This window comes from Prunus dulcis, chromosome 1, assembly GCF_902201215.1.
Source record: "Prunus dulcis chromosome 1, ALMONDv2, whole genome shotgun sequence".
In the NCBI taxonomy this organism is placed as follows: domain Eukaryota; kingdom Viridiplantae; phylum Streptophyta; class Magnoliopsida; order Rosales; family Rosaceae; genus Prunus; species Prunus dulcis.
In genome coordinates, this window is record NC_047650.1 from 19,949,859 (window position 1) to 20,017,090 (window position 67,232).

A 67,232-nucleotide genomic window follows, 5' to 3' on the forward strand; every position below is an offset into this window, starting at 1 on the left:
ACTCTGCTGCCATTTTATCTGATATAAATCTCAATCTCTACTTTCCATATCTCTTTAGCATATTCAACTAAGTAGCACATACATAAAGATATTTAAATTCAACAAATCATGCTAGGAAAAATCATACTCAATAAAACTTATTCAAGATCAAATAATGAAATTCATTTGCATAAAATCATTAATAAAAGAAAAGTCCACTCACTCCTGGTCCGAGCTAGCTAGACCTTCTGAAGGTCCCTCCTGCGGGTCTGCCTGATTAAACCACCATGAATATTTAATTAATAAAACTGCTCGGTATAAGTATTTAATTACAACCCTGACCCCCGACTCCTGGAACTGCGTGCACTAACTTTAAAGTCATTCTTATGACCACTTACGCATTTCATATGTTTAGAACTGTCTGAAAAGACCTGAGACTTCACTAAGCGATAAACTGCCATATTGGTCCATACGGAACCTCGTGGGGTCCACGACCTCCAATTACCAATCTGAGAGTTCATATAGGTTCCTCACACTTAAGTAACCATGTCCTGCAAGTCTGGTCAGAATCAGACGATCGGATTGACCACGATCATGTAATCGCAAAATTTCTAAACCCTAACCCTAGGGTTCGCGATTTCGGAGTAACCGGGACTCCAATTCACAATCCGTTGAATCCTGCACGATCCTGGAATTATGTAGAATAACATATCTGAAATTGAGTACGATCCAACGGCTCAACAATATCGAACCCGAAAATTGCACAATATGGAAAATCCGTTTGAGGCTCAAACGGTATCCAAATTGAGATCCACGAATTTCTACGCGCTCGTGACAACCTAAGGATCGCATCAAGACACAGTGCCACTTCACTACCCTCGCCCACCCGTCGGTAGCGATGGGTGTCCAAAGCGATTACGCATCGCCGGAAAATCTCAAAACCACGGCTCCAAACTCCTATCCTAGGTATAACACCATATTTGGAACCACTTTTGTTCTTGGACCTATCCCAAAAACTGACCAGAAATGGCTGAACATGGAGGCCGAAACTCGACCGAATTTCAATTTGAAAACTGGGCTATCTACGATCAAAATTGATGCAAACCTATCCAACCATCAGTTAGAGCATGGAAAATAGGTAGGAATCCATACCTTACTCGACAAATTTGAACGAGAATTGAAGGAGAACGAGCGAGTTGAAATTTCTGTCAACACCGGTCAGATTCCTGTGATTTTTGGCCAACGCCGACTGCTTCACGGACAGAGAATGGTCGGAGAAGGAAGAGGGGACGATGGCGGTTCGAACAAGACCGGTCTCGTGGCCAGTGGTGCTCCGTGGCGGCGACGGCAACAACAGCGGGAGAGGAGAGAGAGAGAGAGAGAGAGAGAGAGAGAGAGAGAGAGAAGAAAACTGAGGGAGAAGAGAGAGAGAAGGGATAAAAATCTGATTTTTTCCAAATTATCGTTTTACCCCTCATGGTATTTTAACCGTATTTTCTTCGTTACCGCTCCGATTCAATTCCATCCCGTGTCTACGGACTCATTTCGTCGCGCTCTACGCAATGGCGTAAATGGAATTGTCAAATTCCTTTTCAGTCAAAAAGTCAACTTTTTCTTAATAAAATATTCCAAGGGCAAAAATTGTCTTTCCTCACAATAAATTACTAATTAAATATGAATTTTTGTTTTGGATTCTTACAATGACGGTCTAGAATTAAATGATTATTCTGAAAAATCATTTCTTGTGAGACGAACTAGATTGTTTCAACTTGCTTCAGATGTAATTGATAAAGCTATGACAAACGAAGAAGCAATTGACATCGTAGCAAAAAAATTACAAAATGCGCTTGAGGAGATCAAACCTATAGCAAAAAAAATATAGTACTACTTGAGCACATAAGTTTAATGAACCACTTCCTATTACAGCAAAAGTTGTGGAAAAAGGCTAAAAAGAGGAAAGAGTAAGAGTAGGCGCTGTCATGGATGCGGAAAAATTGGACAATCACATGATAAAAGAAATTGTCCAATGCTAAAAAATGGGTGAGTGTATTATTATTCAAATTTTTTATATATGAATATTGCATCAATCGTCTTAATTATTGTTTTCCTTTGATGTAGATGCGATGATGCAAATTCAAATTTATCTGATACAGATGAGAGTTCTTTGTCCATAGGTAATATTGATGTATATATGTGTGTTAATTTATTGACAGGAAAATTGAAGTAACACATTCTGATAATCATTTTCCCTTCAGCAGGCTAAAGATTACCCGGAACTACTTCATACTACAGTCATGAATATGGGACATCTTGCACTTGAGTCTATACTATGCGCATAAACAGGGGGACATGTGAATCTTTTAGGTTTTTTTATATATAATTTTTCTTACAAAGATGAATTTGAACCAAAGAGATGCTGTAAGGACAAGTAATTTGAAGAACATTTATATTTCAAGAGTTCTTTTAACTTTTTCTTAATAATAAGGTATTATTTGCTTAAAGTATTTTTTCTTACTAGAGCATGTCAATTATAAAGAAAGCATAGGTATCAAACAAACAATGACAGTTGATTTCAAAGAGAGAAAAATGACGGAAAAAAAGAGCAGAAAGAAAAATTGAGAAAAAGCAAGAGAAGGAAAAAAGAAAAAAGAAAAGAGAATGAAACAATTGTGAGAGAAGTATGAGAGTGAGAATGAAAAAATGAAAAAAGGGAGAGAATGAAACAATTACGTCCATATTTGGTTTCAAAGTGGGAAAGAACGAACAAAAAAACAAAAAGAACAAATGGAAAGGCAAAAACGAGAGGAGGAATGTATCCACCCTTTTTATTTTTTTTATTCTTCTCTCTTTTGTTCTCTCGGTTGCCTCGCGCTCTCTCTTCTTCTCTCTGTCTCTCTCCCTCTCTTTCTTTTTTTAATTTTCTCTCTTTTTTCTTCTACTTCTCTATCTTTTCTTCCTCTTCTTCTTTTTCTCAGTCGCCATATATCTGTCTCTGTAAATTTGGTTCAATGTCAGATGCCAGATACTAGAGAGACAAACAAAGAAACACCCATTGCAAAAAGGTTCACAACCCCCAATTAAATTTGTCAATTAATTTCTAGGTTATGATTGCATATGTACCACCATTAAGGGGTGTGTTTTCCAGAAGATTGCTGACTTGTAGAGAAAAACAAAGAATCACCCATCGCAATCCACAAATTATCAAAATCTATTGTCTGTTTGATTTAGATAAATTTTTACAAGTCATTATTCTCATAGCTTTTTGACTCAAGCAAAAGTAACAGGCTTAATGAAATGTCTGTTGAAATCTAGAAATTAAAGAGGCATGCGATGCATTTTCTAGAAGCTTTTTGACTCAAGGTAAAAACAACAGGCAAAGAGAAACCATTGTTCTTTGGGCTTAAGCCCCCTTTATTAAGAAGGAGAAGAAGCAGAGAAGAGGGGGGAGAGAGAGAGAGAGAGAGAGAGAGAGAGAGAGAGAGAAATAAAAGAAGAAAGAGAAAGAAAATTAAAAAAAGAAAGATGTTGAGAAGATGGAGGTGTTGAACAATTAATTAAAGTAAACCTTTGGGCTGCCCTAAGCTGCCCACCTTTTCAGTTTTACAAAAAAGAGAGAGAAGGGAAAGTGTGAGGGAATCGAGAGAAAGAAGGAGAGAGAAAGGTATGATAAGTTTGGTATAATATTAAATTAATTCAATAATCATTAAAGTGGCTGCCACTTGCGCATTAAAAAAAAAACCAAAGAGTTGATCTGCGCGTGGTTTTAAGTTTTGTCAATTAATACATATCAAAGCTTCAGTACCACTGGATTGATCTGACATTTCACATTTAATGTCCGGATTTTAATTAAAATCCAGTCATCCTGATGTGAGCAAAACTGTATATATATATATATATATATTATCGGGATTAGTATTAAGGTATCGGATGGAGTGTTAGTGGTAGATTTATTGTTTATAAGTTTTAATGTAATCACCTTTACTTTCTAAGGATATTATATTATGCTTAATTATGTAAAGTTGGGAACGGCTTGTTAATTAGTTTGGAGTGGACGAGGAAATTAATTAAATATCTTATTAATTGTTAAATTCAATATATATACTCGGTAGTTTGAAGATAGTGAATCATGGAAACTAGTTCTTAACAGAATGTGGTATATTATCTTTTAGGGCTAACGACAAAAGACACCCTGCTGGTTTAGGGTCATTTTCAAATTGGACCCCATAGTATCAATTTTATCAATTTACGCCCTGACGTTTTGAACATCGTCCAATTTCATCCTTCCGTTAGGTTGACCAGACGGTCAATCGTTAACTGCGGACGTGGCACCCTTGGGACCCTTCCCACCAGCTATTTGACCATTCCTCTCATGCCATCTGAAGAGCAGTTTTGGGTTTCTACAAATTTTTTTTTTTTTTTAAATAACTGAACATCGCGCCCAAAATTGGGCACACTTTGCAAGAAGACGACTGAAGTAAAAGCCCCAAACCGTCGTTCGTCCTCAACCTCAGTTTAACCTAAATCCTAAATCTCCATAGCTGACAGCAAGTTCTACGATTTCGAAGAAGTGAGAAGAAATGAGTTGGGATTTCAGGGCTCCAGGCGCTCCGCATCCATCGTACGGTAAGTTGATTTAAATTGTTGCGATTTGGGATATCTATGTTGAATGGTTAGAGGTCGTAAGGGTTATTCTGGTTTGAATGTTGTGTCTTATAGGGTTTAGTGGAATAGTGGGAGAAGTATGAAAGATTTTGTCGAATATAGGTGGCCTTCTTGCGAATTTCGAATATAGGTGGTCATTCAAGCTAAGCATGTGCAATGTCTGCTTTTAATACTCTAAGCGTCTGCTTTTAATAATGCAAAAGTGTTAGGTGGAAGGGTGTGAAAATGGTTGTTTAATAAAAATCTGAACTTTTGTATAATGGTCCTAAACTGAAAATAATTGAAAAGTCAGTTATGATTTTTGTGTAATGTTTGAATACTGTGTTTTGTGTTGTGTTTTATGTTTGAACTGAAAATAACCCATGTTTAGGACATGTAATATGTAGGTGATCCCGAATTATTTTCTATTCGAATGTACCATGGTGGTCAAATCTATGGTAACTGTTATGCTTCTGGCAGTGTAGCTTGGTTTGATTATTGTGACAAGGATAGAACGTCAATGACTGAGATAGACAATATGGTGAGGGAGTTAGGCTATGATGGGTAATTAGTTACTGGTATAGTATCCCTATCTATAGCAATGGTGGCCTAACAAGGCTTAATGATGATCAAGATGTCATAGACATGCTTGTATTTGTACCAGAGGCAAGGCTAATAGACGTTTTCCTACATCATGGGGTTGATAGTAATGAGGGTTGGTTTTATAGTCAATCAGGATCAAATATGTTTGTTGATGTAGAAGCTGATATTGTGCCTAACAGAGAAGTTGTGATTGAGGAGCTTGATGACAATTATGGGGCAATTGTTCATGTTGGTGGGAAATGCAAACAATGGAGGCAACAAAAAAAGCTAGTGTGGTGATAGAAGAGCTCAATGAAGACCCAAATGGGGAACAAAGTGGTTGGGGTACGCAAAAGCCAAGGGAATCTTGTGCAGGACAGGGTGTTTCTGAAAAAGGCAAAGAAAAGGCAGTAGATAGGGAATCTTCTGCAGTGCAAAAAGATAAAGAAAGAGTTGTTGAGAGGGAATCTCCTGCCACTGTAGACAAAGGGAAAAGTAAAGTCAGTTCTGTTTTTGGGAAAAAGAGGGCAAGAGCTTTTGGTAAAAGGAGGTGCAAAAATGTAAAAAAGACACATGATAAAGAAGACCAAAGGTCCAATACAGTGACTGAGGGACTAGTTCAGAAAGAGGTTGTTGAAGGAAGTGTAGAAAAGAGCAACTTATCAAGATGTCATCCAATGAACACAAGAAAAGCAAGAACAAGGACCACAGTCTGTCATGATGAGGAGGAGTCAGCAGACAGTCTTGACTCTAATTTTGCAGACCCTAACTTCAGTTGTGATGATAATGATGATGATGTCGATTTTGATGAATGGGTGGACAAACAAACTGAGTGGGTTGGAGAAGAGCCAGAGTCAACAAATGTTGGGGTTGAATCATGGGATTGGGGTGCAGATGTTGAACTGGATTCAGAAGAGTATGATTCTGATAATGTGCAGCCTAAATATGACTCTGATGATGACACTCCAATGACGGATAGATGGCTAGAGTTCAATCCGGCAACTGACATGGCAGATCCAGAGTTTGAGGTTGAGATGAAGTTTAGCGATTGTAAAGTTTTTAGAGCGGCTGTGAGAGAACAATTTATAAAGAGGAATAGGGATGTATTTGTGAGAAGTGAGGCTTTAAAGCTAAAGGCAGTTTGTGCAGATCCAGATTGCCCATGGGAGATATATGCTTCCAAAATGCAGCATGAGAGGACCCTGCAAGTTAAGAAATATGAGGGTGAACACACTTGTGGTATTGTTTGGGAGAACCCCACTGTGAAGTCTAGTTGGCTAAGTGCCAAATATATGGAAACATTGAAGAGCAATCCAAGTTGGCCAGTTAACTCATTCATGGAGACTGTGGAGAAGGATTATAACACTGGAGTTTCTAGGCAACAAGTTTATAGGGCAAAAGAGAGGGCATTGAGGCAAATTTATGGAATATACACAGAGCAATACTCCAGAATTTGGGATTATTGTGAAGAGTTAAGGAAGACCAAACCAGGAACAACAACCAAAGTTCAATGTGATTTCAATGAACAATTGGGTCATCCAGTGTTTCAAAGGTTATATGTGTGCCTAGGTGCATGTAAAGCAGGGTTTATTGCTGGATGCAAACCCATTATTGGATTGGATGGCTGCTTCTTGAAGGGTGTATATGGAGGGCAATTTTTAGCAGCAGTTGGTATAGATGCTAATAATGAAACATGGGTGATTGCGTATGCAGTGGTTGAGTCTGAGTGCAAGGAGTCATGGGTTTGGTTTCTGGATTTGCTGGTAAAGGATGTAGAGATTGTTAACCAGTTTGGATACACTTTCATATTAGACAAGCAAAAAGGATTATTACCAGCTTTTGAGCAAGTTGTTCCTAATAGTGAACATAGGTTTTGTGCAAGACATCTGTTCACCAACTTCAGATTACAATTCAAAGGGAAAGCTTTGTCTAACAAATTCTGGGGTGCTGCAAAAGCAACAATTGTTCCACAGTTTGCAAGACAGATGGAAGAGTTGAAAAACCTTAATATGGATGTTTATGCTTGGCTGACTGAACTAGGAAAACCTCCCAGGCATTGGTCTCGATCACACTTCAGCAATCATGTGAAGTATGTTATGCTTTTAAACAATATGTGTGAGTCCTTCAACCAATTCATACTGGCATGCAGAGATAAGCCAATACTGACCATGCTTGAGATAGTTAGGTGTACGTTGATGAGGAGGATACAAGGCAGAATGGACAAAATGAAGAATTGGACAAAGGAAATTTGCCCCAAGATTTTTAAGAAGGTAGAGATTAATAAAGCAAAAGCAGGTGGTTGTGTGACTATGTAGTCAGGTGGAGGAAAATTTCAAGTTGGCAGTGGTGGGATTTCACAGTATATTGTGGACTTGGATTTGAGGACCTGTTCTTGCAGAGAATGGGATTTGGCTAGTTGGCCTTGTGTTCATGGAGTGGCAGCTATAAATTACAATGGGGCCCCCTCAACTTAATGGATTATGTGGATGCATGTTATCACACTCAGACATATTTCAAGGCATATAAAAACCTCATACTACCTATGAATGGGATGGAGTTGTGGGATAGAACTAATATGCCACCATGCATGCCTCCTTCATACTCCAAACAACCTGAAAGGCCAAGAAAAGCTAGAAGGAAAGAAGCAGGTGAATGTAGCAACAAGGCCAATGTTGTTACAAAAGTTCAAGACTCACTGAGGTGTGGCCAATGTGGAAGAAAGGGCCACAATAAAAGGACTTGTCATAGGAATCTCCCCCCAAAAACAAAAATAAAAAATAGGAAGGTTGAGGTAAACATCTAAGGATGAACATTTGTTAATGTTATAAATGTTAATGTTTTTTGAATATGATGCAACTAACAGGTTTGATTTGTTGTCTCATCCCAGCAAACTACTCAAACAAGTGAAGCTGGTCCCAATACAAAAACAAGGCGAGCTAAGCCTGCAAGATCTGTGCAGAAAGGAAAATTGAAGAGAAAGGCCACCAATGCAGCTGGAAGTTCAAATGCACCCCCAACTGATTCAGCTGCTCCATCCTCAACACCTGCAACTGGATCTGCCTCTCTTGCAATTGGATCTGCCCCTCCTGCATCAATTGAAGCTTCAACTGGCAATTCTTATTTATTGAGGAAACTACCTATGGTTGTGGGAGCATCAGACTTGAGCAAGGAATGATGATGGTCTATGTTGTATTAGCCAGTTTGGTTAATTTGAACATGAGACAGTTTTACCTTTATTAGATGGTTGGATTAGGTTATTATGTTATTAAGTTATTTTGGAAGACAAGTTGCCTTGTGTTAGGAAGATAGCTTGTGATCAAATATGTAAGACAGGTTTTGTTTTTTTGGAAAATAGGTACTGTGTTTTTGGAAAACATATACTCTTGTTTTGGAAAACAGGTTTTGTTTTTTTTTTTTGGAACACAGGTTCTGTTAGTTTGGAAGGTTGTAAATGCTGTTCTGTGGCCTATTTTGTTGTAATGCTGCAAGTGGATATATTATTAGGTGGCCTATTTTGTTGTAATGCTGCAAGTGAAAATCAATTTGCTCATATGTTGTACACACAAGTTATTGGAATGAACAGGCCATTGCATTACCAAAATTTCACATTGTATGCAGATTACATAGCCATTCTCATTACATAACCAAAATGCAAAATGTTCATTCCCATTACATAACCAAAACCACACTGCTTTCCATACCAAAGGCACAGTGCAGACCTAACCAAAAGCACATTACTTTCCATACCAAAAGCACAGTGCATCCCTAAAACACCCAATTTCGTGCCAATTCCAAAGTCTTCAGCTTCGGTCCATCTGCTCCACCATTCTGTCCAAAGAAGGAGATTGCAACAAGCATCCACGACACCACCAATGCTGCCCAAAGAACCTTCTCTCTGCGTCTAGCCTTTGCTAGTGAATTCTCCAACTTATCCCGCGATTTTAGCAACCCCGGAATCACAGCTTTAGACCTTTCACACATTTCAACATCATACCAAACCCAGAAATCACAACCTCCTCTACCCTGCAAAAAAACCCACTCTGTAAATTAACATTTGCACCTGCTACAATTCAAATTCTAATATTTTACACCAAATCCAATTTTTTACCTTTGCACACACAGCGAATCGCCTCCCAAGATTCGAAATTGTCCACGAAGTTCTTATTCTCGCATTCTTACCGCACCAACACACCATCGCATGATGCTCCATTTCTCCTTCGTTTTCTGGGTTAAGGATCCAATACAATTGGGCGGCTCACTTCTTCGAAATCGTATATCTGAGCTCTCATCTATGGAAATTTAGGATTTACGTTAGGGTTTAGGACAAATTTGGGGCTTTCTCTTAGAGGTTAAACTGAGGTTGAGTACGAACGACGGTTGGGGGCTTTTACTTCAGTCGTGTTCTTGCAAAGCGTGCCCAATTTTGGGTGCGTTGTTCAGTTTTTTTAATTTTTTAATTTTTAATTTTAAAAATTATAGAAACCCAAAACTGCCCTTCATATGGCATGAGAGGAATGGTCAAATCGCTGGTGGGGAGGGTCCCACGGGTGCCACGTCAGTAGTTAATGATTGACCGTCTAGTCAACTTAACGGAAGGATGAAATTGGACGATGTTCAAAATGTCATGGCGTAAATTGATAATATTGATACTATGGGGTCCAATTCGAGAATGACCCTAAACCAGCAGGGTGTCTTTTGTCGTTGGCCCTATATGTTAAATATAGTTGAGAACCGGTTTGTGGAAAGTTGATATAAAGGTTGGAAAATGGATTTGCAGAATAAAGGATTGTTATGAATAATATTGAAATATGATTTTCAAACCCACCACAAGAGTAACACCACCACCCCCACCCCCCCCCCAGTTGCCTTGAAACAATTTAGTAATTTATAATATTGTCCCATGAGTTTTGGGGATGCCTGAACCCTGCGATGCGAGGCTATGCATTCTCAGGCCAACTACATGTCCCCTGAGTTCTGCGAGGAATGCGGCTCAGGCTGACTAATGGTCCCCTGAGGCCTGCGAGGAATGTGGCTCGGGTCGACTTTGTTTTCTCGAGGCCTGTGAGGAATGCGGCTAGGATGGACTTTGTGTTACCGAGGCCTGCAAGGATGTGTCATATTATGTGACACAAGGAATTGAAGTATATTGTGGGAATTAAATAGAAAATCATGGAATTGACTGAATCTTATCAGAATTTACGACATATTAAAGGAATTGACGGAATATAAATAGGGGTACGCCTAGGTGGAGATCGTTTTGGTTTTAAGAGGTTTAAAATAAACTGATGATTTCATCTTGGTATTTTTTTAGTAGAAGTTTTAATATCTATTTTCTGATTATATGAGACTAGAATTTAAGGTTTCCAAGATATAAGGATTTTCTTAAAATCATATCTATTTTCTTAAGGAATGAATTTGTTTTACATGTGAAAGAGGGGAGAATATTTTACTTAAATCGTTGGTAAGGTTCTCGCTGTTAAGGCTATTTTAATAGTTTTCTCGTTTTCTTACTTGTTTGTAACAATTTAATTATATATGTATATATAAATATAAAAAAGTGGAAGAACTACGTGTGGCTTAATCCCTCAATAAGGGTACATAGATAGCCTGGGGTCCCACCCAGGTGCAGCCGCGAACTAAAGTTACTTCTGGAACTTTCATCTAGTCGTTTGGATCTAGTTTCACTTCTTTGGTTTTGAATGAGTTTGGTATCGACCTTATCAGTGGTTTTAAAGCTTGATTGAAAACAAGGCTTGAGTACATGAATATTTACTTTTCCATTGGACTAAGTGAGTGTTGTTAAATTGTGGGTGTGGCCAAGGCAGGTTTGAAACCATTTTGATGAATTGGGCCAAGTGCTTAAACTACTTATGATTGTGTTGGGTGTTGAACATTGCTTGATGGAAATTGAAAAGTTATCTTATGTTAATTATGGTGAGCAGGCGTAATTTAGTTCGAGTTCATTAATTACTTTGTTAAATCTCATTATTTGACTTAAGGGTTCACTAGTGGTTCTGTTTTGAATTGTTGAAGGCCAGAGGCCTAGTTTGTAGACTGCTAGATGGATAACATGTGCATGCTGCCAGTTGTGGATATTAACTATGTTTTTAACAGGTTGAATTTTTTTTAGAAACGAGCAATTTACAGGGGAGACTCTGCCGAATTTTCGGCAAAAGTCAAACTTGAAGTAAATTTTCTTTTTGGTTAGATGAGCAATTTGGTCATTTGTGCCCGGCATCCGCCAGGTGTCGGACACGCATAGGGTTCGGCTCAAATTTCGAAGCGAAAATTGGGTCGGGTCCTGTCAGTAATGGACTTCCTCATCCTACCAATCTCATCCACTTGATCAGCAAATAAACCATACGCCAGCATTCGTATAACAACTATAAGTTTTTCCTCCGGAAGAAGCCCCAAAACCCCAACAGCATCATACTTCTGAACAAAGCATGCATCGTAATTGCAAACATCATGCATGAATTTATTGAACAAATGGGGTTGCATTCTATATCGCCCTTGAAAATCAACATTAAAGTACACAAAATTTGGAATAAAGTAATCTTCCAAAAGATTCTTACCCCGAGAATGCCTATATATGTCCATGTTCGGGCCACGACCGACTTGTGAATCACCATGACGGCCTTGGCTTTCTAAATTGAGCAAACCCATTGCCATGGCAACTTGTTCATCTTCTTCTTGCTGCATCCTTTTTTCTTCAGCTCGTCTACGCCTTCTATCTTTAATTTCTCTCTCATGCCTCTCCAAGCATCTCCTCATGTTTGACATTGAGAGTGGAGGATGAAATCTAAAATCTGAGAAATGAAAAGATAGAGAAGATCTGGTGTGAGAGGTATGAGTTGAGCCTCTGGTTTTGTAGAGAGATTTAGAAGATAGAAATGACACGTTGCGCGATTTTAGATGGTGGAAATCTTATCTGAAATCTGAAATTTGAATCTTATCTGAAAATTTTATCCGAAAATATGAATTTTATAATAAATATTGACAGGTGGGAACCGAAAATCTTCTCCAAATTAATTGTTTAGGTTTTTTTAAAAAAACAAAAAGTGAATAGTGTTTGTCATGTCAATAGGTGAAAACACACATTACTTTTTACAAGGGCTGTTATTATTTACGTGAATACTATCTGCCCTTACCTCCCATTATCTTTTACCATGACAAGTAGGTGAAAGTGCTCTTATAAAGAACCAAAGTTCAAAATTTCAAGTCGGTTTTATTTGGGTTTAGTCCACCCAATTTACCTACTTCAAATTGTCCGAAATAATAATTAATTAGAAGCAAAACGTGGCTCAGACCGGGGAAAAAAAAGAAGCAAAACGTGGCGGGGGTGATTTCGTCAAAACAGGAATTGGGGTTCTGTAATTCTTCCTAGGGCTAGGACGGGTCTCAAGGCCAAAAAACGCAAAAGTTTTGCGTCAAAACGCTGCACTGCAACTGTCCCTTGTTTCTTTGCCGCTCAATCTTACACAGGTACTCCTCTTCTTCTTGTACTTCTGGGGTTTAAGCTTGTTCAATATGAAATTTTCTAATCGGTGAAGATGGGTTTCTGGTGTTCGACAAAAGGTTTGAACTGGGGTTGAGTTGATTATATTGTTTTTTCTTCTTCTTTTATTTGCAGAGGCACTGCGTGAGTTTGGGAACTGAGCTGGGAGGTAGACGGAGGCAGGAAAAATGGATGCAGATGCTAAGGACGAAGGTTACAAACTTCCACCAGATTTTCAAGAAAATACTAAAGAAGCACTTGTCGATTTCACTGTGACCGACTCCACAGAGCTTTGGCTCATTGATTTGCCTAAAGATCAAGTATGTTTCTTTTTGGGTGGGGGGCTCTTTTCTAATACTTTGTATCAATGCCAGTTTATAAGTTTTCAGTATAAAGAGAAAGACGAAAAATATGCAAGCTTTAATAATCTGTCCAAGTCATTACAGTGTTGTGCTTTTCTCGCTTGAGAGGGGAGTGATTATGGAAAGTGCTTTTTTTAATCTGGGAAGAAGTTTTACACTGAACTAGTTGATGACCCAATTTGTGTTAAAGGAAAATAGGAACAACTTAAACCTTAACTAGCTGTCCGGAACTGACTTCCATGGCCTCAGTTCCTTATGGTGGAAAAATAGTGATCATGTCATTAGAATTTGGCAGTAGTGCTATTTTTGTTTCTTATTTTGATCTTTGCCGGTCATTGAATTTTGATGATGATTTTTGGGTATTGCAGAATCCTGATTTTAATGGTGTAGAACTGTCGCTCAAGCTTCATAATGATGGAACGTTGGGCAGTTTTGAGGCTCCATCAGGTAATTATACATAAACTTTGTTAATAGAAGAGCCAAACTTAAGTGATTTCATATCCAAAGAAGCTAATTTCTATATGACCCTGCAATGCCTGATTTCTTATTTACTATGGATAGTTGATACGATCTTTCTGATGTTCTCAGGGAAAGAATATGAAGTGGTCAGTAGTGCAGCTGAGCAAAAGGCTACAGTTTTTGTATCTTCTACATCGGGCACAAAAATTGGTACACTGGAAACCTATCATATTAAGAATCTACTGTGCATATATTAATCTCAACTTTGGTTCTTATGCTTAGCTTTCAGTTCCTTAGCTTTCAGTTCCTTATTAATGTTTTAAAATTGGGACTGAGCCTTGGCATCACAGTTTGACGTTCTGTCAAAACTTCAACAACCAACTTGAATTTAGTTGTTTTAATTGCTATACATTCATGATTCGTGTCCCATCTGTTCCTAAAACCTTGACATTGGGCTCACATGCTAGCAGAATATGTTCGTGTTTAGATTCTCAATATATGTTATTTTCCAAACAAGTACGGGTGATTTAGCTAGTCTTATTATTTGGTCCTGTGAAGTTCTGTTACTAAGGTCTAATTTTAAGTCTTGCATTTGCTGTATGGTCATTTTAATCATGGTAGGTTGAAATGATAAAATACAATTTTATTTGACCTTTTTCTTTGTTTTTGTCTCTTGATAAAATTGTTGTTCTTATTACAATTGTTGCTGTTGTTTTGTTGTCTTCACTGGCAATGGTCTTTGAGGTGTCTTATTTCTTATGTTGAATTGATTTATATCTTGGCAGCTGGGAAGATTTCAAGGAGAGTTTCTTTTGTGCATTACCCAGAGCCTAGTGAGCTTAAAGAAAGACTAAATTCCAAAAGATTGAAAAAAATGTATCAGGAATTACCATCTGGAGTGTTGACCCAATCTTCCAACAATTTTGCAACTCCTACACGAAGTTCAGTGCTGAGAAACTCACAATCAGCAGGTGGACGTTCAGCCTCCACTCATAGTAGCAGACCTAAAAGTTCCATACATAGTGTTGGCGAGCAATCACAGCATCGAAAGAAAAGGCATACACCCGAACCTAGTAGGTCCATGAACCGGTCTTCCCAAAACTCAGGACGAGGTAGTGCAGTCAGTTCCTTAGGACAAGGTAATAGTGGAATCAGTTCCTTAGGAGAAGGTCTTAGTGGGGCTACTTCCTCAGGACAAGGTCACAGTGCATCTAAGTCCTCAGGACAAGGTCATCATAGTAAATCAAGGAAGAAAGTAAAAGATGAGAATTGACATCGCTATCCGAGGGTTCCAAACACCACCTGCACAATGGATCTTGATGGAGGATGAAGTAATCAGTCCTCCGTATTGCTTTTCGGTTAGGCCAGACACTTGAAGCAGTTTTACAAAGTGCCAAACCGTTTGTGCCATCCTGGCTACTTGTTGATTATATAAAGCTTCTAGTTAAATTTGTTGCTGGGATATTTTAGTTGAAAATTTATTCCAGGATAACACATACATCAACTATTCGCTCTACTGGTTTAATCTTATCTGTCTCGATTCTTCATTCCCAATTTCAAATTTCTCTCTTAATTGGTTCTGATGTGTCGGATCTCACCTGCTCACAAAAGTAATCTTCCTTCCATTTATTTCTTTTTGTATTACAGCTACTTATTTTTTCCAAGATTGCAATTATACCTGAATACCCAGAGGCTTGCAACATGAGCTCAAATTTGCCGAGGCCAAAAGAGAGTCTAGCCCAACCGAGAATGGTTCACTCAGGGCCGTTTAAGTAAATTAGTTACTGTCATTAATTGATGCATGTAGAATTCACATTACATCTACGACTAAAATTAAACTGCTTGTTCGTGTCCAATTGTACTTAGTGAAACTGATCTATATTATTACGTGCACACGACTGTTTCTAACATAACTGATCTGCACTATTATTCGTTGTCCTCGGGCCAAGGCCCAAAAGTACAATAGGGGGAGAATCTCCCTTCACCCGTGGATAGTCCACTTGTCCTGACAGGCTGACACAAACTGATCTATCAAAGCTCAGTTTGTTTTGGTATTTCTGACTTTTCGTCCCCTTCCTTTGCTACCCAACTTGGCATGGCACGTGGTAAATTCATATAAAATTCCCGGCACCAATCAAATTCAAACACGTGTACGACAAACCACCTTTGTCATAGACCCACCGTTTTCTAGATCCAACGAGCGCAGCCTTACACTTGTATCATTTTCCATACAAAATTAGGAGCACCAATAAGAGATTAAATATTAGTATTAATAATGGAAATTAATCTGAATTTCCCATACAAAAATAAATAAATAAATAATATTTAAAATCTTAGTGGTAGCGGACAAACCAGAGTTGAGAGAGAGTTGTATTGCATCCACTCACGGCTCAGCTCAATTTTAATCCCTTTTAAAATCTTAAGCCTTTAAAACTCAATTTCACTTCACTACTGGACTAGCTTTGGTGTTTTCTTTGACTGTTTTTTTTTCTCTCTCTCTCTCTTCTCCTATCCTTTCTGCGTTCCAATCTGCAATCAGGTACAAAACCCTAATTGCTGCTTCTTATCTCAAGTTTTCATCCTTAATGATTATTTTAATCTCTCTCTAATTAATAGCCATTGCTGTTTGTGTTTATTTTCTGTCATGCATTGTCTTTCTACTGCAGCTTTTCATCAATCTGATATATTTCTTTCCCAGATTCTAGTTTTCTTTTCATACCTTGTTTGGTTGCCGTGAAAATCGAAGTTTCTATTCAATTTTCCAGCAACCAGACGGAGGATTTATATCAATTGGTTTTGCTTGCTGCTCAAACTTAGATCTCATCCAAATCTACTATTAAAAGTCGTAAATTTTTTTGTTCTGTTTCCGTCGGAATTGGTGGTCATTGAAAAGCTGCTGATTTTCTACATTTTGTGTGTGAATTTTGCGATTAGGTCCCTGTACTTGCACCAAATTATGGTGACAATGGATGTGGATAACAAGCTTTTTAGTGTGGGTCTGATGATTGTGGCCACTCTAGTGGTGGCCAAGCTTATCTCATGGCTTTTGATGTCCCGATCTGGAAAGCGTCTCCCTCCGGTGGTCAACACGTGGCCTGTGATTGGGGGACTGCTCCGTTTCTTGAAAGGTCCCATTGTGATGCTTCGTGAAGAGTACCCTAAGCTTGGGAGTGTATTCACATTGAACCTACTTAACAAGAAGATCACTTTCTTGATTGGTCCCGAGGTTTCTGCTCACTTCTTCAAGGCCCCGGAATCTGATCTTAGCCAGCAGGAGGTCTACCAGTTCAATGTGCCCACTTTTGGCCCCGGAGTTGTATTCGATGTGGATTACTCAGTGCGGCAAGAGCAGTTCCGGTTCTTCACCGAGGCTCTCAGGGTGAATAAACTTAAGGCATATGTGGATCAGATGGTTACAGAAGCAGAGGTAAGTGTTTGGAATGAATATATATTTTTGTTTATCTAATCTGCTTCAGCCTTCAACATGTTTAGTAATTTGTTCACATATGTCTAGGAGAAGACCCCCTCCGTATTCTTAGGCAAGTAGCAATATCAGTTGTCACTCTAAGTCACAATTCTTTACCATCATTGCCTACACTAATATCCTGGGACTTGCAAGTTTTTCTAGGAATGTTGATTGGATGAAGGGCCTTCTCAACTGGCATGTGTTTCCCTTTCATGAACTTTAATTTGATTAGAAAGACACAAAACAGTAGCAGTTAACCTGAATATTTCGAATTGGAAGTACAGTATTGCATTAAGAGTAGTTTCCATGAGCTTGATTTATCTGGGAAGACTTATTAGATTCTCGTTTTATGTTTTTCCTAGGGTAGTAGTCTGAAGTTTGGGTGACTAGCATTGCATGCTTCTTAGGACATATACGCTTTCTTTTCTAAATTTAATCAGATTCTGACCTGAAGAATCACTTCGCCAGGTTGTGCAGACAATATGTCAAATATATGATTGTTTATTTATGAGAGAACAATGCAACCATTGGCTTGTCTATTCATTAAAGACTGCTCCTAAATATTGACCAAACAAAAAAGATTGCTCCTTAATCAGAACAATTGAGAAGCCTTTAAGACCTGGTTCTTTTTTTTTTCTTTTTTTTAATTATTATTTTTTAATGAGAATAAATTGCCACTAAGCATCAATTAGGTGCTGGCAAGTCTGGGGCAACATAAGCTTTCATAATTTTCCTCTTATACTATTGTTCAATTTAAGCACACACGCAGGCACAAACACACACAAAGACATGCTTGTGCTGTTGATTCTAAAGTCTCAAACAACTTGTTGGAACTTTTACTTGTGCTTGTACCTTGTTCTAGAAAACTTATACCTAGTGTACGGACATCTATGGTGTTAATCCTTGTCCTCAAACTGTAATTGGCAGGATTACTTTTCCAAGTGGGGAGACAGTGGCGAGGTGGATTTAAAGTATGAGCTGGAGCATCTGATCATCTTAACTGCCAGTAGATGCCTCTTGGGTCGCGAAGTTCGTGATAAACTCTTTGATGATGTTTCAGCATTGTTCCATGACCTTGACAATGGCATGCTTCCTATTAGTGTCATCTTCCCGTACCTCCCCATCCCAGCTCACCGTCGCCGTGACCAGGCACGCAAGAAGCTTTCAGAAATCTTTGCAAGCATCATAAACTCCCGTAAGCATGCTGAACAGTGTGAGAATGACATGTTGCAATGTTTCATTGATTCGAAGTACAAAAATGGCCGACCAACAACTGAATCTGAGGTCACTGGCTTGCTCATTGCTGCTCTCTTTGCTGGGCAACACACTAGTTCTATCACTTCCACTTGGACTGGGGCCTATCTCCTCCGTCACAAGGAATACTTATCTGCTGTGTCAGAGGAGCAGAAAAACCTAATGAAAAAGCATGGGAAGAAGGTTGATCATGATATATTGTCAGAGATGGATGTCCTGTATCGTAGCATCAAGGAAGCTCTGAGATTACACCCTCCACTAATCATGCTGCTGCGAAGCTCGCATAGTGATTTTAGCGTACAAACCCGTGAGGGGAAAGAGTATGACATCCCGAAGGGGCACATAGTTGCCACATCACCATATTTTGCCAACCGGCTTCCTCATATTTACAAGGAGCCAGACACGTACAATCCTGAGAGATTTGCTGCTGGGAGAGAAGAAGATAAGGCAGCAGGGGCATTCTCTTATATCTCATTTGGAGGTGGCAGGCATGGATGCCTTGGTGAGCCTTTTGCATACCTGCAGATAAAGGCTATATGGAGCCATTTGCTGAGAAATTTCGAATTGGAGCTGGTGTCACCTTTTCCCGAGATTGATTGGAATGCCATGGTTGTGGGTGTGAAGGGAAAGATGATGGTGCGGTACAAGCGACGGGAGCTCTCCTTCGATTAACGGCAATGACTTTTTTGGGTGGTCAGCAGGTTTTTTTTTTTTTTTTTTTTGTGAGAGGTGGTCAGCAGGTTTAAATTATTGTTCTCTAGGATGTTTTGTCCCCTCTTCTTATATGTGTTGATTTTCTTCCCCGTTTTGCAATTAAATGTTGATGATGCGTACTTTTACTGGATTATGTCTTGTTTAGTGTCATATTTATGATGAAGATTGTAGCTTCTGACATGACTTCAGATTTACTCCAGTTTCATGGACTTGCGGCAGTTGTTTTTAGTTTTCTCTTATCTTCGAAAAAAAAATTTGCTACATGTAGAGAAGAGCAGTTGATGCACCACAAAGCCAGCTTTTTTCCTTTTCTTTTTTGGGTTGAAAACACATCCATTACGAAGAGAAAACAAAGAGGAAAACAGCACAGGCGCTGCACCTCAAAGAAAAACAGGTCCAGTCTCCACAAAATGCCACAATGCCAGCTTAGGTGATTCAATTTAATGTTTCACTATACAGATGTACTGCATGAAATACTTGAAAAGTATAGATTACAAAAAGCTTATCACAGAGAGAGAGAGAGAGAGAGAGAGAGAGAGAGAGAAGACAGGCTTGAGACAATTAGCTACTTGCCGCACATTTTCATTTCAACTCTTGGCTTCATGGAAAGAAATCTTCTCCCTCGAGATTATGGTATATAATCAAAGAAACCGGCTTTTCTCAGCTAACCAATATCTTCTGGCATCCTGAATAATAAACTCATGATAAATAAGCCGCATTCTTTATAGCCAGCTAAGTAATTCCTGTGAAAAATGTTGAATTCCAAAGGAAATTCAGTTGGGTATGATCTTGATGAGCTCAATATCAAACAGAAGAGTCTTGTCTATCAGCCCCTGGTTCCTCAGCACAAAATCCAAGGCTCGTTGGCCCTGTGAAACATCGACATTCCACCTTTATAAGAACAAGCAGAATTTCATTACAAGAATCACCAAAAGGACAAAAGAATTACCGAAAATGTTGTGGGTCTCGGTCCACTTTTGTTGTAGTCATTCTCAGGATATCCCAACTCTGGGGGCACTATGATCCTGCATCACTGTGAACTAGATTGTGAAATTTGCATATAATATTTGTTGTATTAAACTGCTCATTCAACCTAACTTCTTAAAAATTCCTTAAGCAACTGCTATACGCTACAGAAAAACATGCAGCACCTTCTAATGCCACCAAGAGCCATGCCTGAAACAGCTTCCTCAAAAGCTGGTATTACCTGAAGATTCAAGGTCCAAACACCACCATTAGAGCCCATTAATCGAGTATTTGAGTAATTACATGCTAACAAGCCAGTGAACAACTCAAGATCTACGGTTCAATTTAAAACAGCAATTTGTCCTCCTCACTGTTCCAACTAAATCCTAATGTACAGAGTTGCACAATATTGTATTATTAACGACCTTCTGATGTAGTGTTGGACAAACTATGAGACAAAACACATGAGACCATGGAGAATCACAAAGCGAAATAATAAACAAACAGCTGCAACAACCAAGATTGTCTGGTTGAATTGGTTCACAAATCTCTCACCTCCTGAGATCCTACTCTAAATTTGAAAAAGGCCTTGTCATCACCCTGCATTTGAGAAACCATGGAACGGAGTCTGTCAATTAAGATCATGCAACGCTACGAAGTCCACAGTTAAGGAATGAGAAGTATTCCATACCTCAAATGAACCACCCTTTGTCTTATTTCGAGCTTCGAAGATACGTCCATAATATCCTATGGTGTAACCATCCCAATCAACCTGGAACACATCCAAATATCAAAAACCACAATAACGACCGAACTTTGAAGATAAAAACATTTGCAAGCCTGCATGAGTCTATGTTGACTTCATCCAAAATTTCCATCCAAAGTAAAGGAAGTTCGTTCTATAGATTTTCATATAACAGACAAATCCATTGATACAAATTGAACCTAATTTCAAATAGACACCTTATCTGAATGTAAGATTCCCACTTAGTACATGAAAAGTGAAAACCCAAGTAAAAACTTCAAAGGATGCCCTCAAAGAATGGGTGGCTTACCACTACTGTCTCTCCCACCTTGGGTTTGGGGCCATCTCCTAGTCGTAAGTCCTGCATCAGATACCACAAAATAAAAATAAAAAACACTCTGAAGAGCTTGTGAATTTAACTAAAACAAGGAGGTATGGTTAATGTTCCAGTAGGTGACCTTATACTGAAGACCTGATGCAGTTTCTGTGTAGTCTGGATAACTCATTTTCGACTTCCCATAGTCCTTTCCCCGAAGTGCTGGCACTGTAAGTAGTTGAAAACAATTCAGAATGAAATCAATGATATGAGAAAAAGCAACAACTTTCGACTGTCAGCAAAAAGCAACACAGTGACACAGTACACAGATTATATAAACATGCATAATATTTGACCCATCAGCAGCATTAGGAAAAAGAAATTACTCACTGTCAGCAAATTGAGATGCCAGGGCTACGCCATCTTTTGAAGCATTGCAAAAGGCTGCAGCTACGATTCCAATGGATGAAAAGACAAAACTTCTTCGTTCAATAGGATTACTTCCACCTATCAAAGGTTCCAACTTTATTCAATTGATAGCAAAATACAATCTTTGAATCTCGTGGGTCAAGCCCAATTTCAATAATCAATAAATATCTCAATGGTTAATTTACTAACCGCCTGCACCTGAATCAGAAAATTTCTCCGGTTCCGGAACAAGAAGAGATTGAGGTCCGCGCTGTCTCTGGCGCATCAGAGAGAAGGTAAGCGCAAAACGACGAACCGGGTGTGAAGATTTTGCCACAGGTGAAGAAGACAGCGGTCGGGGTGGAGACCCGACGGCTGAGATTGAGGCCATTTTAGCTATGGTACTACTTGACTTGGGAGAAAAGGGTGAACTGTGTGAAGTGGTGACTGGGGGCCAGGAAATGTGTTTCGCGGGAAGATAACGGCCTCAACTTGTCAAGCTCAAGCCCTCTATTTTTTTTTTTTTTTTTTTCTTTCGTTTTTCCCTTAAATAATTTCTATCTTGTTTCATTTTTGGATATGGTGCGACATGTTATGTCCACAACACAATCAAAATTTGATTAACATATTTCAACAACAATAATTTTAATTTATTTATTTATACAAATGACAATCTAAGAGATAGCCAAGAAGGTGGGGGCCTATTTAGAAATACTTTTGAAGAGGCTAAAAGCGCTTTATGAAAACCAAAATTGCTTCTGACAGCATTTGACATAAAAGTTTAGAAGTACTTATGAGTCACAATCCCAAGTGTTTTTCTATGAAACACTTCAATTTGTTATGAAAATTTCAATATCTTTATAATAAAAGCACTTATGAGCAGAAGTGCTTCCTAAAGAAGTAGTCCCAAACAAGCCCACACAGCATGGCCACTAGCCTAATCCAGATCTGTTCAAGCTGTTAATTTGTTGACATAGCATTATAAAACTATTTCCCTTCTAGCAAACCAGTAATTAACATTGACCATCATCTGCTTGTTGGCCCATAATTCAATTTTATTCTTAAATCCAAATTAAAAAGTACTCGTGGGTCGGGTCGATCCACATATCCCATGTTATTCATCTGGCCACTGAATAAATAGCAAACCAGTAAGACAGTGTGCATTAGATGTACATTTCTGTAGGTAACTGTCTAAATAGCTTTTGCATAGGATGGGGAGAAAAACAATGCCAAACACCAAAGCAGGAGCAAAATGTAATCTCTCTCACTCAACTTGAAGCTGGTATGAACTCATCAAACGTAATTAACGTCTTACAAAGCATTCAGCCTAAATTTACAGGAAGACAAGGCCCCACCCACCAGCTTTATTCAACTCATACAAGTAGTTCTCACAATCTTACATCTTAAAGACTAATCAATTTAAGAGAGTTGGCCTTCTCTTGCAGAGTATCAAGCAGGCTGTCAAAACTCTTCTTGAAGGAATCCACTCCTTCAATTTCGAGTTGGTTCCCAACGTAGCTCCAGTCGATTCCTAACTTCTCTAGTGCACTGTAAATGCCTTCAGCCTCGGAGACATTGGAGTCGATTGTCCTTGAAACAGTACCGTGATCGATAAATGCTTGGAGAGCTTGGTCTGGCATGGTTGAAACCTGAGGAAAGTTGGCATCAAACATTAAGCCATATTGATTTTAAAAAAACAATATTGAAAAAGTTGGTATTGAATTCTGAAAGTCTATTAAATCACGATAAATAACACCCATCAAACACCAGATATCATATTGGACTCTAAAATGGCTCACCGTGTCAGGGCCAATGAGAGGAGCAACATATAAAGTATCAGAGTAGGCAGGATTTTTGACGCTGGTTGAGGCCCACAGCAGCCTCTGCTTCTTGGCACCTTTTTTCACCAAAGCCTCCCATCTAGGGCCAGAGAATTTCTTCTGGTAGAGTTGGTATGCTAAAGCAGCTTGAGCTACAGCAGCCTAAAACAGTTAACTCGTGACATTAGCAAATCTCTACCTTCTCGGTTTTTGTTAAGAAAAAGAAGTTGAATATGTGATTTTGATTTACCTTTCCTCGAAGGTCAAGGGCTTCTGGAGTTCCAATCTTTTCAAGCAACTTGTCAATAAGGGTGTCCACCCTACTGACAAAGAAGGAAGCAACACTTGTGACTTTGGAGAGGTCATTTAATCCAGAAGCCTCAAGGCCATCCAAGTAAGCATCAATGACTGCCTCATATCTAGTGAGAGAGAATATAAGCTGTGCGCACATTAAGATAAAGTAAGAGTCAAAACATATATAATACGTAATTGTAAGATCATTATATAAAGGAGGCACACAAGTTCAAATACTAAAGAGTTCAAATGAATTAGAGATGATGCCAACACCCCCCGAAAACTTCCTCTCATGATAGGGGCCCAACAAGAACAAAGATCAGTCTACCCGCAAGAATTTATAACAGCTATAGCACTGCAGGCAGATTTTACTCGCACCATGTAAACAATCACTCAGGCAAGAGGGTCAGCCAACCCACCACACCGAATAAAAATTCTACTGAGACATACTTTTCCAACAACTATATTGGCCATCTATTCTGACCAAAGCAAAGATGAGAATGGAATTTTACCCCGCAAAGAAAAGGAAAAACAAAAAGATAAACAGAACTATACTTACAGTCACATTGACACTTATGCCATTTGCTATGACTTCCTTAATTGAAGGGATACATGGAGCAGTAGCAGGGATTTTTATGTAGACATTGGGGCGGGCAACTACTTTATGTAGCCATTTTGCAGCCTCGATAGTCCCTTGAGTGTCATCAGCAAGTTTGGGGGAAACTTCAACAGAAACATAACCATCACCAGCATCAGTTTGATCATAGATTGACTCAAAAAGTTTTGAAGCATCTTGAATGTCCTTCACCACAAGTTCCCAATATGCACTTTCAATGTCCTTTCCTGATTGAACAAGTTCCCTGAAAAGTCCATTAATTGAAGTTATTGACAGATAAACAAAGTGTATCAGGGGGTTGCTATTTAAAACTTTTGGACTAGAAAGCAAAGAACAACACGTCCACCTTCCTAGCCCCAGAGGGCCAGGAGCCTAAAACCACCAACTCAAATGATAATGAGTTGTGTATACAGTCATGCTAGAAACTATTTCTAATGAAGTACAATCCTCTACTAGAACAACTGATAAATCCATAAAAATATCAAACATCCCCCAGACACAACCCCTCCCGATCAAGACAATCATTGAACATACCTGAATTGATCATTATAAGCATTTGAAGTGGATATTGCTTTCTGGAAAATCTGCAATCATAAATTATAAAGAGCTAGTTAGATCGGATCGCAAATAATACAAGAAAACCACAGAAGACGCATTTAAAGAAACAATTTTTCCAACATTTTGATCATTTCACTTCCAAACCCATTTCACATTTGATCTTAGATCAAGAAAAACATCTTCCATACATGACAGAACAGTAAACATGGTTCAAAAAACACAGGAGAAATGTAATAAAAGAGCAAATCATTTGTAATTACCGCTGGGTTACTAGTTACACCTCTAACCCCACTTGCAATAAGTGGAAGCAGATCTGTAACAGGTCGGCAGAGGTTATCATACCATGGACTCTGCCCTTCCTTCTCGTAGAGATCATGGAGATATGTTCTCTTTGCTGGATTTCCATTTCCATCACCTTGAGAACATCTCACACTGCAAAAAGCAATGTTCCGTGAACCCAAATGAGCAACGTTTTCGATTCACAATCAATTACCAACCACCAAGAACACGAAATAAGAAAACTTTGAACACAAAATACGAAATTAATGAAACAAACAAAGCTCAAATCCAGCTTTCTAAAAAACCAACAAAGCATCGGAAAAGATTAAAGATATAGACGGACCAAATCAAGAAAGCATATATATTGACCAGATAATATAAAAAATCAATAACAAAAACAGTAGACCCAAAAGAAGGAAACATACACCAGAGAACCCTTGAGAGACGACTTGCTTCGTATGGACAACTTGGAAGAAGAAACTTTGGAGCTGAAGTTGGTGGTGGTGGTGAGGAAGCCGATCAAGCACTTGGGCTGGGAAGCTCTAGGGTTGAAAGTGGACGACAAAGATGAAGCAGGGCTGGGATTGGAGAGCTTGGAGATGGAAGCCATATTAGATCACAGGGCACTCGCAGAAAGGGAGAGTAGGAGGAGGAAGGAAACAAAGCCAATGTGGGGGTTGGTGGAAGACCGATTACTGAGGAAAGATTTCTCCTTTTATTTACGATGCGATACAAACGATGATTTTTTTTTTTTTTTTTTTTTTTGGGGTTAAAGTTTTTGTGATTTTTGGTAGACCCCAAACGGCAGCAGGTAGGGGACAACGACTCTCTCTCTCTCGATGGAACTGTTGGTACTTGGCGCTTGGTGGTAGCTAGCTGCGATATGCCAATGCCTAGTCAATGCTGTCGTCATAATCCTAATTAGATAGATAATTTGTTTTTTCTTTTGGTTATTTATCACCTTCTTCTGACCATGGCCTTACATGGGTGGTTGTTGTACAGGTTGGTGATCGCCATGGAATTGATGGCTTGAATTGAATAGAGAAAAAAAAAAAAAAAACATATTGTAGACAAAGTAAATAAATCTTGGCAGGATTTTGTACCATTTACTATAATAAAGTATAGCTTGGAAATGAATCTTCCCTTAAATAGAACAAAATCGATGATACATGGTTTACATGTGCATGTATGTTTTTATGTTGTTGAAGAATGTGGTACAATATTATAAGAGAAAACGAGTCATGAAGCTTTGCAACCATTGCCAGAGTTTTTTTTTTTTATCAATCGAAGATTAAATTTGAGTGAACTACACTTGAAAGTAGCAAATTTTTTCATTTATAGAAAAAGGTAAAAATATACGTTGTATTTTTTTTTCCCTTAAAGGCTACCTACCTTGTAGGTGGCTCTGCCACTACTTACAACGTGTTTAATTTTGAATTATAAAGATATTAAATATAATTATATAAATTTATTTACTGACTTTTTTAAAGGTAAATACCATGAGGTGTCCTCACACACGAAGAGTGAGATTAATCCACACTCGGGGTTCGACTTGCCCCTGGCTACAAAGTGCTCCTAAATGATTTTGAACCCCTGCCATTAAGGCACCAGACATTTCACCAACTTAAGGTGATAATTTGTCAACCGCACCACACCTTGTGGTTTACTAAGTGACTCTTTGAAAATTTGATACATATGCTTTTATATATGGAAAAATAAATAAATTGTAGCTTATGTTGTTAAATGCAAGTACTACACATGTGGGTTACACCAATATCGCTTTGTAAAAAAAAAAAAATTGTAATTGACTCCCCCTTCCCTAACTTTTGTTTGTATCAAAACAAATGTCAAATATGCAAACCGAATTTATATCTGGTCACAACTTGCAAGCGTTACTTTTAAGCTAGATGCAATTTCAGTGCTTGATTAAGATGTATAACCATGTATATATTGTGGCGTGCAAGCAGAAAGAAGAAGGAAATTTTGTATCGTATTCTGCAGCCTCTATGTATATCAGATTCAGCACTTAATCCATATATCATTAATTATTAGCTTGTGTGCTGAAAACTTGAAATGAACTCTCTCCAAAATGTAGAAGAGCAGATAAAAGGGTTGAAATGTAGAAGAGCACACTCAAAATCACAGCAACGTGGTGGTAGGTAGGTAGGTGGATTGAAAATTGGATATAAATTTCAGATAGTTAACTTATAGAGCCAAAATGGGTAAAAAATGAGGCATTGCTTTAACTTGGCTTACCCAATTAAACAAATATTTTACTTTGTTGCTTGACCCCCATCAATCCGGCTCTTATGATAGCTCAAGGGCTGAACTTATTTGTTATGTTGCTCAGGAAATAGGTCATTGTGACATCAAACAACACAGGGACCTATTTGTCAAAATCAAATTGTAGATTTTGACTACAGTGACAAAATAGAATATCCAAAAGGCATCAACCATTCTGCAGTAGAGAAGAAGCATGCATGTTTGCATTTTCAGTTCAACTATTTTGCATCCAGAAAGGATCTGCTGAATGTCAGCATCTATACAAAACTCAGCAAGGAAGAAGAAATTTTTTACATTTTCAGTAAAGTCCAGCGCAGCAGCATATCCTCCTCAATTTGGTACTGGGGACTAGACAGGATACAATGCAAGGCTCTTGCTCAAAAAGATATATACTACTTCCATTACCATGGTTTCAAGTCTCCCACTGGACCTTCTGTCCAATTTAAAATCTTTTGACCACCCTTCAAGTAAACACTTTGGGCATGGGGCAACTTGCGAGCCAGACCGTTTAGTATCTGATGGAAAGCATCCCCAGGTTGTGCAGGTTGCGGGAACATCATCGCCCATTTCATCGAAGGATTTGCAAGCAATCGTTGTTTCCTTAGGATTACTTCTGGTGGAATAGAAGTGAGAATTGTGTCCAGGTTAGGGACATCCTCCTCAGCTAGAAAAACTCCAATTTCTTCCCATGGGATAGCATCAGCGAAGGGTAAGACAATATCATCAGCTATAATAACAGGGATGCAACCAAACACCACTGCTTCAACTAGCCTCGGACTCCATGGGGCCCAACCCAGAGGGCATAAACAGAATATAGATCGTTGCATGTCTTCATAATATGTGGTTGGATGGTCAGTGGAGATATCAAACAGAGGATTGTTCTTGAAATTCTCCCAAACAGCTGCCCTCGCACCTCTGTCAGTCAATTCAAAGGGTCAAGAGGGAGTTACATTTGACTCAAGAAGATCATGCATGAAGGCCAGATAGAGAGATAAACTTTCATCATTCATGTCCATGTTATTCCCATCTCATAAAAGAGTATACAGAAAACCTGTTCATAAAATTCTAAGGTAAAACACTTTCCTGATAGACGTACCTCGCATAGTAACCACCTTCAGGGTCATTATTAATGTCATAAAATAGACCACGGAAGTATACGAAGATGGACCGTGGAGTCTCTTGGGGAATCAGGTGGGCCTGCATCTTTTGTGGTGGAGCATATGGAGGAATTGTGATTGAACCCTCCTTCAAGCATACATGGTTTCGTTGCCCAAAGGTCTGAACCAAGGTGGCACGCTGGAGCAGTGGAAGAATCCCCCGTTCAATAGCTTTCTCTTCCTATAAAATGCCAGCAGTATAAACCTTATATTAGCCATAACCAATACAAGTAACCTTTCCTTATTTTTGTGATTGAGCTAATTGTATAAATATTCTTCACAAAAAGTTTAATTTTCCCCTCAAATTTTGGGATGGATGAATTCATACTCTATTTTGCAGTGTGCATCTTTACAGGACTGCTAATTCATATAAATTTCTCTTGTTCAGATTCAGCCTACTTTTCTTTAACCCAAGGAAATCATGCTTAGTTACAAAGTAGAAGGGTCCTACCTGGTAATGAAAGCAGGCTCCAAAGTCATGAGGCACAACAAAGAAGTGATCAGCTCCTTCTGTTCGATTCCAATAAGGCCAGTTTGTAGATATGAGCTGTATTGCACTTCTCATCATCCGCGGAGATTTGAAGGGCAACGGCAAGCCAGTGGGGGTAAGGTCACAAGTAGTGTAGATAGGGGTATAAAACCAATCTGCTTCCTCAGGATTGAAGGTTCTAACCGGGCTGGATAAGAGGAACCTATGCATGAAGATCTCAGCAGCAAACATATGGTTGAGACATCTTGGGTCTTTCTGAAGGATTTTCTTGTTGTATTTGTTAGGCAGCTCATAAACATAAACTTTCAACCTTCCAGTTGGATCATCCTCCAAGACATCACCAGCGCTACCTGCATCATTCTTCCATTAGTCAATCGGAAAAAGAGTATGCATCAAATAGAATAAATTGCTACGAAATGCTTATGGATAAAAATTTACTGCTCGTCTTTCCAAGAACCAATTAGAATAAAAATTTACTGTTTTTTTCCACTTTCCCGAGATTAATCTTTGATGTAATGTTTGTGAAAAAGGATAAAAGAACATCTACCAGTGAAACTGATATGAGATAAATAATCATAGTTTGGTATCTCATATACAAGTTACAGTATGAATTTCATATAAAATTGAAACGCAAACTAATCATCTCGAAGCTGACCAAAACTAGTGCCCCCAATTTGGCCCTACAACGAAAGTCATCAAAAGAAATTCCAAAAATTCTGAACTGGGACTTAATGGAAACAAGAAAAGGGCATTTCTTCAAACACCTGAGCCTATATGGGGCAAATGTAGCAAAAAGGAAACTGCTTTAGAAACCAATTTGAAGCGAACAATGACAGAGGCATACCTGAAATCCTCTCTGTAGGCACATTCTGATCAGCACCAACTTCCCAAGCAAACCCAAAAACAAAAAGAAGAGCAAGAACCCACATGCAAATTCTCATTTTGACCCAACTGAAACCCACACTCCGATACCTAATTTGACTGAAAATCGAAATGGGTCTTCCGGTTTTCGTATCATTGAGGTTGTAGAGGCAGTATATATGAAGAGTATATGGTTGGGACGTCGCGCGGGTAGTAGTTGGGAAGCTTTCTTAGACTCTAGGTTTGTGGAAATGGAATAAGAAACGGAGGTTTTCAGGTGAGCATCGATAGAGAAATGCAGAGAGGAATTGCTTGAAGAAACAGTGAAGGCGTGCATTTTTCTTTTTTATTTAGATTTCTTAAGAAGGATTTTGCAGCAAACAACATGTACAAATCCATGTGGTTAGTGAAAGCTGTATTTGTTTTGCCGGTTTGATGACAAGTCCATTTCAGAAGGCTGTGTCAGATAAATAAAGCGCAAAGCTCTTGAATATATTAATTAATTCCCGCGCTTTCCCTTTCTCCGGTTGTTGCGTAATGACTGTAGTGTTAAAAGTCACCGACAAACTACAGTTGGATAAATGTGTAAATGGGTAAACATACACTTGGATAATTATGATCAATCGACACAACTAGTTGAATACTCGTATCCCAACATGATACACTAATTCGTTGCTTGTAACAAATATAAAGTATGATTTTAATTTATAATTCAAGTATGACTTGAATTCAACAATTCCTTAACAAATGCAATATGAATTAAGTCCAACTATATAATCATTAGCCAGAAGGCTTACAATAGGAGGGGAAAACTCCACAACATTATAATCCAAATTGGAGTATGTGCTTGATGATCTGCTCTCAATGAGACTAAATAGAGGATGGCTAGCATAATCTCACCTTTAATCAAGGAAGCAGTAATAGAGTTATATTCCACTTTAATTCTTTAGATACCTTCATTCCAACTTAGGAGAAGGAGAAAAATTTAGTTGCAATGGAGATAGCACTATTTTTCTATCCTTGATTAATAATGATATGCAGGGGCGGATCTAGGATTCTTAGGCCATGGGGTTGTAGTGTAAAAGTTTCGAAACTTTTTTTAGAAGAAAATAAAATTGAAAAATTAAATAATACAACTTTCAACTAATCAAAACACAAAACCTACTTTCCACTTGGACGGAATTTTTATAGCCCAGTCAAGTTGTTCTCTCTGTTACAATAAACAACAAGGACAAGTATACTGAAAGAATGAACTTCACAGGGAAGAGTTTTGAACAAATTAGCATACCATCATTGCACAACTTGAATACATCAGGTAACATATTACATCAAACCCTATTTAGAGCCAATTTGGCATTGTTGTCCTGGGAAAATAATCCTTGTCAAATTTGGTGTGAGAGAAATTAGCTGTGAGATAAAAGCAGTTTGGCGTTTGGTAAACTTTTTGTAAAAAGTGTTGTTGGTACTTGTTAGGGTCTTTTTTCGTCAAAAGGCTCGTCCGGGCTTGTTCATTCTTAAACCGCTATAGAGTGGTGAATCAAGCCTTCGTTGCCCCTTTTTCTGAGTTAGCGAGAACTAGGCCCCAAAGCATCATGAGGAAGAAGCAAGTCCCATGGGAGTACTTTGTTCTTCTTCCAACGGCTACGTGTTTTGTGTTGATGTTTCCGACAGCTTGATGAAGAGTTGCAGATGGTGCATTGATGTTGCACACGCTTGGCATGAGAGTTTGTTTTGGTGAATTAAGACATTACTAGGCTTGACATGATGGGCTTGTGGCGTGGGAGCTAAGAGAAAATGAATATAAATAAAATATTAAGGCTTAAGATTTTGAGTGTTTTCGGCAGCTAGACGAAGAGCTTTCGATGTTTGCGTTTTCTAGGGTAATGACTATGGTTTCAACTTAGCTTGAGAGGATGGGTGTTTCAGATTTGGGATGGAGCCTTCTGAGAGTGAGAGAGAGAGTGAGAGAGAGAGAGAGAGAGAGAGAGAGAGAGATGGATAGAGATAAAAGATGGGTGGCTTGAGTAGATTTCCAGCAGCTTGACAATTGCTTGGTCGTGCTTTGGATGGTTAAAGATGACTTGCTGACGTTGATCTGAGATTATATGAGTTTGGAGTGTGGGAGCTAAGGACCCACAAGTTTAGCAAATGAGAATGCTTATGCTTGGCTTGGTGTTTGATATGCTTGAGTTTGGGTGTTGAAAACTTATTGTTTGAAATGGTTATGGTGGTTTGATTGTTTGGCTGTGATGGTTGTTGGGATGCTTATAGCAATCAAATGAATGAGGTTTTAAAGAGCATGACTGAAGAAAGAAAAGCTTGATTCTTTGAAGGCTATGGTGTTTGTGACTATGATTCTAGAGAGATTTATGAGTTCTAGAGGTGGAAGGATGGAATGAAAAGCTTAAGGCTTGAAGGCTATGGTGTTTATAACTTGGAAAGGTATGAGGAGGAAGGAAAAGCTTAGAGTTATGCTTGGTGATGCTTTATAGGGAAAATGGAGGGTTTCAAGGATGATAAAATAGAAGAAATGGTTGTGATAGCTGAGGAATAGTTGGAATGGCTGCTGGAATGTTGCAGCAACTGAAGAAAGAGTGAGTTCTCATGGTTGCTAGGAGGCTTGCAGCAACCAGGATGAGTTGATTTTGCCTGGGCAATGCCTCCCAATTTATAGAAGGTGAAGGCTCTCTTTGGTTTCCAATAGGTAAAAGGAAGTGTTAGAGCTAATCTATTTCCAATGGGTAAAGGGAGCATTGGGACATTCTTATTTCCAATATGTAAAGCTAGGCATTGGAAAATAGCTATTTCCTATGGGCAAAAGGAAGTGTCGGAATTGGCTTGTTTCCAATGGGTAATAGGGAGCGCTTGAATAATATCTCATTTGCTCACCCACATTGGAGAACTCCAAGTAATGGGCTTGGACTTTGGTGCTCCCAAGTAGCTAACCCAAAGTCTCCATTATCTAAGAGCTTATGTGGGCCTTGTAGACCTCCGTGCAAGTCCCATAAATCACATGACTTGGGTTCATGTGAGCTTGGTAGGTGATTGACATATGAAAAATGTATTATTGGCTTGGCATGACATGCAAACTATTTGTATATTTATTTAATTAATTAATTCTCAAAATACAGCTTGAATTAACGCATGACCAACATTATATGTTATATTGAGCTTCTCGTGACTTTTTTGGACTTTAACAGTACTAATTCCCGCATAATCAAAAAATGATTCCAAAATAATTATTAAACCTAGGTCTCTTCGAAACTAATTCCCGCATAATCCAAAAATGAAAGCACCTCATTAGCTACTTTTCCTAATAGCTCTCTCACAGCAATTTTTAACAATAAGTGATTTTCTCATAGTTTACCAAACAGGCTAGGCTTCCCAAAATTTTTAAAAAAAAATCACTTATCACCCCAAATAAACAATGTCAAACGGGCAGTTACACGGTATGTATTTGAAACTCAAAATACAACATTATCAAATAAAGTTGAACAAGTCAAAAAAACATCTAGCAAGCCTTAGCCAAAGTCTGGAATGAATTTGAATTCGAAACCACAGATAATGGTTGTCTAACATATAGATTACCACGAAATAATTTGGGAATTAATTTGGGTGTGTGGAGTGTGAAATAATTTGGGAATTAAGGGTTTTGGGGTGTGGAGTCGGGTAAGAGGGGTGGGGTGGGCTGCGTGATGTTCTTCTTTTTTTTTTCTTTTTTTTTTGAAGCATGGCTCAAAACAACGTAGTTTTGAGGCCAGGTCATTAAAAGAAGTTGAGGAGCCTATAACACAACGTAGTTTTCAGGGTGATTTTATAAAATAAAATTTTTTTATAAAAAAAAAAAAAAAAAAGCATCACCTCTGCGCTGCTGCATGCAAAGCTTCATGGCTTCTCCTTTGGGACTTTTATCTAATAGCTTATGTGCACCTCATGAGGGCGCAACACCAACAAACAAGGGCCTCCAAGCCTATTGTCATGGCTACCATGAGGTCGTTTGACCCCATGATGGCTCCGCCCCTGATGATATGTCACGTGGAACTGTTATCATGCATATCATAGCATTATTGATCGAAGATAGCAAAATAGTTATATTCTCATTTCATGAAAGTCTTTCTCCGGACGAAAAGCACTTTAATTATTCAGATACCTTCATTCAAATGTAATACAATATTTGATACGTGTACAAGCCTAAATAGTAGCTACATTTGCGAGTTACCAGAAAAAGAAAAAATAATGATCACTGTGAAAAATACTATAAAAGTACATAGTAAATTTAGGTTTTAGGCATAAAAAAACTTTCACTTTTGAAAAAAACCAAAACTTTTTCAAAAAACAGAAAAACCTATCAACTTCCAAACCAAAGACATGCAAATGTAAATGATTCATTAGGAACAGTCTCGATCTCTTGGACTACAGGAGTTTAAGAGATTATAGTCACCTACTGTTAGATTTAATCCAATGGTTCAAAAAAGTTTCTTAAAAGAAGTGCAAGAGTTAGTGAACTATTGAATTCACATCCAACGGTGAGTGACTACAAATCTCTTAGATTTCTGTAGTTCAAGAGATCATGACTGTCATTAAAAAATCCAAAAATAAATATTGCTCCTTTTGACTTCTTTTAAAAAAAATTATCTCTCTTTTTGCCTTATCCAATACGTTCAGTCCAGACAGAAAAATCAACCAATCGAGAAACAGCTTTTGCTGAAACGAATGGACCCACCTGGTGAGCCCTCTTTTTCCTTATGACAATGACATGTGTTTGGTTAGTTGGCCCAACTCCAGTCAGTGAGACCAAGCCGCGCAAATAAAGCCCAATTATAATCGAACCGGTAACGGAAGCGAAAACGGACGTTTGTCAAAGAACACAAAGGAAGAGTCAAGTCAATAATGGAGTTCCAAAGGGAACATTAAAAAGTCTCTATCTACAGACTTTTCGTTAACGGAAGGTCACGAGTCCGTTAAATTCCGCGGGTCGGCAGACCAGCTCGTCTCTGTTTCTCAACTGCCTTCATTTAAAGTCCATCTCTCTCTGTCTTCCTCTCTCTCTCTCCCCTCTCCCCCCTTCTTTTCTTCTCTCTCTCTCTCTCTCTCTCTCGATATTTTTATGAATTTGGAAAGCTGGGTTTTGTCGTAGGAAGTGGGAAGAAAAGGAAAGGAGGTTGCTTGAACATAAAAAGAAAGAATTTTTGGTAAAAAAAAAAAGAAGAAGAAGAATTATGGAGTCATCCAATGGGAAAGAGAGTGTGATGAGCATGGAAATAAATGAGGGGATGGAAGTAAATGAGGGGATCGAAGAATCAAACTTTGAAAGCAATGAGATTGAGAGGAACAAGATGGGCATCATGAGAGCTCTTGTGGAAAGGGAAGATCCCTCCTCCAAGGTTGGAATTGGATAACTCTTCTCTCTCTCTCTCTCTCTCTCTCTCTCTCTCTCTCTACCCTTTCCTCTTTTCCTGTTTGTCACTTTACTTTTGTTGACAATTCTTTGATTAGAAATTATTCTAAATTTGGTCTCACTTTTTCCTAACAACTTGCTTTGCTTAGCCTTCATCTTCTATCTAATGACACTACTAGCTTAGATTGTTAAAGCTAAAATGGTTGTGATTTCAGATTATAATGATTAGGGTGATTGAGCATGTATGGTTAATTGGTTTGGTAGGAGATGAAGCTGGTTTCAATTGAACTGTTTTGTGCTCAAACTGCTGATGGATATTAATATTGATATGTCAAGGAAAATTAATAAACTTGTCCTTTCTATATATACAATCTCTTTTTATAACAAAAATTATTGTTTAATTTAAACTTTTGCATACCCAATTTCAAGATTGGCTACATTGTTCTTATACTTGCATAATGCTGGTATGCTATGCAGGACGTGGATGATTTCATGATCCGGAGATTTCTGCGGGCACGTGATCTGGATATTGAGAAGGCTTCTACCCTGTTCCTCAAGTATCTGAGTTGGAGGAAGTCATTTGTGCCAAATGGTTCCATCTCAGAGTCAGAGATTCCAAGAGACCTTGCTCATAACAAGCTGTTTATGCAAGGTCTGGACAAAACGGGACGCCCCATCGTCGTCGTTTTTGGTGGGAGGCATAAGCGCACCAAACTAGAGGAGTTCAAACGTAAGTGCGGCTTTTCTAATGAAGAAACCAGAAAACTTCTTGCATTCAGTTTAAATTTTGACCGTTTCCTTTTGCAGGTTTTGTAGTCTACAGCCTTGACAAAATAAGTGCCAGGTAACTCACATGTTAGTTATGGCAGTTGATATTTGGTACTTCAGTCAGTTGAATATGATAGTTTTAAGGGGTTATCGATATTTTAGAATGTGCCCTGAATAATTGTAGCCATGTCATATGCTCTATGTTATGTTTATCTTTCAGAATGCCAGCAGGCAAGGAAAAGTTTGTATCCATTGCAGATCTTGAAGGATGGGGATATGTCAATAGCGACATTCGTGGATACTTGGCAGCTCTGTCGATCTTGCAGGTTCGACTTTCCTCATTACATTCCATCAAACAAGTTTCCAATTGATTGTCTTTGATCGATTAGGTGAAACAAATGCAATTGGAATGTGTAGCTTCTCTGTTCAACTGTGGCACATTGGAATGACATTTATGTTTTAACGTCACTCAGTCAGACGAGGTAATAATGGATACTTGTTTTCTTGGACAGGATTGCTACCCAGAAAGGCTTGGCAAGTTATATCTTGTTCATGTGCCTTACGTTTTCATGACGGCATGGAAGATGGTTTACCCATTTATTGACAACAAAACCAAGAAGAAGGTAAAAGTACTTCTTTACCAGGAAAAACAGGGTCATCTGCACATCTTGCTACTTTTATACCGCTAACAACTACCAAGTGATTGTTTAGTTTAACTCAATCATCTGTTTACCGTGTAATCTTGCAGATAGTTTTTGTTGAGAACAAAAAACTGAGCTCCACCCTGCTCAGTGATATTGATGAGAGCCAACTCCCAGATACATATGGAGGCAAATTGCCGTTAGTTCCTATCCAAGACTGCTAGCTTTTGGGCTCAACTCGAGGCACTTGCCGATTGATATTGGTTAAAGGCGGCTGTCAGATACATATGGATGCAAGCTCTCATTACTTCCTATCCAAGATTGCTTTGCCTCTTGTGTTCTCCTACTTGTAGGCACAACCTGATAATTAGAGTCTACAAAACAACTATCTATATTCTTCCCCATTGGGCATATGCCAATTGCAGGGGTCGTATTTTGTTGTAACATTTGGAGTTCCAGCTACTTTTCTACCGCTTAGCATGTTATCTGTATTAAATTCTTATAGTTCAATTGCCCGCATTATCGGACCTTCGTCCACAAATCTGCAAGGCAAATGCAAAACGTTCTGGAACATTTCATCTGGCATTGCAAGATATTGAGATGGAAGTCATCTTGCTTTTGAGTAATTTGATGGCTCCAAATAATTGCAGGGCCAGCCGTATCCTGCCAAACTATTGCCAAATTGAAGAAAATTTGCACTCATTTTAGGTAGCACGTAGGTCGGTAGTTTTGGGGCTTATGTAGGAGCAACGTGTATCATGGAAATCCATAAATGCATGATGGATCTCTAAGATATAGTTTAATTGTGTCGCCCGAGTCAACAATGCTTTCAAAAAGCAAACCGTAACTCAAGCTTCAATTATTCAATTGAATCAATAATGGTTTCCGACGGCCTTCCTTGTCCTCCCGTGGAGGTCTCAGCCCAGTAATTTGATTAGGTTACTTTGGGTGTAGGCTTTATTCTAGGCTCTCTTTTTTATCCTAGTCTGCTTGCATCTTGTTTGCTTTCTGTATTGTTGCTTTTGCTGGCGGTCTTTGCGCCTTTTTTTGAAGTATTTTCAGACCCAAAAAAAAAACTGAAGTACCATGAAACTCTACACGGTAAACAAAAATGTAATCGTATTATTCAAGACATCGGAACTCCAACCAGTAGTACCGACTGCAGATACAAAATCCAAATATGTTAACCATGACTAGAATAAAAATTGAAGTTTGCAAACATCACATTCCCTGATGTCGAGGAAGCTATGAATTATGAGACCTCGCATAAAAATGATGCACCTGAGAAAATAAAAACTGCCCGGCAATGCTCATCCAACCAGCAGCTTGTTCTCACTCAAAAAACTGTAAGTGGGTACCTCTAGATTGTATGGTGCAGGTCCCTTTCGGATCCTGCCAGAAATGTCGTAGTGCGAACCATGGCATGGGCAAAACCAACCACCAAAATCACCAGCATTTGGCAAGGGGATGCATCCTAAGTGAGTGCAGACCCCAACAACAACAAGCCATTCTGGATTCTTAACCCTCTCTGCATCCTGTTGGGGGTCACGAAGGGACTGAACATCTACACTATTAGCCAACTTGATGTCATCTTCAGTCCTACGCCTAATAAAAACAGGCTTCCCTCTCCACTTCACAGTAACAGTAGTACCAGGCTCAATGCTGGACAGATCAACCTCAAGGGAAGCAAGGGCAAGGACATCTTTGCTGGCAGACATGCTCAGTACAAACTTGAGGACCAGAAGCCGGATCAAGGAGGCATACACAAATCTGCCACCTGTCAAGATGAAATAAGCAAATGCCCGCTTGCTGGGGTCACCAGGTGGATATCTTTCATGGTTGTACTCATCATATACAATTTTTGAAGAAGGATTCTTCACAGCTGCCACGGTAGCTGGGATTTCTGAGATAAGACCAATATCATGTCCGGGAGCAAGGGCTTCAGAGGAAAATCCTGAAATGAGGAACCAACCTTTCAACAAACAAGTTCCATAGACAATTGAATCTCATGCAAATAAGTTTCAAGACTAACATGTGAAGAAACATCACATTTTCCCCTCTACACATGAGACAGGCGCATCGGCAAGGCATTTTCCAATCAAATTATTAACTAAAGGCATCTATCAAGAAACAAAGATAGCTAGAGTATAACATAACCTAACTATCAACCCCAGCCAAAAGAGTGCAAAGCATATGAAATATCTGTATAGTACAGAAACTAAACGCAAGTTAATAACTCTGAACAGAAGCTACTGCCTACATTTTTTCAAAAATTCGTCCGACCTATCTGGATATCCAGCAACTAACAATTTAAACAAATGCCACACGCACCCAGATCTTGATATTGTGTCAGGGTATCAACTGAGCTTGTGTAGTTAACCATAATCCTTAACGAAATGAGATTTATTATAACCAATGAATTAACGACAGTTTTTCCAGAATCCAGACAGTGCATAAAAACAAAGAAAGGATTCATAAATAGACTAACTTTTCTGTCCTTTCATTATCGCGGACTTCTTTCAATCTCGATAAATGAAGCACAAATTTACTAAGAAGGATTCGAAGCACAAAATTGATTCAGCAATAGAATACCAAAGCAAGTATCAAAATCAAATTAAAAACACATCGATCTGGAGCAAGCACAAACGCTATGCTTTAACAAATCATAAAATCCCAGGTCGAGTGACATATCACATACTCAATTAAAACTGTGAAATGCCCATTTCGATTTGACCAAAGATCCTACTTTGGAAATATTGAATTGAAAATGACAATGAAAATAAGCAAAAATTAGAGAAATGAAGATTACATAAGCATTATGAACCAATTTCAATTTCTGAATCTAAAAAATTAGAATCCTGACCGGATGGAACAAGTAGCCCTACACAATTAAAGCAATCAATTGTAAAAGAACCAAACCCTAAATAAATCTGAAGCACAAGGTGGGGGATTAGGGCAGACCTCTGATCAGAGATGGAAAATGGGAATGGAAGAAAAATTGATTGGGGGATCTGGAAGGGCCATCGGGGGAAGAGTCGTCGTTGTTATTGAAAAGCGGATGAGATCCAGAGACAAAGGCTGGGGTTGTCTGCGACGACCTCCAAGCCACTGCAGAAGATGAAAGCCTTCTTCCCGCGACTCGCAGCATCTTCTTCTCTTTCTTCCTGCTATCGCTATGGCCTCAACCCCTCGACACACGAACAAAAAAGCCTACTTCTGTTTTTCTTTTATTCCCCTATTTCTTTTTCTGTTGGTTACAGCGAACAAAGCTATATTTGACCGTAGCAAAGTCCAACTCCAATAACAAATAAAGATTGGACCAAATTTCGTATCTCCAGGTGCAGGTGTTACGACGCCGTTTAATTGACGACAGCTCGCAGTCCATAATAGAAAATTTTTTTCTGTGAAAAAGAAAAAATTGGGATTAATGGTGTGGGAATATTAATAATTAGGATGAATAATATAGTTTGTCTTTTAAAAATTTAAAAAAAGGACAGAGATTCGAACGTGAACCTCTTTGTTCGAAACCTCTTCCTGGGTTTGAAATTTTCATTTTGGTCATTCTGATCCCCCAATTATTTTCTCTCATGTGCCAATGGATGAGTAATGCTAATGACAATAAAATTGTGCACCAAAATATAGTCCAAAATCACATGGCAAACAATGCTTCCGGAGTAAATAAACGACTACAAATTTACTTGCTCAAGCTTCAGGCTGAAGTCATACTTCTGTTATTGCACAACTTTGCATTGCAATAGTAAAAGTACAAGAAAAAGAAATAGATAGATCTACACACATTCAGAAAAAAGTTCTCTCCCCAATTAGTTGGTTGTGCTTCATCAACCTTGTAGGCTTTGTATAGTTTTAAAATTTCCGACTTAAAAACTATAGTATGTGGATCCTAGTAGTGTTAAAACCACCCTAGATCTACTCATCCGCAGATACAGAAGAATGATGGGGAAAAGTCGCCCACACATCGGCCCAACTCCTCAGTCCCTCGGTTACCTCCTTCACAACAGATGCTGCTTCCTTCACATCAACACGGATTTGATCCTTACTGTCTCTCTCTCTGATTGTCACAGACGATGTAGTATCAACCGTGATTGCAAAAGGTACACCCAGTTCATCAGTTCGTGCATAACGTTTCCCGATTGAGGTACCTGATCAAACAAACAATCAAACAGTCAGAAACTCAAATACTTAAGCTACAATGGGGAATTAAACCGGGATAAATCTCTCATTTACATACCTGTAATATCAATTTTATGAGATATGCCAGCAACAGTCAATGACTTGGAAATGTCTTTAGCAATATCCTCATACTTTTGATTTTGGACGAGTGGGAAAACCGTACATTTAATAGGTGCAACAATTGAGGGGAAAGCAAAAACATTTAACTGTTCATTCCCAGCTTTACTCGCCCGTGTGTAGTACGAATGCTCAAAAAGACAATATATAATTCGCCCAATACCAAAAGAAGGCTCAATTACAGAGGGCGTGAATACTCTTTGGTGTTCTTTCTTTTTCTCCTTTGAAATTTTCACCATGTTCTTCTTGATAGATACATTTTTCCCCAGAGTGCAGACATAAAAATCCACCTCCCCTTTCAACTCTAAATCAGCTTTCAATGCGAAAGCTTCTTTTTCTTTCATGGACTGAAATGCATTAGGTAATACATCAACACAAAAATATATTTATTAAAGGTGAGAAGATGATAAAGACAATTTCTATATTCACCTCCAAAGCTTCAACTACATTCTTTTGGCTCCCTTTGAAAGCAAGGCCGATCTCTTTCTTTACTGGAGATATAACCAATACCTGAAATTATATAACAAGTCAAAAATGGTAGACTGTTCTTACAGACGAAGTCAGGAAATCATGTTTACTGATAGATAACATCAACGATGTACATGATCTGCATAAAACTTTACCTCTACTTCTCTTGGTTCTGGAAATTTTTCATGAGCCACAAGTGCTTCGCCGCTTTTCTCCTGTCATAAAACAAGAAACAATATTTTTTTAAATATAGTTTTCTACACCAAAGCAGAATATACACTCATCATCACTTTATGTTGCAAGTCTTCTCTCATGATGGTACAACTGTTTCATTCTTAAAAATGAAGTCCTGAAATTGACAAATAAAATACTACCGGACCAAAACACTACCAAATGAAACCAAAAATCAATCAATATACATTTAAAATGCTACCATATCAGCATAATGATCAATGAAAAATCAGTCTACAGTTAAGCTTTTTAAATTAAAAATATCTAACAAGTCCTTACCGAATGAGCACGCAAGTCATATGCTGATCTATCAGCTATACCAACACACTCAATCCAGCCATAGGAACTCTCAATCTCAGCATCCCAACAATCAGCGGCATAGTGAGCCATTTCATTTGCAAGATGCTGGCGAAACCTCAGTCGTTTATTGTCTATACCTAAACGAGTGAGGAAAAGATACACTCTGCCAATGAAGTAGCCCAAAGTTTGATTGTTGACTATTCCCTAAATCATGTGAAATTGCACCATCAAACTAAGATATAGAAAAGATATATAAATATAAAACAAGATCAAATAAAAGTTGGCGGAACCCAACCTTAGCTACTGCTTCATCCAATCGAATTGCCTTTGCAGATTCGCCCGACATTTGTAATTCCCTTGGGAACATCAAAAACTCCAACTCTGCAACTTCTGAAAACTTTGGGTGAGATTTATCTTCAGGATCCACAAAGTGCTCAATCTCTGCTAGTGTGAATTCCCGAACTCTCAAAAGGCCTTGGCGAGGAGATATCTGCACATTATAGTAACAAGTTAGGAATTGATTATGGCCACAAAAGCTGGAACTTCCATGATGGCTTAACTTCAATGGGAAACAACAAGAAGACTGGGCACAAAAACCACTGGGCAATAACAGAGCATGACACAAGTTGCATGACAATTATATATATATATATATATATATTATTTTGTAGGTATTGATGTAGTATTATTGTTTAAAGATAAAGTTGATAAACAACACACAATTTTCGAGCCTTTCAGTCCCAATAAAGAGTGAAAGACTATATTGGTAAGAAGAATAAATAGTGAAAGACCATGTCTGTGAATGCCCTGAAAAAATCAGGCATGATCTTATTTCGGAATCACAGGGAAGGATTTATAACCTCGTTTCTAAAAGCCTGCCCAATTTGAGCTGCAGCAAATGGTAGCTTGTTGCCATTGTAATAATACAGGTCTTTAAAATTCACAAAGATGCCTTGTGCAGTTTCTGGACGCAAGTACCTGCAGAAAATGAGGTAACACAAAAAATAAGAATGAGCAAGGCAAAATTCCATGGATATTGATACTAACATTACAGAAAAAGTTTTGATAATATGTTTATGTGTCTGAAATGCTCACCCAGGGATCAAGCCAGATGGACCAATTGAAGTTTGAAACATTAAGTTGAATGGATAAGGATCGGATAAAGGATTCTTTGTGTCAGGGGATACAATCCCATACTCCTTTATCTTTGCACCTAGTTCTTCAGCTGAGAAGTCGTCTAACATCGCAAGTACATGTTTAAGCTCTTTGGCCTTCTCTGCAGTAATGTTTAGGTCCTTCTGGAGTTTATCATTACAAAAATCCTTGAGCAAGTGATCGGCCCGGTAGCAAGTCCCAGTTTTCTCGTCCTTAACCATAAGATCAGTGAATTTCTCCACATGTCCTGATGCCTTCAGAACCACCTCAGGTGTCACACAAGGACAGTCAACTTCCAGCATGTTCTCCTCAAGCACAAAATGCTGCAAGACGATAGAAAAAGGCTCAAATCATTGATTATGCATTCCTTTCCCTAAGCTGTGATGTTCTTCACACAGACCTCCACCCATGCACTCATTTCTTCTTTTTTTAACTCACAACCATTCTTGAATGTCAAAAGCTTGTTATCAATTCCTTATAAGTAAATTGTGAAAATAAATTACACATAAATTTAAATCCCTTCCAGTTAGTAAAAATATATATATATATATATTCCCATGCAGACTTCCATAAGCACATTATTGAATTAAAACAACTTAAACACGAACTAGTCTAGAGTTTTCATCCAATCGAAACAATAAAAAAGTAGACAAATTAAATCAAACGAACCTGACGCCAAAATGCGAGGACGTTGGACTTGACGGCGCAACCGGGCGGACCATAGTCATAGAGTCCCGCAACGCCACCATAGATGTTGAAAGATTTGATGTAAAACAGACGCCGTTCCAGCGTATTAGATACCGCTTGGCGGAACGCCTCCCTGTTGACCGAGCCATCGGCGCTGCTCAATGAGGCTTGAAGGTCTTTTTCGATCGAAGCCTTCTGGAGCTTCAACGCGTTCAAGGCTTCAATGGCGGCATCAATCTCCGACTTGGCCGCCTTGCCAGCTTTGAGAGATCGGACCTGGTTGCCTTGGTTCTCGACCTCCGATTGCTTATCGGCAAGGGCTTTGCGGAGCGAGTCCTCTGGAGCAGCCATTGTTGGTGTGAAGTGGCGCCTGAAGCAGGGAGCTAGAGGTGATGCTAGGGTTTTGTGTGAGTGGCGCAGAGTGAGCCGATGGAAGAAACAGTGGCCAAAAGAAGTCGATGAGGCAATGAAGGCGGAGAGTGTACGCATGCGAATTTGTCCACTATTGGTGGTGGGTAACTTAAACCACTCGTTCTGTTTAGGGTTTCAAAAAAGGCAAAGTCAATCAGTTTCTGAATCAAAACAACAAAGGGAAAGTTTGCTAAACGGTGTCGTTCTTCTTGAATATCCTCGCATGTTGTTTCTGGACCCGTAAAAACACTTGGCCCCACGAAGGTATGTCTAGGATTTCGGCCCATAGTGACGTATATTGGGCTGAGTTTTTGGCCTCGTTTGTTGGGTACGTAGTAGGATTGCTTAACCAATGTCATGTTTGGTGCTCAAAAATGCATGTAGATAATATAAAAGATAATCTCGTGATAATCCAATCATGTGCATTTCGTATAATAATTTATCTTATAAAATAGGTGGGATACATAATTTCACTACTCCAACCCTTTAATCATATATTTAAAACTCAAGAGCCGGGACATGAACGCTAGTGCTAAATTCCAATCCGATTGACATGACCGCTAGTGCTAAATTCCAATCCAATCTTAATCGCTAAATATTTTCGGAATTATTCCAATGTGACATTAAAGGGTAAAAGTGGAATTTAAATTTTTCAAGAGAGAACCAAGAGAGGAGTGTAGTGTAGAGAGCAAATTGAGGGGTCCTAATAGAGTCCCCCGTCTTTAATACGTTAGCCATGCTGGCGTAACTACAATTTAAAATTAGGTGGGTTAGCTTTAAATGTGCTGAAAATGGGGGCTGAATCTTACATTTTCTGGGTGGATTTTTTTCCCTTTCAAGAGAAATTAGTAGATTGCTTTCCTTTTCTTTATTTATTTTGTCAATATACTTTCCATCCATGACGTGTAAACTACTTTCCATCTATTCACGAGCGTACTATCGCGCCGGTCACGTTTTCACTTATTTAGTATTCAGCAATTATTTTCTTCTTCTTTTCCATTATTATTCAACAACTATCATTTATGAGATGATTTTTTTTCTAAAAACTCTGCATTTTATTTTTACTTTTCCAATCAATTCATTATGAACATCAAAACACTAAAAATAATAAATCAAATAATGCAAATTTATTACATTGTAAACAAAATATTAATAATCTTTTGCATTAGAAGGGGAATATAACTTGTGCTCCGCTTCATCACTCTCATTCCACTCATGCAAGTTAAGCTATGGCTTGTCTACTAAATTGTAATTGAGTGAGTTTGAGTTAGAATTCGCATTTCCAATGAAGTTGCTAAATTATATGAAATTTGAGGGAGAATGGTCGATACGGATTCAATGTACGATGTTCATTAACCCTCTATTTGAATGAAGAAATTGAAAATTGTATAGAATTCTTAGATGATTGAATTTGGATCTCCATCATTTAAATTTTTGACAAATAATAATTTCAGTATTTGGATTTATGTATGTCGAATTTTGTAAATAACAGAAATTACAGTGAAAAACGAATTCTTACTCAATAGAAATTGTGAAATGATGCATCTTTTGGCGGAAAATTAAACTCGAGAATCTCGATCCCAAATTTCCACAATTTTTTATGCGCGTCATTTAATAAGTTCCATGCTTAAGTGGCCAAACAATTGAAATATCAATTTCTCCTCTTTAATTCCCGAATTTTAGCTAAATTCCGAGTTATTTTCCTCCATCCAAACTTAGGGTAATATAAATCAGCTTGATTACTAAAATTTTATATTTATAAATATACTATTTTACTTGGTGAATTAAAGTGAATGAGAAAACTTGAAATTTTATAAATTGTGTGAATGGTATAATGATTTTTTATTTATTAACATTTTAAAAAAAGCACTCTTGAATGGATTGTTTCTTCATGAACCACTTTAGTATCAAAAGTGCAATTCCTCCAAAATCAATAGTTCAATTTTATGATATTGGGTGGGGCATCATTTATGCTTTCATTTTCACATGATTAATAAATAATTTGCATAATTCGTAATAGCTATTAAACTCCTTATCGTGATTATGATTATGAATAAATAAACATGTCATAAGACTCGTTGACAGATGCTAAATGTTATGTAACTTTGAACAAACGCTTATGGAAAATTGAATCAACATCACCTTTGATTCCTATGAAATAGTGACACGTTGAATAAGCATTTTTCGCCAAGTTATTGTTAACAATGTTCGCGTTGCATAGATAATCAATGCTCCGACTATTTTTAGATATTACATCAACAACGAATGCTTCGATTGTCATGATTGATTAATAAAATATTTTTCATTATTTTTGAATTATGGAAACTCGACAAGTTAGTAATTCATCGTTTTTTATGACTTTATTGTGATCTCAGTCAGCAGTTCAACTCAAACGGTAGTTAAAATAAAATTAGCCGTTATATCGCATCTAACTGCACACATGCACTTACAATTCCAATCATACTTTTTTAAGGTAATATGTCAGGGTAGTTGGGTCATTAGAACATGTAACCAACAATGAAGAATTTTTTCCGAAAGTGAATAGATGGAGCCTTATGGTGCGAAAGTGCCATGTACAACTTCAAAAGGATATGATATCTCAATGCATATCAGGTTCGGTGAATGGTTCACTCATCTCGTTCCAGCACATAGCTTTCTACATGTATCGTTACTCTACTCAAAACTTTTTAGTTTCAATAAGATCTCCAACTTTGTTAAAACAAATTAGGTTATATGTACAGACCTTTGACCGCCCTGACATACAAATATCGGTGAAAATATCGATATTTAACATCATTTCTGGTTTTTATCCTTGTAGCCAAACAATAAATAAAGAAAATTAGTTGCAATTTCTTCCTTATCTTTTTCTCTTCTCCTTAATTTGGTAAATATCCCTCCCTTCCCCTATCATTTTTTGGTGGTGAAATAAAGTTTTGGAGCGTGACACTTCAATGTGTGCCGGAAATCTTCCCATGTATAGAACACACAATGAACAAGAGGGAAAATCGAAGAATTCAAAAAAATCGTACCAAATACATTCTATATCGACCCCTCCGGCTGTCCTATAAATACCCATTCTAAATTCCTCACCAGTCAGCACTGTCACTGTCAGTAAGAAAAGAGATAGTTTTCAGGTCCAGTATTTTGACCTTTACAAGTCAAACACTCGCCACTCTTTTTCCATCACGATGGCCAACGTCAGCGTTAGAGTGCTCCCCTGCGACGGCGACGGCTTTTGCATGGCCTGCAAAACGAAGCCGTCAGCCGAGGAGACGCTCACGTGCAAAACCTGCTACACCCCCTGGCATGTGGCTTGCCTCGCCGTCCCCCCCGAAACCCTTGCCGAGACTCTCATGTGGGACTGTCCCGACTGTGCTCCGCCGTCCGACGACGGACAGATCGCCGGTAATACGGTCGCCGACGGAGGAGAGGCCGGAAGCTCCGGCGAGCTGATCGCGGCGATCAGAGCCATCGAGTCGGATGAGTCTCTGACCGAGCGGGAGAAGGCAAAGAGGCGGCAGGAGCTGATGTCTGGAGGAGCGCGACCACCGTCCGATGGCGTCGGCGCTAATCCAGAGAAGGACGACAAAACCGTCGGTGAAAACGATGGCCTCGATAATCTCGAGGTCGATATCAAGTGCTCGATTTGCATGCAGCTTCCGGAAAGACCGGTTACGGTTCGTCATCCAAACTGACACCAACTGTCGTGTTCTGAATTTCCGTTTCAAAACATTTTTCTTCTTCTCAACTGCCCAATGCCCATTTATTATTCATATATTATTTAACTTAGAAAATGGAGAATTAAAGTCTCACTTGATCGGGAACTGCACTCGATTAAGAGATTAGATTAATTTAAAGTAATTTAGACTATCGTTACGGAATTGCGTTTATTAATTTTATCTCACTTCGTCCCGAAGTGAGCCGTTCTGTCAGGGGATTAGATTAATTTAAATTTCTCTTAAGAGATTAGATTAATTTAAAGTTGTTTAGATTATAGCTTGTATTAAAAAAAAGAGAATTGCGTTAATGAATTTTATTTGCTTCTGTGTTTAATTGTTTCAGACACCTTGTGGTCACAACTTCTGCCTCAAGTGCTTCCAGAAATGGGTGAAGCAGGGAAAGCGAACCTGCGCGAATTGCCGCCGCGCAGTCCCGCCGAAGATGGCGAGCAACCCTCGCATCAACTCTGTGCTTGTGGAGGCCATCCGCATAGCGAAGCAGTCAAACGGCTTCATCGGAGAGGAACAACGAGCTAAGGTGGTTCACTATGTCCAAATCCAAAACCAGAACCGGCCTGACAAGGCGTTCACCACAGAGAGAGCCAAGAAGGCTGGCAAGGCCAACGCCGCGAGCGGCAGAATCTTCGTGACCATCCCGCCTGACCATTTTGGACCCATTCCGGCCGAAAACAACCCTGAGAAGAAGACGGGGGTGTTGGTTGGGGAGACTTATGACGGCAGGATAGAATGTAGGCAATGGGGGGTTCATTTTCCGATGATTTCTGGGATTGCCGGGCAGTCCAAACATGGGGCCCAGTCGGTTGTTCTCTCTGGGGGCTATGAAGATGATGAGGACCATGGCGAGTGGTTTCTTTATACAGGGAGGTAATTATATATAATTATTAGAATAATTATAATTAATTAATTAAAATGATGTTTTAATTAACCTGTTTTGTCTCAATTAATCTTTGGTTTTGTGCTGAACTGTACAGTGGTGGCAGGGATCTTAGTGGCAATAAGCGTACAAATAAGGCTCACACTTTTGATCAGAAGTTTGAGCTGAGGAATCAGGCACTAAGAGTAAGTTGCCTACAGGGTTACCCTGTTCGAGTTGTCAGGTGAGTTTTGTGTCTTTATCAAATAGAAAATCTCTGATGCGAGAACGAATTTTTGTTTTCTTTATCGTTTAGGTTGAATCTTAAGTGTTTTAGCCAACACTAACCATTCTTTTGGGCAGATCCAAGAAGGAGAAACGCTCCTCTTATGCCCCACCAGCAGGGCTACGATACGATGGAGTTTACAGAATTGAGAAATGTTGGACAAAACATGGCAAACAAGTAAACAACTCTTCATAATTTAATATGTCAGATTTTGATTCATACTTGATATGTTCATTAACAAGAGTTTTGCTCTTTCAGGGTTTTAAGGTATGCAGGTATCTTTTTGTTAGATGTGACAATGAACCTGCTCCTTGGACAAGGTATATATGAATGTCCCCTTTTTTTTTTTTTTTTTTTGTTTTGTTTTGTTTTTTTGTTTTTTTGTTTTTGTTTCTCTCTATGTCTCTCTCTGTCTCTCTTCACTCTTAATTTTTGGAAAATCAATCTGCAGTGATGTTCATGGAGACCGTCCAAGGCCTCTGCCAGTTATTCCGGAGTTGGTGAATGCCATTGATGTAACAGAAAGAAGGGTAGAACCTTCTTGGGACTTTGATGTAAGATTGTTTCATTGCTAATTTATATGGTTTTAGCTGTGCCGGTTTATATTGATTTAAGAACGTCAATAAACATGTTATTTGTGCATCTCAGGAAGAAAAAGGTTGCTGGATGTGGAAAAGGTCTGCACCACGTAGCAAAATACCGGTGGATAGTGGGAACCTAGGAGATAAGAAACAAACTAGGAAAGTTATCAAGCGAAAACAGAAAACGACTGTTAGCAAACGGCTTCTGAAAGGTATAGCTTTATGGTAAAATGTGTGTAATTCCAGCCATTTTATTACTACTGCTCATGTGATCACCATAACTCCTTGTTTCCTTAATTTTAATGCAATATGTTTCATAAGCAAATTGTGGTCAATGCAGGGTTGGAATGCTACCTCTGTCATAATGTTATGACTCTCCCAATTACTACGCCATGTGCTCACAACTTTTGCAAAGATTGCTTAGAGGGTGCCTTTGCTGGCATAAGCGCAACGACACAGCGGACATGCCAAGGCAGACGTACATTACGGGCAAAGAAAAATGTGATGAAGTGTCCTTCATGTACGAATGACATAGCAGATTTTCTTAACAATCCGCAGGTATGTAGTCTGCTGCATATATGTTTGGGTAGTCCATATTGAAGTTCACTCCATGCTAAAGTGGATGAATCTAATCTTAACCTTAATGCTTGACAAAATTGTACAATACTGTTAAGGCAGGTTTGTGTATGCTACTTCTGTCTGTTTGGTGCAGTTGCAGTTTTATTTTGTTATCCTCCTGTGTTTTCAACGCTGATCAGTAATGACTTCTTATTATATAGTTCTACCCTAACACCTGTTTCAGTGCCCAATAAATATTTTAATCAGTTGCAATTTCTCCATTAATATATGTTAACATCTTGACAGGTTAATACAGAACTCAAGAATATCATAGAATCACTCCAGGTGAAAGCTGTTAAGTCAGAGGAAGGTGCTAAAGAGTCAAGTAAACATACTGATGGCTCACATGAAAAGCTTGATTTGGTTGCTGAAGACCCCGAAACTCGCAATGCAAGTGAAGCGACTCTGGACGAAGCCAAAGAAAGTGCTGACATTTGTATGAGAGACGCAGAGAGACATGAGGGCAAGGAGCTCTTTAAGCAGCAAGATTCTGTTAACAGTGAGGTAGAACTTGGTCCGGTTGAACCTGCAAAGGCCAACAAGAAGGAACTGCAAGCAACTGCAGTTGAGAGAAACTTAAAGCAGACTCGCAAGCGAAAAAAGGCGAACAACAGAGGTAATGCGTTGGATGTCGGGGCAATGACTAGTAGCAAGAGGGGTAAAGTGGAAGCAGCAGCGTGATTTTGCTTCATGAATCGGCAACCAATTCAATTTGTATTGTCTTTAGGAAAGGGGGTCTGCAGCAAAAAAGCTGTTTTTTTTTTTTTTTTTAAATTTTAAATTTTGATTTTTTTCTGTCTAACAATTGCTGGTTTTTGTTTTTTTTTTTTGGGAAGGCCAGCCATGGTAAGCATTTATGCTTGTTAATAGTTGTCACTGTTTATTAATATGACAGTGTCAACTATATTAAAAATATTAAATAAAAGGTGTGCCGTTATTCCAATTGCTGCTAATATGTTCTTCAATTCAATAGGAGGCCATATTAATTTTTCAATTTTAGTGATGATAATGTCTTGCATTGCAGATTTATGTTCTTTAATCTGTCAGCAATGGCTATTGCCAAATCTTGACTGGCATATAAAATTATATAAAATAAATAAATAAATAAATATTTTGGTAAAGATAATCTAATTAGTTATTGTTCTTTTGAATTGAAATGACATGGTTGCAAGGAAAGAAGGAAACACATAAGGACCATAAGAATATGAAGACTCTATCAATATGTAAGTAGCTTTAGAAAAGTGTCTAACACTCAGAGGTTTTGTACAGTATAATCTACCTCAAAATTCTTTTCCAGTAGAACTACAGACCAAAGAGCCACTGTGACTCAATACACCTAATCGAAATTCTGACTAAACTTCTCTTGCTCAAGCTTCTCAATCAAGGCTTGCTTCTCATCTTCAGGCAGAGAATTGAACGTGAAGACAGACTTGTCACCAATGTCAGCCTTGAATTGAAAGTGAAGGACAGTTCATTACCAAATGTATTGGCCACTAATATTAATCCCAAATGGTAACTGAAAATATATATAAAAAAGGGATTTTTATACAATTAAGTCAATTGGAAAACTACCTTAATTGGTTGAGTGAACTTTCTTCCAGAAAATATCACAAACAAAGCCATCCATAATCCCAGCAAAGAAAGTTTTGTTCCATCATCCATCAAGCCACTCTGTGTTTCAATCAATTCAAATGAGCATGAACTTCATTAATGCCTAGATAAAACAGGATATAAAAGCTAGGGTTCAACTTTGAAACATGAAATGGATCAGTTTTTAACAAGATATATGCAAGAATAACAATATACAAGGTGCCCAAGAAGGGTGATAGGTATAATGAATGTGAGAATTCCAGCTTCCAATTTCCCATAGCAGAGACCTGAAAATAAGCACTCTATTTAAATATACTGTGCTAAGGCTTGAATTAAATACAAGTGAGTACAGTAAACGGGGTCTAGCTCAGTGAAAAATGATCCAGTAACGGAGTCTGAGCTATGCTTGTACTTAAAAAAGAAAAAAGAAAAGTGAGCAACAAGGCAAAATAGAACACATTTGAGCTCTCTCATTACCTTCCTTGAAAACTAGTCCTGTGAGTGATACAAAGAGAGGGCCAACAAACCAGACAGCTATTGGGTTATCAACAACATACTGAACTAAGCCCTCTCCAGCTGGAAGAGCCAAGCTTGCATATGCAGCCACAGACCCAACAACACCAAGCCCCCAAAATGCTTGCAGAGTGCGCTTAATTTCAGTCACATAGATGTGAATCAGAAACAAAGACAAACCCAACCCACCAGCTCCAATTGCATAGACAAAATCAAGATTGTGCTTCACAATTCCAGTCAAGAAAAAGCTATCAGGCAAGAAGGCAGCTGAGGCAGCAACTACAAATGATGCAGCAGCTGTCACGAGTCCTGACCTGTACAAAATCACCTGCCACACCAATGCAAACCCCAAAAACAAAGATGGGTTAACATAAAAAATACTGGGTTAGACTTGGATGGAATTAATTAGCATAATAATTAGAATATGAATTAGAAAGAGGTACCTCTCGAACGTCGGTGGAGTCAACGGTCCAAGGACCGTAGATTCCTGGATAAACAGTTTCGGCCAAGGAGGTCTGAGGCTGAGAGCTTTCGCCGAGAGCTTTGCACCTCAAAGATTGAAGCCGGACTGATGAAGCCTTATCTGAAGAACAAGACAGAGAGAGCTTGGAACCAGTATTTGTATTGGTAAGCTTCGCAGGAGGAGGAGGGGGAGGAGGAGTGACGATGCCTGCACACAGGCATAGCATTTTTGAAGCCATATGTGTGTGTGTTTTTTTTTTGGTTTTTGGGTAATTAATGCAAGTTGAGAAACAAAAGGAATTTGCTAATTTTCAGTTATTTTACTTGACGCATAGAAATAAAAACAATCCTTTTAGGCTTGTTCAGATGTGTGGATGTCACAAGTGCAGTGGGCATTCAGTATTCAATACGAGAGGAGAAGCTTGTCCTGAAATTCTATTATTCTCCGGTTGATCTTTTAGATAATAAATTTAAAATGCGAAGATGTTTCAACAACGTTGAGATGGCCGAGTTGGTCTAAGGCGCCAGATTAAGGTTCTGGTCCGAAAGGGCGTGGGTTCAAATCCCACTCTCAACAATAATGTAATATTTTTGTCTTCTTTTTTCTTTTTATTTTTATTTTCCGAGGCCAACAGGCCCAACACTAGACGGCTGAGAGAGAAGCAATGGATGGCCCAAAGAACGCGCAATATATGCAGACAATGAACGAACTGGCCATTTGGGCTGTGTGTTTCTGCTTCTCTTTTTGATACGGCTGTGTTTCTACTTTATTTTTTTGTGGAGCCAAAAGTCTTAATAAGGCGACCTTATTATTAAAGTAAAATAATATTTAATTATTAAGGAGTTTTTATGAGTTTTTTTTTTCTCCTTACATTTTGGAGAAGTTTCTCTATTTTAGAAGTTGAATATGGAGAATAGTTAGAGTTGTGTTTTTTCAATTATTCCTTAAACTTTATCTAAGAATGTATTTTAAGAAGCTCATTCTGGTGGATCTGTTCAACACAACACAACCACCTTCTTTAAAATACCAACAAGAACAAAAAGCTTGAATTGCGAAAACTTGTCAACATCGTTGAGATGGCCGAGTTGGTCTAAGGCGCCAGATTAAGGTTCTGGTCCGAAAGGGCGTGGGTTCAAATCCCACTCTCAACAATTTATGTTTTCTTTTTCTTATTTATTAGGGTACATTTCACTTTATTATCCGCAAGTTTCTCAAAATTCTAACTTTGATACCCAAAGTTTTTTTTTCCTCTCATTCTCATTCTCAATGTTTATTTTTAATATAAATTTCATACTTCTGTTCGTGTTGTCATCCGTGTCCTTGTTGTGGCCCATCTAACACATTAATTATTAAAATATTAAAAATAATTAAAAGTAAATAATAAAAAAATCTCTATCCATCTTTCTCTCGCTTAGAATTATCCATACCCAAAAAAATAAAAAAATCTATCATAGAAGGAAAAAACACTCAGCATTGGACTATCAAAGCAGGAACCCAGAAATCAAAACGAATTGCCCAACATCTATTCTTTCTTCTTCGATTGATCAAACTCGTAAAATCAAAAGGCCCTGTTTGAAGGGTTGGACTAAATTAGTTAGAATTGGGCTTGGAGTGTTGGACTGATTTGGCTTGGATTGGAATGAGTTTTAATAAGTTGTTTGGTATATTAAGTCGGGCTAGACTGCAATGGACTAAAGTCTTGTCCTTTGTTTGGTACAAATATGGGCCGGACTGCATTGGACTTTTAAAAAACTTAATTTTAAAAGAAATTTTAATGTTTATTAAATGATTTAATATCAGAAATAATTAAATTTAATATATAAAAAAATGTACACAAAATTAAAAATAAGAAATCACATGAAGATACCATAAAAATAGTCCAAAAATTCACAAAATTAATAATAACACGAAAATTCTTTTTAAGTATTCAAATGATCAACAAATACTTATATTATGTTGCTCTATATGCCATCCGCTCATTAAACATATCAGTAGCCAAGGAAAATTCAATTTGGAAACACTTTACCGTAAGCAAAAAAAACCCTAGCCCCCTTTCTCCCAAAAAACACTCTTAGAGCCTTTTCCACTTTGAGGGGGGAAGAAGCCATTGTTCTTCCCCTCTCTCCCCTCTTCTCTTCCTCTCTTCCTCCTTTCACCTCTTCCCCCATTTTTAGAGACAAAGGGTTTTCCATATTTGTCTTAGTTTTGTTATGATTTTCATCCAACCATTATTGGCGGCTGCGGTTCAGCATTGGATCTTCACCTGCATTTCGGCTTCGGATCTCCACCACCATCTTTTTTGCAATTTCTTTATGTTTGAAATAAGTTGCAGAGACTCTTTGGGTTTTCTGTGTAGTTTTCACCTCTCCTTTTGTGAGAGTTTTTCATCTCTCCTTTGTGAGATCTTTTCATCTCTCCTTGGTGAGAGTTTTATTTGTATTGTTATGGTTTGGTTTTTTCAAGCTTTATATCTTTTTTATTATTCTAAGTTAGCAATCTTAGTTGGGATGCCTATGCTAGAGTTTCTTCGATCTTGCCTGATCGTTGGTGGAGACATACTTGATTTTTTTAATTTTGATATTAGACCGCTCCGTTATTGTAATGGCCCTTTTGTGGCTAGGTTGTATTGGCCCTTTGTGGCTAGTGGCTTTTTTAGCTGAATTATGAATGCAATCATAGAAATTTCTCAACAACCAAAAAAAAAAAAATCAGTAGCCAAATTATCCCTCCATGCAGACTATTGGTCGGATGTGGCAATAATATCAATAGTGCCATAATCTAAATTGTTCTCAATGAGGGAATCATAATAAATTTCTTACTCTATTGGATCTAGAGACATCTCTCTCCTAATTAAGTTGTGTAAAATACAACAACCCATTATTATTCGTCCTTATGTTTGTATTGGATAGAACAATGGACTCCTTAAGATTGCCCAATGCATCTTAAGAAGTCCAAAACAACATTCCACCACGTTTCTTGTTGATGCATGCTTCATGTTAAAGTATTCTCGATGGTTCAAGGGTGCACATCCTTCTCTCCATTCCGATAAGTGATATCTCGTTCCTCTGTAGGGTGCAAGAAATCCCTCACAATTTGTGTAAACAGCATCCACAAGGTCATTATAACCTAAACAATAAATAGGAGCTAATTAAAATAAAATTCAAATTTAGGATGATTTATGCCTACACTATATGGTATCTACATTAATCTTACCCATCGGAACCTTTAACCCATGTGGCCTAGATATCACATCTCGAAGTACTCTAGAGTTTGATGATGAACCCTCCCAATGCTGAAAGACAAATATGAACCTTATATCTTAGGAACAAACTCCTAATACATTAGTGGCAAGGATCTAGCACTCTTAATAAAATCTCATGTAGCCTCAGGACAACATTTAGAACTGAATTGAAGTACCTAGTCACTGTCTCACCAAATCGACCGAATGTATCATGAACCATATGATTTTTTACGTGATGGGCAAGAATATATAAAAACATACAAACTTGCTCTTCAATGGCCACCGAACCATACATCTTCAACCTTCCATGAGTACGAAGTAATTCACACAACATGGCAAATGTTTTTCTATCCATTCCAAGTTCATTCACACACGTTATATCACTATGTCCTATAAATCTATCTAGAACACTCAAACAAGTCTCATGCCTAATAAAGGTCCGGTTCTTAAGGTAGTACTTTTTATAGTACCATGTTGTCAAAGCATATATGATAGTTACTAACATCATGGATGAACACAAACGTTGTTTCTCTAACTCTATTGTAACTAGAGTTGTCACAATCTTCCTCTTTCTCTTTCGATCCATGTCTATCCTGCCATTAACAATATTGGCAAGAACAAAATCATAATATGTGACTTTCTTTTTTATACTCAAACATAAACTAATTATCAGATTATATGAAACAACATGCAAATGGAAATAAAAGGGCATTATTCATCTTAATCAAAATCTGCAGAAACCTAGAGCATTGAAAGTAAAAGTCTAATACTGAAGTTCTAATTGAGAAAGCAAAAATCTGCAGAAACCAGGGATATGAACATAAGATGGGTTGCTTAACTAAATTAGATGTAGCAAAACAATAAAAAAAAAAACCACTGCCTAAAAGAACAAGAGCACGTAGCATTTAAATTAATTACTGAGTATAGAACATTGTTGGAACTAGTCCCCTCATACCGGCAAATAATAAATAACAAAGGAAAGATAAAAACAATAAAAGCCAAGATGAAAATGCGTAACCATAAGAACTCATAGATTTACGTGGTTGGCAAAGTCAAGCCCACGGCCCGTGGAGAGTTCTCGCCCTCATTATGATAAAAATAATGGAGCCCAACAGAACACTACTTTCACATTCTACAAATCAAATACAATGCATTTCCTAAATAATAACTTTCTTTCAAAATCAAATGGCTAAAACCATTTTAGACAGCAACACTAATGGGTTAGTAATCTGTTAGCTCCCTATAACAATGTAATTGTGTAGAATACTGGCAGCATAAGTTATGCATTCCAAATGGTTGAAGAAGCTCATTAGGTTGTCCATAGTTAAAAATGAGCAATTCCAGCAAAGAAAAATTCGTATTCATTATTTAACAAATAAAGGGACATATAAACGACCTTTAAAAAGCCAATAGTGCTCTATGTTCATCTTTCTAGGTAGCTTCATTATCTTTGTGGAGGATTAAAAGTTAATTTTATGGTACCATCACTTATGAAGAGATCATAAACAATAATGTATCTGTAAATGCTACACTTTCCTTATAATGTCTGTATCAAGAACTCACCTTATTCAAATACAGTAAGCAAATCCAAAATCTCCTTTATATCATCATCACATAGTTCATTTGAAATTCCAAAGCAAGAAGCATAACCTCTTTTTGTAGGACGACAAACTAATCTTCCATTAAAATCAACTTTAATCTGGAATTTTGAAGCGAAAACATACAACATATCCAACTAATAGTATTGGTTTACCTGCTTGCTCAGGATCCAATACTTCTAGGTATGAAATAGCTGATAGTCGAAACCATGGTCCTGAGAAAGAAGACCAACGTACAAATCACTAAATCATTTTTGGAAAGAAAAAAGGGCAGGAAACCTTATATAGAATACATGCATATTTTATCATTATTTAAACTCTAGATAGCTTTTTGTTTATGGGTTTTATGATTTTCTTTAAGAACTTCAAAGTAAACAAATAAATTCAGACGAAGCATCAAATAGTCAAATTCAATGTAAATTTGAGTCTAATATCTATCTACAAAGTAAAAGAGAGATATCTAATACTGAAGTTCTAATTGAGAAAGCAACAATCTATCTATAAATAGAGAGAGAGAGAGAGAGAGAGAGAGAGAGAGAGAACATTTGGGAACCAAAAATATTAATATGAGATTCTGTTCCTGTGGTGGTGTGTGAATGGGAACCAAAAAGATTAATCTAAAAAGATGTTTCCAATTATTTCATAGCATTTTCACATAGATGTTTTCCTGCTTTTAAATTCCCTAAGCAAATAAATGATTTTGGCAAATTGAAAAAGGGGAAACATAAGAAATAATGGTAATTTAATAACAAGGTGTTATATTTCACATATTACAAACTCAACCGATCATTAACATTCAAACAAAAAACCCATCTTCATAACAAGGATAGTTTTGAACAAATTGAACAAAAAAAAGAGGTTAAGAAGTTGCAAATCCCCATCCACTTCATTCAATGACAAAGATAGCAAAAAAGAAGTAACCCAATTTCACGAATCCACAAACCGAGAAGAAAATTATTGGAGAAAAATGGGTATTGCTCACAGCTTATGTTGACAAAGAAGAAGAGATGAAGAGATGAGGAGAAGAGCTAAGGAGGAGGAAGAGGCATAGATGATTAAAGAAGGGGAGGCGGAGGCATGGGCGTAGATGATCGAAGGAGAGTGGAAGCGGAGGCATAGATGATCGAAGGAGAAAGGAGGCGGAGGGGATGTCGTTCTAAACCCGTGGTTCCCCTCGGGTTTTCAATACTAGGGTTCGCTGGACTGTTATCCCATAGAAAATACGAGTTCGAACTAGTCTCGTTGTGCATTTAGGCTCACTGAAAGATGGACATGATTGTAATCTACATTAATTGAAAAGTTTAGTCCAGTCCAGCCCACCAAACAGGGTCAAAAAGGATTAAACCAAATAAACCTAACGTCCTCTTTCCCCACAAACCCAATCAATTATCCTTCAAATGCAGCCCTAAATTAGAACTTAAAAAAAATCCCATCCTCAGCCACCCCACCCCAATCCCTTTGTTCATGTCTCTCTCTCTGGCCCAAATCTATTATCAACACCCAATATTCGAGACCTCCCTCTATTGTTGCTTCCACCTCCAACCTCAGCCCAACATAAACCAATATTTTAGATTACAATTAGGGTTTGGAGCAGCCAATGAAAGAGGGAGAGGGAGCAATTACCAACCTCTATCTCAGTTTGCTGCAGTCGCTGGCTGAAGCCCAGTTGTTGCAGGAGCTGGAGACGAAAAAAGAAAATTAATTGAAAATGGGAAACTGAGTTTGATTAACAAGAAGAAAAATATGTGATTTCCTGATATTGATTGACTTAATTGATGGGTGGCAAGGTGAGTAATGGAAAAAAGAGAGAGAAGAGAAGACTGAGCTTGAGAAAAAAAAAAGGTAAATTGTAATTCGAAGTGATAGGGAAGGCAAGAAAGAGAAAATGGAGAGAGAATTTTTTATTATTTACTTTTAGATGGACAATTTACCTCGTCAGCTTTTTGGTGGGAGTTTATAAAGTCTAGGACCCACTTGAGACACTTTTGGTGATGAGTGGTGGGCCAGAATGGACGCATCATCATTTAACGAAGATCTTGACGGCAACACGGACAGATGTATGAAATTGATAGTAAAAATAAACATTGGGAATGAGAGTGAGAGGAAAAAAACTTTGGTTATCAAAGTCAGAATTTTGGGAACTTGTGGGTAGTAAAGTGAAATTTACCCTATTTATTATCTATTTTTTGACACCAACAGGTCCAATGCTAGATGGCTGCGAAGTGGGAAATTTATTAAATTGGCGGGCCCAAAGAACGCCCAATATATACACTGAATAAACTGGCTAATATATATGATCGTAATTTTCTTTTGCAATGCTAACCATCATCTGCATTATGAAAAACAAAACAAAATGTTACAAAACACAACTACATCTCATGGTGGCCCTATTTTCATGCATTATCTGTTGTTGTTAATTGGTAAAATAAATTTCTCCATCACAACCAGTGTTTTCAAACGCATGCAATGGTGTTGTTTGTGCAAATTTCTCATTAGAGAATATACGCGGATGATTCTTTTCTCTTGTTTGTTCCTTTGCTAGATTCCCTGCAAGACAAATGGCGGTCAACAGAGAACCACTAGTGTGGTGGTGGCCAAGGGCTCTCTAATGCCTAAGTCAGTAATATGGTCTCGATAGATGCATATAATACTGAAAGGATGTATATATTTCTCTACGGGAGAGATATGTGGCTTGGGAGCCAAGTAGGTAAGGGAGGTGACGACAACTTGAGCTGGGCAACCACAAGTATGAGAGCAGGGGAGGATTTCGGCTAGAGAGAGAGAGAGAGAGAGAGAGAGAGAGAGAGAGAGAGTAATTTTCGGGATTTTTCTGAGTGAGGAAGAGTTACCTTATTTGTGTCCTCCATTTAGCTTAAATAAATTTTCCTTTCTTGTAACATTCATTTTTCAATTAAGGAGGGAATAATGGAGAATTATTCATCTCTTGATTAATTGGGTAAAAGGATGTAATTTTCGAGTCCCTCTTCATAAGGTCATGGTGAACATCTTGCACATCAATGCATCATTGCTTTTGTAGAGTATCATGACACTCCCGAAATGCTTGAGGTTGCTTTCGGGGTCAGAGTCACCTTTGAATGGTGTGATGGTATGCATTGAAAACCTCATTGGCAGGGTTGCCTACTCAATTTCGTCGGTGAACAATGAAGAGTTCACTTGGTCTACTTCCTTGCGCACGACGTCCTCTAAATCTCCTTCGACCCTTAGGCCTTGGAGTCGATCATTCACGAGCTTCTCGATGTCTTCCACTCGCAATGCTTGTGGCTCTTACTGGGGACATATATAATGTCGCATCACTGGTCAACCTCCTCATCGGTTGATGGGGGTTATTCCTTTCGGTTGGCCTGCCGATGCAATCTATTGGTTGGTTGGGCTTGCAAAAGGTTCTCCACAACATTTGGCCTGGAATCTGCTCTTCCTGTTCGAGTAGGTAAGTGCCTTCCTTCGTGTTCCCTATGTGGAGGGCTGTGCAGTTGGTCTCTCCATGGGCTTACACAGTGATACGGTACTACCACGTGGCAGTGCCAGGTGGTAGTACGGACCAATAGAATTATGACATTTGGCACTACTATTATTGGAGAGAGAGAGAGCAGTTTCATTAGCACGAATGTTAACGCCATTACTCTATTCCTCTTTTTTTTTAAAAAAATTTCTTATGTTTCTTTCAAAGCAAAGTAACCCTAACACGTGAATTGTCATTGGAGTCTGCACCAACATTCAGAAAATACTTCAGAGAAAAATAACACCTTTTTCAGCCTGAAAACTATGGATATCTTTTTCTTACGATCTTTGCTGATTTTGTTTCCCCATTTTTGCAGATCTTTTCTTCTTCTTTTCCAATTTTTGCACTCTGTTTCTTTCTTTTTTTTTCCTCGTTAGTTCCTTGATTTTGTTTTGGATGAAGAATTATGCGAGATCTCATCCCAGGCTCCAACTCTTCTTCTCCAAGTTTGAAATAAGGCTATCTTCCATTTCGTAAGACTCTCTGTATTCATTTATTTCTGGTAGTCTTTTGGTTTAAGTTTCTTCAAATTTTTTTCGAATTAGAATCTTACTGCAATTTTTTGTTTTATATGTTTGGTATGGTTTGCTTCACTTTTGGGGTTTTGGTTTTGTTTCAATTTTTATTTGGAATGTCTTGATTTGTGAGATGGAAGGGGTTTGATTTAGATTTATTTTTCGTAGCATAAACTACAGATTGAAAAATGATCTGGCACTATTGGGGTTTTATTTTTCTTGCATTTCCTTATTGCAACTGATACATAATTTTATTTCTCAGTTTCCAAGGTGATGAGTAAGTTAATTTGGTTTGGGTATATTGTTAATTCTATATGTCCTAACAGATTTGTATGTTTCTTTCATATGATTTGAGTAATTGCTCTGTTTATTCAAACACAAACAATTTGGGTAGCAAGAGCAACCCTTTCTCTGTTCTTTTGCTATTTTGTTGTACCTTACAAACAATTTGAGCATATTACTGCTTAATTGAGCTTGTTTCTCTAATGTTTTTAGGGTGCAAACTGTTGGATATCCTTCGTTAGTGGAGTGAAAAGGTGTAGCTGGTGTTGATTGGTAGCAATAATTCTTCTCTATTTGCTGTTGTGATTGACAATATCAATTAGCTTTATGGATGGCTTGTGCTTTCAGCTGGCTTGTGTTTTCGATGTGCACTGTGTGCATGTGTGTGTGCTTGTGTCACACCAAAGAGAGAAAGAGAGAGAGCACGGCAGAGATAAGAGAAATGTGAGGGAGTGGACTGCTTGTGAGACGCAAGTAAGCAGTCCCACAAACTTGAGGAGGATGTTTCAGCTGGAAGTTAGCTGGGTTCACAAAGGTTCAAGGGAGGGTATATCTCTTGGGTGAGAGTGTTTTTCACATGTATGAGATTAGAAGACGAATTTAATTGGGACTTCTTGTCATCTCTTGTTGTCATCTGTTTGTACCTTGTACTGACGAAAATTATGTTAATGAAAATTTCATTCATTTCAAAAAGTTATTGGGTTTGTGTAAACACTTCACTAAATTTGTAATTGATTGCCCTTCTATTTCATCTCATTGCTGAAAGTGGCCCAGCATATCATTACCACATTCTTTTGGCATACCAAAGCTTGATGGGTATTTTTTTGGTACGCTTTTTAGTTTATATGGTTTAGACCCATGGTCTACTAAAATCTAAATGAGAAATTTTGTAAAGACTAGTAGAAATAAGAAGAAAAAAAAAATTTCTGCTTCCAGTGATTATAGAACAAAAATATGATCATTATAGTTCATTGCAAGTTATACAATAGAAAAAACACCAATAACAAATATTGATAATAAAGTATATTCGAGTTTAAATCAAAATGAGTCCAGATTTTCAAGCATAAACAGCTCTTGCACATGCACCCAAAATTATACATAAAGTTGAGTCAACGAATTAGATAACTTAAAATATGTTGATGCGAAAAAGTGGTTTGACACGTGTCCTCGCTCAACTTAGTGATATTATGTCTTCGGAAGGGAGTTAGCCTTCGGAAGATCAAGTTCCTGCAAAAGGACACGTTCGGTAAGACCTTGGGGTACTGGTGTGGTACCGGCCGAAGGCTCTCCGATGCTTAAGTAAGTACGGATTTAGTAAATATTAGATTACAGATCAAGCGGTAGCGTAACGTTGGTTTGTCTCCCTTCCTTTTGGGGATAGGGGTTTCCTTATACAGGCCTTGGGAGGCGTGCACTATGCTCATATTTCCTATGTGGGATTGTAGAAGCGGATTGTGAGCATGACACGTGTCCTGCAAGAGAAGAGTCAAGATGTACAGCTTCGGCAGGAATCTTGCCGAAGGGCCATTGTGATAAATATTGATCCCGTCCACGTGTTTGGTGGTCATAGGTCGTTTATTTTCGGTATAAACAGTAGTCCCCCAAGTTCTCTTCCGAAGGTCCTTCGGAAGGGAATTTAGTTCTCTATGGTAGTTCGTAGGTGACCTGCCGTTCGGTAAGCTTCGTTTAGAAGAGAGTCCCCTGAGACCCGAAGGGTCGTCGATGCTGAGAAGGGTGAGGGCAGAGACGCTTCGTTTTCCGCGCTTGGCGTGCAGAGACGCTTCGTCTTCTGCACCTGGCGTGCAGCCCACATCACCATCCACCGGGCGACACGTGGCTAGCGAAGTGACGCCTGATGGCCGCATTTATGAGCCATTTGGTTTCCCGAGGTGTACCGTTGCAGCCATCTCCCTATAAATAGAGGCTGCTCCAAGCGTAAAGCTCACTTTGCATTTGAGTTGACGCGAGAGCTCTGTGTAGGCGATTTTCGAAGAGAGTGAACGGCAATCCGGGCGATTTTCACGGAAGTTCTCGGCATTCAAGGCGATTTCCGAAGTATCCATTCGGCAGTCAGATTTCCCGCACTACTCAAGGTAAGGTATCGTTCGGTAATCTTAAAATACCTTCTCTTTATTTCTATACGTGCTTTCATGGCATTAGCTAGCCGATCGTTATTAAGGTTTTCCTTCGGTGGTCTAGTGAGCCATAGGTAGCGACGTAGGCATCGGTAGGGTAGTTTATGACACGGCCTTAGCCTTCCTTTCCTTTTTGTAGATGTCTGCTAGCGAGTCGTCCTTCGGCAGTGAGCCCAATGCGTTCGATGAGGAGTTGTCATCGGGCTGGGACACATCCAGCGGGGCTGCGAGCCTCGAAGCCGAGGGTGGAGAAGACACCGATGTTGAAATAATCGGTGAGGAGGTGAACTCCGTTCCCACCCACGGCATCGGCAAGGGACTTATGACGGGGCAACCGCTTCCCTTGGCCGCAGTCTATAAAGACGGTACCCGCTTCGGTACCTTTGGGAATCAGCCGGAGGCCTCTACCTCCGGTCGTGATGAGGGCGTTGTCGACCCTTCTCGGCTGAGGGTGACGATCATCCACCGGGAGCGGTCTAGGATACCGGTAGGTGTACCCAAGAAGGCTCTATTCGGGGTCGATTACTTAGAGCCCAACAAGATCACCGAACGGGAGCTGGAGAAGATTAGGGCCGAGTACCTCATCCCGGACTCGGTGAAGATGAAGATTCCGGGTCCTACCGAGTCCCTCAGCGACCCAGGAGACGATGAAGTCACTTTCTTCACCGAAGTGCTTCTGCAAGGGGTGCGGTTGCCGTTGCAGCTTGCCGTGCAGAAGATACTCGCCTAGATCGGGTATGCCCCAGGCCAGTACAATCCCAACTTTTGGGTGGCCTTGATGAGGGTGATAGCTGCGTTCGGGATCGCCGGGGAGGGGGAGCCCTCCTACGAGCAGTTCTCGTATTTGTACAGCATCACCAAGTCCAAGAGTGCCGATCATGGTGGCTAGGTTCAGGCGAACTGCCTGAAGGCTTCCGAGCGTGGGCACTTCATCAGCTCGGTGCCAACTTCCCAGAAGTCGTGAAGGAATCGGCGGGTGCTACTCTCCGGTGATTGGGAATCGCCATCGAGAGTACCCCCACGGTTCTCGGTACCCACGACATTTCAAATCGCCGGTAGGTTTCTGAGTTATCGATCGGTAGACCGAATATTGTCTTTCTTTATTCTTATATTATTTTCAACTCTCTCTTCGGACAGGTAAACTCAAGCAGCCGAACCCTAAACAGAGTGAGATTCGGTAGCTCGACAGAGTAAGGCTGAAGGTGCCTGCTGCCGAGCGAGTGTATCCGCGCTTCCTCTTCACCAACAATCTGATTAGAGCCGGCCTCGTCAACCCTGCCGAGAGTAAGTAAACTTTGCTCCCCCTTTTTTTGTATGGTTTGTTTGTTTGTTTTTTTGTGCATGCCGACTGACCGATTGTTTTTTACCAGTGACGGACGCAAGGAGAGCTGCTGAAGCCAAGAAGATGAATGAGTCCTCCAGGAGGCGCCTTATGATGGGCCTGGAGGGCAAGAAGAAGAAAAAGCAGCCCGTGGCGTCTCCCGTTCGGCAGGCGACGGATCCCGGGGACGTGACCCTGGCGGAGCGCCTGCGACAGCTGGGCGCTGAGCCCGTCATATGGCCGCTGCCGATGCCCCTGCGCCGAGGCAGTCCGATGCCGATGCCGCCGCCTCCAGAGCTGCCGGGAAGCGGCCGGTGACAGTAGACTTGGAAGCTTCGCCGACTTCCAAACGGAGCCGTCCATCGGAGGCCGCGAGGGCCGTCCTTGCGGTGGAGGAATAGGACGGACCTACTGAGGCCGTCACCATCGCCTGCCCCTCGAAGACGGTGCAGTTTGTCAATCACATGATCCTCGGCTCTCAAATGGAGCTGCCGGAGATTGACGAACTGCCGAAGAAGCTTCTTCGGGAGCAGGCCGGACGCACCTTCCGTCTTCAGGCCTCGGTAAAATTTTCCCTCTTCCTTCGTCCTTTCTTTCTTTTGTGTAAAGTGGGATACGCATCTGACTCCCTCTGTTTTGTGCAGGCGTCCATGGATATGTGGCTATGTGTCAAGCGAGCCATCTCTGCTGCCGAGCAGACGAAAAAAGCCTACGACAACGGCAGGGCCAAGGTTGCCGAAGCAGGCAAGGCACTCCAGGACCACGCCCAGCTGCTCAAGGAGAAAGAGGTTGCCGAACGACAGGCTCTCACTTCGGGGGCGATGGTGGAGAAGATGCGGGTGGCCTTGGAGGCAGCGCAGGCGGCAGCGAAGGATGCCGAGGCGGCTTCGGAGGCAGTTCAAGATGCCCTGGAGGAGTCCGAGCGGACCAAGGCTACGGAGATTGAAGCTGCCGTTCGGTCAGCTATCCAAGGTTACCGCTCGTCTGAAGAGTTCACCGCCCTTCTAGATGGGGAAGTCGGCTCGGAGATGGCGGACCTGCTGTACCGATTCAAGCGGTACAACCCTGGGCAAAAGCTGAACCTGAACTTTGCTGCCGATCCTCCTCCCCTTCCGGAGGGAATAACCGAGGAAATGATCGAGGAGTACAAAGGGGAGGACGCTGCCGAGGGCTCTGGGTCTGCCGAGGCTGCCGCCGGCGATGAAGCTTGAAGGCCTTTATTTCTTTTGTACTTGTAACTTTGTAATTTTCATTTTATTCGAAACACATTGGTGCCGAGGGCATCGTTTTATTTAAATTTAAGCTTACTCTTCTTATTCAATTGTCTCAGCAATTTCAACTTGGTGCCGAGGGCATTTTTTATCAAGTGTGTTTTGAATATGTTATAATTGCCGATCGCGTTATAACATACGCTAATTGCCGATTGAACATCGTTTATTGCCGTAGGCTAATAAAGACGCTTGTCGAATGTTAACTTCGAATCTGACAAGTCCCGATGGGATCTGTAGGGCAAAAACCTCGAAAATCATTTATTGCCGTAGGCTAATATAGATGCCGTAGGACGTTAACTTTGACACCATAAGCAGCCGTGGGCTAGTAGATCAATCAAAGAGACATTGAAGTAATAGTGCCGAAGACTTTCTATTAATTTCAGTTGAAGAACAAATACATTTTGAGTGGTTACAGTTTGGACCTGCCGTAGGCTAGGTTACTTGTAGTAGTATTTGAGATGCTCTACATTCCAAGGATGGCCGAGGGTCTTGCCGTTGGAATCTCTTAGTCGGTAGGTTCCTGAACGAAGGATACCGATGATCTCATAGGGTCCTTCCCAGGAAGGTCCGAGGGTTCCTTCCGTGGCATC

General features: G+C 39.1%; 10 protein-coding genes and 2 non-coding genes across 15 annotated transcripts; 6 read left to right on the forward strand and 6 right to left on the reverse strand.

The window, feature by feature from the left end:
• The first annotated feature begins 12,549 nt into the window (after nt 1-12,549).
• On the forward strand, nt 12,550-15,082 carry LOC117613877 (mediator-associated protein 2). The gene is made up of 5 exons (XM_034342486.1): nt 12,550-12,687; nt 12,836-13,020; nt 13,431-13,509; nt 13,651-13,731; nt 14,307-15,082. Exons 2-5 carry the CDS (start codon nt 12,889-12,891, stop codon nt 14,792-14,794), a joined length of 780 nt encoding a protein of 259 aa, XP_034198377.1. The 5' UTR covers nt 12,550-12,687; nt 12,836-12,888; the 3' UTR covers nt 14,795-15,082.
• A 737-nt stretch (nt 15,083-15,819) lies between these two features.
• LOC117625263 (sterol 14-demethylase) lies at nt 15,820-19,149 on the forward strand. Its single transcript, XM_034356857.1, has 3 exons — nt 15,820-16,060; nt 16,456-16,948; nt 17,915-19,149. The coding sequence occupies exons 2-3, from the start codon at nt 16,478-16,480 to the stop codon at nt 18,911-18,913; spliced, it is 1,470 nt and encodes a 489-aa protein (XP_034212748.1). The 5' UTR covers nt 15,820-16,060; nt 16,456-16,477; the 3' UTR covers nt 18,914-19,149.
• An 87-nt stretch (nt 19,150-19,236) lies between these two features.
• LOC117625298 (peptidyl-prolyl cis-trans isomerase FKBP19, chloroplastic) lies at nt 19,237-21,897 on the reverse strand. 3 transcript variants are annotated; one of them, XM_034356890.1, is made up of 9 exons: nt 21,610-21,897; nt 21,373-21,489; nt 21,125-21,210; nt 20,977-21,027; nt 20,613-20,693; nt 20,477-20,521; nt 20,107-20,162; nt 19,905-19,980; nt 19,237-19,824 (listed from the first exon to the last, which is right to left on the reverse strand). In XM_034356890.1, exons 1-9 carry the CDS (start codon nt 21,779-21,781, stop codon nt 19,729-19,731), a joined length of 780 nt encoding a protein of 259 aa, XP_034212781.1. In that variant the 5' UTR covers nt 21,782-21,897; the 3' UTR covers nt 19,237-19,728. The 3 variants fall into 3 exon arrangements, 2 of the variants coding, with proteins under 2 accessions (XP_034212781.1, XP_034212776.1); XM_034356885.1 differs by having other exon boundaries at nt 21,601-21,897; XR_004585424.1 differs by having other exon boundaries at nt 19,777-19,824; nt 19,905-19,988; nt 21,601-21,897.
• A 573-nt stretch (nt 21,898-22,470) lies between these two features.
• Nucleotides 22,471-25,717, reverse strand: LOC117625274 (transaldolase). Its single transcript, XM_034356866.1, has 7 exons — nt 25,383-25,717; nt 24,939-25,110; nt 24,655-24,704; nt 24,064-24,364; nt 23,461-23,649; nt 23,190-23,372; nt 22,471-23,039 (listed from the first exon to the last, which is right to left on the reverse strand). Exons 1-7 carry the CDS (start codon nt 25,565-25,567, stop codon nt 22,794-22,796), a joined length of 1,326 nt encoding a protein of 441 aa, XP_034212757.1. The 5' UTR covers nt 25,568-25,717; the 3' UTR covers nt 22,471-22,793.
• Nucleotides 25,718-27,388: 1,671 nt separating this feature from the next.
• On the reverse strand, nt 27,389-30,166 carry LOC117625283 (probable beta-1,4-xylosyltransferase IRX10). Its single transcript, XM_034356870.1, has 4 exons — nt 29,732-30,166; nt 28,849-29,237; nt 28,337-28,578; nt 27,389-28,155 (listed from the first exon to the last, which is right to left on the reverse strand). The coding sequence occupies exons 1-4, from the start codon at nt 29,826-29,828 to the stop codon at nt 27,642-27,644; spliced, it is 1,242 nt and encodes a 413-aa protein (XP_034212761.1). The 5' UTR covers nt 29,829-30,166; the 3' UTR covers nt 27,389-27,641.
• A 4,656-nt stretch (nt 30,167-34,822) lies between these two features.
• On the forward strand, nt 34,823-37,128 carry LOC117625289 (phosphatidylinositol transfer protein 3-like). The gene is made up of 6 exons (XM_034356876.1): nt 34,823-35,132; nt 35,624-35,876; nt 35,954-35,990; nt 36,135-36,240; nt 36,427-36,537; nt 36,663-37,128. The coding sequence occupies exons 1-6, from the start codon at nt 34,968-34,970 to the stop codon at nt 36,777-36,779; spliced, it is 789 nt and encodes a 262-aa protein (XP_034212767.1). The 5' UTR covers nt 34,823-34,967; the 3' UTR covers nt 36,780-37,128.
• Nucleotides 37,129-37,657: 529 nt separating this feature from the next.
• LOC117615283 (cytochrome b-c1 complex subunit Rieske-4, mitochondrial-like) lies at nt 37,658-39,819 on the reverse strand. Its single transcript, XM_034344339.1, has 2 exons — nt 39,517-39,819; nt 37,658-38,509 (listed from the first exon to the last, which is right to left on the reverse strand). The coding sequence occupies exons 1-2, from the start codon at nt 39,701-39,703 to the stop codon at nt 37,866-37,868; spliced, it is 831 nt and encodes a 276-aa protein (XP_034200230.1). The 5' UTR covers nt 39,704-39,819; the 3' UTR covers nt 37,658-37,865.
• A 390-nt stretch (nt 39,820-40,209) lies between these two features.
• On the reverse strand, nt 40,210-44,294 carry LOC117614816 (glycine--tRNA ligase, mitochondrial 1-like). 2 transcript variants are annotated; one of them, XR_004583924.1, is made up of 10 exons: nt 43,687-44,294; nt 42,958-43,340; nt 42,723-42,840; nt 42,158-42,352; nt 41,842-42,066; nt 41,487-41,546; nt 41,293-41,373; nt 40,805-41,210; nt 40,409-40,715; nt 40,210-40,373 (listed from the first exon to the last, which is right to left on the reverse strand). XR_004583924.1 is itself a non-coding variant. In XM_034343727.1 (9 exons), the coding sequence occupies exons 1-9, from the start codon at nt 44,191-44,193 to the stop codon at nt 40,483-40,485; spliced, it is 2,208 nt and encodes a 735-aa protein (XP_034199618.1). In that variant the 5' UTR covers nt 44,194-44,294; the 3' UTR covers nt 40,223-40,482. The 2 variants fall into 2 exon arrangements, 1 of the variants encoding a protein (XP_034199618.1); XM_034343727.1 differs by having other exon boundaries at nt 40,223-40,715.
• Nucleotides 44,295-47,196: 2,902 nt separating this feature from the next.
• LOC117614451 (E3 ubiquitin-protein ligase ORTHRUS 2-like) lies at nt 47,197-51,127 on the forward strand. The gene is made up of 9 exons (XM_034343267.1): nt 47,197-47,792; nt 48,178-48,719; nt 48,827-48,952; nt 49,072-49,171; nt 49,253-49,314; nt 49,446-49,548; nt 49,643-49,787; nt 49,916-50,133; nt 50,440-51,127. The coding sequence occupies exons 1-9, from the start codon at nt 47,304-47,306 to the stop codon at nt 50,872-50,874; spliced, it is 2,220 nt and encodes a 739-aa protein (XP_034199158.1). The 5' UTR covers nt 47,197-47,303; the 3' UTR covers nt 50,875-51,127.
• A 201-nt stretch (nt 51,128-51,328) lies between these two features.
• On the reverse strand, nt 51,329-53,179 carry LOC117612516. Its single transcript, XM_034341205.1, has 5 exons — nt 52,740-53,179; nt 52,261-52,624; nt 52,000-52,070; nt 51,766-51,864; nt 51,329-51,640 (listed from the first exon to the last, which is right to left on the reverse strand). The coding sequence occupies exons 1-5, from the start codon at nt 52,995-52,997 to the stop codon at nt 51,530-51,532; spliced, it is 903 nt and encodes a 300-aa protein (XP_034197096.1). The 5' UTR covers nt 52,998-53,179; the 3' UTR covers nt 51,329-51,529.
• A 75-nt stretch (nt 53,180-53,254) lies between these two features.
• TRNAL-AAG lies at nt 53,255-53,335 on the forward strand. The gene has a single exon. It is a non-coding gene; the product is annotated as a tRNA-Leu (tRNA).
• A 494-nt stretch (nt 53,336-53,829) lies between these two features.
• Nucleotides 53,830-53,910, forward strand: TRNAL-AAG. The gene has a single exon. It is a non-coding gene; the product is annotated as a tRNA-Leu (tRNA).
• The last annotated feature ends 13,322 nt before the right edge of the window (nt 53,911-67,232 follow it).

Bases quoted from the DNA above. Each gene is read 5' to 3' on its own strand.
- LOC117613877 (XM_034342486.1), top strand. From the start codon at position 12,889: ATGGATGCAGATGCTAAGGACGAAGGTTACAAACTTCCACCAGATTTT. The intron at 13,021-13,430 runs GTATGTTTCTTT...TGGGTATTGCAG, and splicing joins TTGATTTGCCTAAAGATCAA to AATCCTGATTTTAATGGTGT. The intron at 13,732-14,306 runs GTACACTGGAAA...ATATCTTGGCAG, and splicing joins TACATCGGGCACAAAAATTG to CTGGGAAGATTTCAAGGAGA.
- LOC117625263 (XM_034356857.1), top strand. From the start codon at position 16,478: ATGGTGACAATGGATGTGGATAACAAGCTTTTTAGTGTGGGTCTGATG. The intron at 16,949-17,914 runs GTAAGTGTTTGG...TGTAATTGGCAG, and splicing joins AGATGGTTACAGAAGCAGAG to GATTACTTTTCCAAGTGGGG.
- LOC117625298 (XM_034356885.1), bottom strand. From the start codon at position 21,781: ATGGCCTCAATCTCAGCCGTCGGGTCTCCACCCCGACCGCTGTCTTCT. The intron at 20,694-20,976 runs GTAAGCCACCCA...GATGTGTTCCAG, and splicing joins AGGTGGGAGAGACAGTAGTG to GTTGATTGGGATGGTTACAC. The intron at 20,163-20,476 runs GTGAGAGATTTG...TTGAATCTTCAG, and splicing joins TTAGAGTAGGATCTCAGGAG to GTAATACCAGCTTTTGAGGA.
- LOC117625274 (XM_034356866.1), bottom strand. From the start codon at position 25,567: ATGGCTTCCATCTCCAAGCTCTCCAATCCCAGCCCTGCTTCATCTTTG. The intron at 25,111-25,382 runs GTATGTTTCCTT...TGCTTTTTGCAG, and splicing joins TCTCTCAAGGGTTCTCTGGT to TGTGAGATGTTCTCAAGGTG. The intron at 24,365-24,654 runs GTATGTTCAATG...TGGACTTTTCAG, and splicing joins GCTTATAATGATCAATTCAG to GGAACTTGTTCAATCAGGAA.
- LOC117625283 (XM_034356870.1), bottom strand. From the start codon at position 29,828: ATGAGAATTTGCATGTGGGTTCTTGCTCTTCTTTTTGTTTTTGGGTTT. The intron at 28,579-28,848 runs GTAGGACCCTTC...GGCATTTTATAG, and splicing joins GAGCCTGCTTTCATTACCAG to GAAGAGAAAGCTATTGAACG. The intron at 28,156-28,336 runs GTACGTCTATCA...ATTGACTGACAG, and splicing joins GAAGGTGGTTACTATGCGAG to AGGTGCGAGGGCAGCTGTTT.
- LOC117625289 (XM_034356876.1), top strand. From the start codon at position 34,968: ATGGAGTCATCCAATGGGAAAGAGAGTGTGATGAGCATGGAAATAAAT. The intron at 35,877-35,953 runs GTAAGTGCGGCT...TTCCTTTTGCAG, and splicing joins CAAACTAGAGGAGTTCAAAC to GTTTTGTAGTCTACAGCCTT. The intron at 36,538-36,662 runs GTAAAAGTACTT...GTAATCTTGCAG, and splicing joins ACAACAAAACCAAGAAGAAG to ATAGTTTTTGTTGAGAACAA.
- LOC117615283 (XM_034344339.1), bottom strand. From the start codon at position 39,703: ATGCTGCGAGTCGCGGGAAGAAGGCTTTCATCTTCTGCAGTGGCTTGG. The intron at 38,510-39,516 runs GTCTGCCCTAAT...TCCTCATTTCAG, and splicing joins TTTTCCATCTCTGATCAGAG to GATTTTCCTCTGAAGCCCTT.
- LOC117614816 (XM_034343727.1), bottom strand. From the start codon at position 44,193: ATGCGTACACTCTCCGCCTTCATTGCCTCATCGACTTCTTTTGGCCAC. The intron at 42,067-42,157 runs GTTGGGTTCCGC...CACATGATTTAG, and splicing joins TGGATGAAGCAGTAGCTAAG to GGAATAGTCAACAATCAAAC. The intron at 41,211-41,292 runs GTGAATATAGAA...AATGCATTTCAG, and splicing joins ATGTAGTTGAAGCTTTGGAG to TCCATGAAAGAAAAAGAAGC.
- LOC117614451 (XM_034343267.1), top strand. From the start codon at position 47,304: ATGGCCAACGTCAGCGTTAGAGTGCTCCCCTGCGACGGCGACGGCTTT. The intron at 47,793-48,177 runs GTTCGTCATCCA...TAATTGTTTCAG, and splicing joins TTCCGGAAAGACCGGTTACG to ACACCTTGTGGTCACAACTT. The intron at 49,788-49,915 runs GTATAGCTTTAT...TGGTCAATGCAG, and splicing joins TAGCAAACGGCTTCTGAAAG to GGTTGGAATGCTACCTCTGT.
- LOC117612516 (XM_034341205.1), bottom strand. From the start codon at position 52,997: ATGGCTTCAAAAATGCTATGCCTGTGTGCAGGCATCGTCACTCCTCCT. The intron at 52,625-52,739 runs GTACCTCTTTCT...TTGGTGTGGCAG, and splicing joins ACTCCACCGACGTTCGAGAG to GTGATTTTGTACAGGTCAGG. The intron at 51,865-51,999 runs GTATATTGTTAT...ATTGAAACACAG, and splicing joins TCACCCTTCTTGGGCACCTT to AGTGGCTTGATGGATGATGG.